The 57,169-nt window shown below is 43.1% G+C and overlaps 1 protein-coding gene across 1 annotated transcript; it reads left to right on the forward strand.

The window, feature by feature from the left end:
* The first annotated feature begins 12,043 nt into the window (after nt 1-12,043).
* CPNE7 (copine 7) lies at nt 12,044-54,582 on the forward strand. Its single transcript, XM_040410616.1, has 15 exons — nt 12,044-12,223; nt 21,845-22,027; nt 29,835-29,909; nt 32,851-32,925; nt 34,091-34,174; nt 35,686-35,775; nt 35,924-36,022; nt 36,893-36,979; nt 37,156-37,215; nt 37,876-38,009; nt 39,038-39,092; nt 52,472-52,523; nt 52,840-52,973; nt 53,060-53,296; nt 54,445-54,582. Exons 1-15 carry the CDS (start codon nt 12,044-12,046, stop codon nt 54,580-54,582), a joined length of 1,683 nt encoding a protein of 560 aa, XP_040266550.1.
* The last annotated feature ends 2,587 nt before the right edge of the window (nt 54,583-57,169 follow it).

The raw sequence follows: 57,169 nt of genomic DNA on the forward strand, positions 1-57,169 counted from the left end.
TGGGGTCGGGATGGATCTCACAGCATCCTAGATCGGGTCAGTCCGGGAAATGCGGTCGTGACATGGACCAGGCTCTGCTTGAACCTGACTAAAGGGGGCCTCCGTATGGCACATCTTAAAGAAGCACTGCCTCTAGGGCAGAATACCTCCGTAATATAGCATGCAATGATTTGCAAACCTCTGATGCTCCCTTATGAAGTTGCAGCCTTCCATAGATGCCGTAATACGGCCATGTGCATGAATATTTAGCGGCGACTATAATGAGACAAGGCAGGATTCCATATTAGGGGGGGGGGGGGGGTGAGCAGCTGTATACAGTGAGCAGGGAAGCCTGGCAGTGAAAGAGTTAGTGCTGGAGAGGGCTCCCTCTATGGGTGCGCAGCCTGAAGTGCAAGCTGTGTGATAGTCTCAGGGATACAGAGCCAGATAGCGAGGAGGCTACTCAGCACCCATCAGCTCTCTGACCATCGCTCCAGCCCAGGAGGCAAAGGGACAGCAGGTGAGACAGCCTGGACCCCATCGGGGGCTGGGGGCAGGGGGGCATGGAAGATATTCTCCTGCTGGAGATTTGAAGACCTTTTTATTTTTGCAGAAAGAGGAGATTTGAGGTTTCTTAAAAACCACAAGAAAACCAAGAAAAGGAGTCATTGCAGAGAGAGTTTGGGTTTTGCTTGAATCCGGTTAGAAGTGACTTGAGATGTGGAAAGAGGAGGCTCAGGGTGGGGACTCTGCAGGATGTTCTGTGGGGTTAGAAAGTAGGGTGGGGGGGGGGGGTGTTTAGAGATGGGGTGAGGAGGAAGACGTTCAAGATGCCCACATTCAAAAGGGGGGGGGTGAAGTTGCAAATAGTAGAGGGGCGACATTCAAGGTTTGGGAGATGACTACTGCTGTGCTCTGTGTAATGGAGATGATGGGGGTACGCATGAATCGAGAATAGTGGGGGGCAACATGACAGGAAGGGTAAGAGGTGGTACGGTGTAGGGGGTGAGGAGCGTAAAGGCATGAAATGAAAGATGTAAAAAGTGGGGTACAGCATGAACTGAGAATAGTGGGGTACAGCATGAACTGAGAATAGTGGGGTACAGCATGGGAGCAAGACCTGGGGTTCACAGCGAGGGTAAGAGGGGGTGTACAGCAGGAGGTAAGGGAAATAAAGGCAAAAACAGGGGTAAGGTATGAGATGATAGACGGAAAAAGTAAGAAGTGGGGGTACAGGATGATATGAAGGTAGACACAAGGAAGAGGGGGTTCTGGTTTATATGTGGGAGATTAGGGTAGGACGTGGGGTTCACTAACAGGTGAGATGAGGGAGTTGAGAATTTTTTTTTAGAAATGGTGAAGAAAGAAGAACTGGGGAGCAGAATGTAATGAGAGAAGTCTGAGGGTTTGGACATGAATTGACCGATGTCAGGGTGGGGAACAGTATGAAAAGAAGGAGGCAGTAGGGATATTGGGGATTGTTATCATCTGGGAAAAGTGAATTTAGGATTGGGGTACAGCACCGATAAGGGTCAATGTCAGGTTGAATTGTGAGACATGAGGTTAAGAAGTAGGGTTCAGCCTCATATGTGGAGGTTATGGTGTGAAATGGTAGAGACTGTGGAAGTGGGGGGAGTAGGGTACCTCGTGCAATGTGGGGGGATTACTGGAGTAGAGTACATCATGAGATTAGGCAGATGAGAAAATGGAGGTGCAGCATAAGATGAGGGAGATGGGAGTGAATTGGGGTTCAGAACGAGGTTAAGGGGGTGAGAAGTGGGGTACAGCATGAGGTTATGGGGATAAGAAGTGGGGTACAGCATGAGGTTAAGGGGGTGAGAAGTGGGGTACAGCATGAGGTTTAGGGGGGTGAGAAGTGGGAAACAGCATGAGGTTAAGGGGATGAGAAGTGGGGTACAGCATGAGGTTATGGGGATAAGAAGTGGGGTACAGCATGAGGTTATGGGGATAAGAAGTGGGGTACAGCATGAGGTTAAGGGGATGAGAAGTGGGAAACAGCATGAGGTTAAGGGGGTGAGAAGTGGGGTACAGCATGAGGTTAAGGGGATGAGAAGTGGGGTACAGCATGAGGTTAAGGGGATGAGAAGTGGGGTGCAGCGTAAGGTTAAGGGGGTGAGAAGTGGGGTGCAGCGTAAGGTTAAGGGGATGAGAAGTGGGGTGCAGCGTAAGGTTAAGGGGGTGAGAAGTGGGGTACAGCATGAGGCGAGTGGGATAAAAGAAGAGGGGTACAATAGGTGATGAGGATTTGTAAAGTGGGATATGCTATGAGGTAATAGGGATGAGAGAAGTGGGGTGCAGCATGAGATGACAGAGGTTAGAGAAGGGGTAAACCTAAGATGAAGATTACAGAAGGGAGCTACAGCATATAATGTATGAGCGGGGTATAGCATGAGATAAGAGAGATAAATGGGGTGCAGCACAAAATGAGGGAGACCAGAATAAAGTTTGGGGTACCTCATGACATGGAGGACAGAAGTGGGGTACAGCATGAACTGTGAGGATCGGAATAATGTGGGTTATAACACCAGAAGAGATGGAAACATGGAGAACGATAACTGGAAATAGAGTGAGAACTGGGGTACAGCATCCCTCCAAAATAGGAAGTGGGGTACAGGGAATAATGGTGTCTGGTAGTATGACACAGTGAAGAGGGGCGAGTAAGGGGCCACAGACGGAGAAGTGGGGTACTGCCAGAAGTCGTATGAACGGACCTTAGTAACATGTTGGGGTACATTGAGTTAGACGATAGTGCTGAAATAGTGGGGTGTCTGGAACGCAATCTTAAGAGTGAAGTTTAAGAAATTTAAAGGGGAGTAAACCATATATGTTGGTGCTGAAAATAATCCTGTATAACATGTAAGGACTCCTCGCGGGTACATATGTGACACACTCCATCGCCCTGTGTATTCACCAGCACACATACGTGCACACACAGGACCGTGCTGGACAGAACACATCATACAGCATCATGTTGGGGTCACAGAATGGAATTGGGGGCTCAGCTGGGATACGAGGCGCTGGTAACAAGAAGGCTCCGATCTGCCGGTGACTCACTGATACTTTGTTCTAACAATGTTCATGACTCAGAGAACGAGATACATTCAGATAATGGTGCAGAGTGTTATATCACATCTCTACATGTATGTACAGTGTTATATCACATCTCTACATGTATGTACAGTGTTATATCACATCTCTACATGTATGTGCAGTGTTATATCACATCTCTACATGTATGTACAGTGTTATATCACATCTCTACATGTATGTACAGTGTTATATCACATCTCTACATGTATGTACAGTGTTATATCACATCTCTACATGTATGTGCAGTGTTATATCACATCTCTACATGTATGTACAGTGTTATATCACATCTCTACATGTATGTGCAGTGTTATATCACATCTCTACATGTATGTACAGTGTTATATCACATCTCTACATGTATGTGCAGTGTTATATCACATCTCTACATGTATGTGCAGTGTTATATCACATCTCTACATGTATGTACAGTGTTATATCACATCTCTACATGTATGTGCAGTGTTATATCACATCTCTACATGTATGTACAGTGTTATATCACATCTCTACATGTATGTGCAGTGTTATATCACATCTCTACATGTATGTACAGTGTTATATCACATCTCTACATGTATGTACAGTGTTATATCACATCTCTACATGTATGTACAGTGTTATATCACATCTCTACATGTATGTACAGTGTTATATCACATCTCTACATGTATGTGCAGTGTTATATCACATCTCTACATGTATGTACAGTGTTATATCACATCTCTACATGTATGTGCAGTGTTATATCACATCTCTACATGTATGTACAGTGTTATATCACATCTCTACATGTATGTACAGTGTTATATCACATCTCTACATGTATGTGCAGTGTTATATCACATCTCTACATGTATGTACAGTGTTATATCACATCTCTACATGTATGTGCAGTGTTATATCACATCTCTACATGTATGTACAGTGTTATATCACATCTCTACATGTATCTACAGTGTTATATCACATCTCTACATGTATGTACAGTGTTATATCACATCTCTACATGTATGTGCAGTGTTATATCACATCTCTACATGTATGTGCAGTGTTATATTACATCTTGTGAGACAGTGACAGGTCTCACGCAGGTTAGAGGCATGGAAGGGGTGGATAGCGCGGTCCACACCCCTGTTCCACCACAGGTGAGACAAGCTGAAGGTAATCAGGCTGGCATAAGGCACCTCCCAGAGTGTCAGAAAGAGGGGGAAGTGTGTTACCTGTGGACAGAGGCCTGGAGGCTCTGTCTGTGTGGTCTCAGCTGGGCAAGGCTGAGGGACCACAAGGCTGGGAGATAGCCTGGAGTTGGGGGACGCAGCGACGCCTGGGAGGGTCGCAGGGCCATAGTCAGGCAGACTACTGAGCCCCAATCCCCCACAAGAAATACTGAACTGGAGACAGTGGGTGTACTGTGCTCTGTACAGCCAGGAGGCTGTGGGACATTGGCTGACAAAGCCGCATGTGTTCACAGGGTGTGAACTGTGACTTTAGGTGAGTCAGGATATTATATGTTTAGTTAGAGCCCAGCCGGGCAGGTGTTTATTTTGTACCTTTTATGTTTGGATTGCTGAGGAGCCAAATAAAGTGATGTTTGGACCAGAAACTTGGTGTCTGGCGACGATATTTGTGTGAATCACCCCCGGAGAAGAGCTAAACCCCTACAATCTCTACATGTATGTGCAGTGTTATATCACATCTCTACATGTATGTGCAGTGTTATATCACATCTCTACATGTATGTACAGGGTTATATCACATCTCTGCATGTATGTGCAGTGTTATATTACATCTCATGTCTCTCATGTGTTCTATGTGCTGCATGTTTCCAATTGTCTTCCATGTGTTTAGTGTTTCTAAATTTCTTCCATGTGTGGTATATATTTTAATTACATATGTCTACACGTCCCCTGTATGTTCTTACATGATGTCTCTCATATGTTATGTTTCCAAATGTGTATCCCATATGCTGTATATACTTTTACGTGCCTCTCATGTGTTGCATATTTTTGTCATTTGCCAGGTGTCTTCCATGTGTCTTCTGCTGTATGTGCCGTATATTTTCATGTGATTTTTTTTTTTTTTTAAACAGCTGTTTATCTTGATGTCTCTAATATATTGTATGTCACTACTTGTGCTACCTGTGTGTTATATATTCTTTGATGTGTGTTGCATATCTATACATGTCTTTAGTGTGTTGTAGATCTTTTCATGTGCTTCCCATATGTTATATATTTCTACATTTGACTTTCCATATGTAACCTGTGACACCACATGCTGTTTTTCTGCCTGTATACTGTGTGCAATATATATATATATATATATCTCCTGCTGTCTTTTGCACCCCCACTCTGATGTTTTCTTATAACTACATTCAGTCCTCATGTCAGAATTGTTCTATACCGAAAAAATTGTTATCTTATAAAATGACAATAAAAATGATCTGCGGCGTATGAGGCGGCGACAACATATAAACCTCTCAAGACCTAACCGTGCTCCACCAAAATGTTCATATAATGTGTCTATACAGAACCAAATATCTATCTATCTATCTGTTATCTATCTATCTATCTGTTATCTATCTATCTATCTGTTATCTATCTATCTGTTATCTATCTATCTATCTGTTATCTATCTATCTGTTATCTATCTATCTGTTATCTATCTATCTGTTATCTATCTATCTGTTATCTATCTATCTAATTGTATAGTGACATATAATCTGAATATGTTTTAGATTATCTACATATCAAACCTCTAGATGTAGATACGTTAGTTTGCCAAGGCACCCCCCATATTAGCCAAGGCACCGACCCCACCGCCCCCCATATTCCAATAGCCAGAGAACATTTTTTTAGCCTTCCTGCTGTAATTCTATTATTTCTTGATTCCCTCTGGTATCCTGCTGCTCTGTGCACAAAGTGTCACCTCTCAGTGGGGCTCACAAACCACAATCTAATTATAATTGTGTTGATAAGGAGGAACTGGAGACTCGGGACCCCCTTCTAGTGAATGATGAGGGCCCCAGCAGTGGTGGAGTGTGCAGTAATCAAACATTTATCACCTATTTGGCATTTTGATTGACCAGTGATGGTCCTATGACAGATGGAGTGGTTATCCAACAAATAGGTCACGTCGTCAGTGCTGGGATTTCCCCTGTAATATGACTTTTTTTTTATATTCAGTGGTGCTTGAAAGTTTATGAACCCTTCAGAATTTTGTATATTTCTGTATAAACTAGAAATTTTCACACATCCCAAAAGTAGATAAAGACAACAAAATCAAGCACATGAGTGAATAATATTAGACTCGGTTATTTATTTATTAAAGAACATGATCCATTATCACATGTCTGTGAGTGGTAAAAGTATGAGAACCTTAGCTTTCAGTATCTGGTGTGATCTCCTTGTGCAGCAATAACTGGTAATTGTGGATTAGTCCTGCACATCGGCTTGGAGGACTTTTAGCCCATTCCTCCATTCAGGACAGCTTCAGGTCTGCTATGTTGTTGGTTTTCTCCCATGAACTGCTTGCTTCAGGTCCTCCTACAATATTTCTGCTGAATTAAGGTCAGGACTTTGACTTGGCCATTCCAAAACCTTAGCTCTATTCTTCTTGAACCATTCTTTGGTAGAACGGCTTGTGTGCTTAGGGTTCTTGACTTGCTGCATGACCTATGTTCTCTTGAGATTCCGCTCACAGACAGACATCCTGACAATTGTTTTAGAGGTATAATTTAGAATTTATTGTTCCATCAACAATGGCAAGCTGTCCTGACCCAGCTGCTGCAGAACAGGCCCAACCCATGATACTACCACAAGTTTCGCAGATGGGATGAGATTTTTAAGCTGAATTCATGGTTTTCCTTTCACCAAATATAACACTTCTCATCTAAACCATAAAGTTCTATTTTGGTCTCATCATCCACAAAACATTGTTTGATATCCTTCTGTCCTATCCAGGTGATATTTAGCAAACTGCATATGGGCAGCAATGTTCTTTTTGGAGAGCAGTGGCTTTCTCCTTGCAATCATGCCAAGCACACCATTGTTGTTCAGTGTCCTCCTGATGGTGGACTTATGACCATTAACTAATGTGAGAAAGGCTTTTACTTGCTTAAAGGGGTTGGCCACTATATTGTGGGAGGTAGAGTAAAAAAGAGTCTCCTAATATACTTTATTAAAAAAAATCTGAAAGGTAATGTTTTTATAATGAGCCCCGCCCCCTCAGCCCCGCTCTGCGTGCAGCCAGTTGGTCCATGGCTGCACGCGACATGGAGAAGCTTTAGAGAAAGCTCATCCATGGCTTTATTCTAACTGCACATGCGCTGCTTTTCCTAATAAGAGCAGCGCATGCCCAGTCTGCCCCTGCCACTGGCGCGCTCCCTGCTCCGACTCTGTCTCTACAACCGGCTTATTCCTGTCAGAGTTCGGGATCAGACGCGCTCTTACTTTTCTTTCTGATTCAAACTCTGACAGGAATAAGCCGGTTGTAGAGACAGAGTTGGAGCAGGGAGTGCGCCAGTGGCAGGGGCAGACTGGGCATGTGCTGCTCTTATTAGGAAAAGCAGCGCATGTGCAGTTAGAATAAAGCCATGGATGAGCTTTCTCTAAAGCTTCTCCATGTCGCGTGCAGCCATGGACCAACTGGCTGCACGCAGAGCGGGGCTGAGGGGGCGGGGCTCATTATTAAAAAAATCCGAAAGGTAATGTTTTTATAAAGTATATTAGGAAAGTCTTTTTTTTTACCCTACCTCCCACTATATAGTGGAAAGTACTTACGGTATATATCCTTTAAAGGTTATCTTGGGTTCCTTTGTGATCTAGTGGACTATTGCTCACCTAACTCTTGCTGTGATCTTTTTTGGTCGATCACTCCTGGTAGAGGAGAAAGGTAATAATTCTTCTGGATTTCCTCCATTTGTACACAACCTTTCTGACTGTGGATAGGTGAGGGTCCTAACTCTTTACAGATGGTTTTATAACCTTTTCAACCTGATGAGTATCAACAACTCCTCTTCTGAGGTCCTCAGAGATCTCCTTTGTTTGTGCCAGGATACACTTCCTCAAACATGTGTTGTGATGATCAGACTTTGATAGATCACTGTTCTTTAAATAAAACAGGTCACCCACTCACATCTGATTTTTCCTCATGACTCCTGACTCTAACTTCAGCTTCAGTTTATCTGCTAATCCTAAAGCTTCACATACTTTTGCCACTCACTCATTTTCCTTAATAAATAAAGGACCAAGTGTAATATTTTTTTACTCATCTGTTTGATTTGGTTAACTGCATCTACTTTTAGGACTGGTGTGAAAATGTGATGTCGTTTTAGGTCAAATGCATGCAGAAATATAGAAATTTCTGAAGGGTTCACAAACTTTCCAGCTCCACTGTAATTCTCTTACTATCTCATATTTATCTGCTTCTCCTGTGTTATTCCTTGTATTTCCGGAGACTTGTGATGTACATCATCCGCCTCCCCTATTGTTCACACCTCGCTCTGGCTGTTGCGTAAAATCAGATCACACTTTTATTTTTATGTCTCTATGTAGAAGTCCAGATATTTATAGACTTGACATATATTTAGATCTGTACAGATATTCTGTGGTGAGATTATTAGTGGGATTCTCCCTGTTATCACAGCGGATGCCTGCAGGGGATTCCTCAGTGTGTTTCCAAGGCTTCATCACAGGTATTGTCTACTGTATATTCCTTTAGAGACAATCATGCATATTAATGCAGTTTTACATGTACAGAGTCATTCAGGCGATCTAAACTGACTTAAAGGGCATCTGTCAGCAGTTTTGTACCTATGACACTGGCTGACCTGTTACATGTGTGCTTTGCAGCTGAAGACATCTGTGTTGGTCCCATGTTCATATGTGCCCTCATTGCTGAGAAAAATGATGTTTTATTCTATGCAAATGAGCCTCTAGGAGCAACGGGGGCGTTGCTGTTACACCTAGAGGCTCTGCTCTCTCTGCAACTGCTGCGCCCTCTGCTCTTTGATTGACAGGGCCAGGCAGTGTAAACGTGATCACACCTGGCCCTGACTTCTACTAAAGTCTTGCGCTGTGCCGTACACTTCAGTATCCGGCACAGGGGCAGTGCAGGAAAGAGGCTCATCGTCAGTTCTCTTCTGCACTGCAAGTCTCTCTCCTATTGCACCTGCGCCGGACACTGAAGTGCACGGCGCAGCACAAGACTTTAGTAGAAGTCAGGGCCAGGTGTGATCACGTTTACACTGTCTAGTCCTGTCAATCAAAGTGGAGAGGGCGCGGCAGTTGTACAGAGAGCAGAGCCTCTAGGTGTAATGACAACGCCCCCGTTGCTCCTAGAGGCTCATTTACATATAAGAAAACATCCTTTTTCTCAGCAATGCGGACACATATGAACATGGGACCAACACAGATGCCTTCAGCTGCCAAGTGCACATGTAACAGGTCAGCCAGTGTCATAGGGACAAATCTGCTGACAGATGCCCTTTAAAGGGTGTCTGTCAGCAACTTTACATGTCTCCAACTGCTCACACCGCACTGTGGGACACATATAAATAAAACAAATGGTACCTTTCTTAGGCTAATAGCTAAATAAGGGAGCTTTACAGATGCAGAAAAACCTAAAAAAAAGGTGCCATTTGTTTTATGTATATTGTATACCACAGTGCAGTGTGAGACATGTATATCACAGAATCCAGGTTGACTGTAACCCCTCTCTCTGCCAATACAATTTTTCCCCCCATAAACAGCGCCATTGTTGTCTATGGCTGTGAGTGGTATTGCAACTCATCCCTGTCTAAGCGAATGCGGATAAACTGCAGTACCAATTCCATTAGTGCTAAGTTAGGGATCCATACAACAAGAAATTGGTAAGGATCTGTCGGTCTAGGCATGAGATCTTCAACTATTCGTCCCGATTCCCATATATTCTCTTTCCTTTTTATGTCCCCAGGGGCAGATTGGCCATAGACCTTACAGGGAAATTTCCTGGTGGGCCGATGCATAGTAGGGCCACTCAAGCCCTCCTCACGGCCGCCAGCTGTGTACATAATGATGATTCTCTCCTATGCACCTGGCCAGCAGCCGCAGGTGTCCTCCTGAATTCAACTGTATCAACATCTTCAAGACAGCGATACAGTTCAATACTGTGGCGCAGGTGGCAGTAGTTCGTGCTGCAGTGTGGTATTTGGTTCTGCTGGGGCGGTATATTGCTTTGCACTATGGTATTGCTGGCCCTGCCTACATATGTTGGCCCTGCCTAATTATATGGCCCCGCCTTCTGTCAATGTGGACCCACCTGCAACATGGGGCCACCTTTATGTTTTTTTCCAGGGCCACTTTTAATTCCCAATCCGCCCCTGGATGTCCCCCACAAACAGATGTGCCAAGCTCCTTTTAGGACAAACCGGAACGCCAAGCTCACTTCAAACAGCTCATCAGTGGGATTGCAGGGTGTCGGTCCTCTGCCGATCTGATATTGTTGACCTATCCTGAGGATGGGCCATCAATATTAAACACCTGGAAAACCCCTTTAATCTAATTTAACCTGACGGTAGAAATAAGGATGATTATGATTATAGTTAGTCTAGATCATTTCCATGTAGTCACCACTGTCCAAACATGGAACTCCGCACACATAAGTAATGAGAAGCTGGAGAACATTGTACAAGATCATAAAGACAACCTGCCGATGTTTCCAAGATGTCCAATAAATATATGCTCCCCTAGAAGTAATGCTGAAGCAACAAACCAGTTTCAGAACTGGGCAGATTCCAGGGCTCACTGAGCTTGCGGGACCCATAATGACCTGGGGAAAATATGCTTCATGCTTGGGTAGGTGGGTGAGGAGCGGGCTCTGTCATTCAAGTACCCACATTCACTTGGAGCCAGTCCTGGAGACATGAATGAGCCCTAAGTCTTAGAAGTCATCAGCATTGACTGCATTGTAGTAGAAACGTTGCAGGAGATGATTGTGGCGCAGAAGGAGCCTTGAAACTGATATTGAAATGCTGGGTGAAATGTGTAGCATGCAGCTGAAATATTCCGATTCCTTCTAACATTGCACTTAATAAGCTCTGCAAGGCATTGAGTGAAACAGGATGATGCTAAATGTGGATGAAACATTATTAGGCTGCATTCCCTAATTCCTTCAGAGAAAGCTTGTGCTGATGTGCATCTACTGTGATATGTAATCTAAGCCTGCAGATACATGACAGATATATGTTTTGCCTTTCAGGATCTTTCAAGCTCACTTGTCGGCTCCTTGGTGCATCTTCACAGACAGATCAATCTTCCGCTTGCACAACTAGCGTCCGTTTTAGAGTGTGGTCCATTCCATCCCATCTTCTACAAGGATTTCTCCAATATCTTGGTCATTGAGGGGTGCCAAACCTTGTGAAGGAACCACGTGTTGCCCCCTCATCACTTTGTACATGTACAGACAGTTGGGATCATATCTGAATTGCCTCTTGGGCTTCAGTTGGACCTGGAACATCAAGCAAGTCAACAATGATGGAGGAGCAAACTGGTGTGTGATGTCTTGGTGAACGTAGTTTTGTGCGATTAAGTTTCTAAAGGGCATTAATTTGCTAATGTTGACCTCGGGGGTCATGATAAATAAATCTCTTGTAAAGCTCTTATAGATGTATTACATATTTATATCTTAAGAAGGCCTACATCATGATCAATCAGTGCATTGAGCATTGACCTTTATAGAAAGGCCATTTTACCCTCATTTATAATCCAGGGGCACAAATACATATACAAAACGTGGATCCTTTATTATAGAGGCCTTCAGAGAACTTCCATGGTCCAGATATTCCTTAGAACAGGCATTGCATGGAGAAGGCGCCATCACCCTGACGGTCCTCTGGAAAGCTTATCATTATCATCACCCTTTACTGGTTAATCTCTCATTACAACCTGTTCAGTATCCATTGTATTTTGGCAAGATGATGGTAAATGAGGTTTCAGACTTGGCATCTCCATCTTCTCTAGGAGTTGTCACGGCCACCTGTGTGTCTAAGGTGGAGCTCCGCGTGTGCTGCAAGAATCTGTTGGACCGAGACACACTCAACAAGTCAGACCCTTGTGTCCTGCTACTTATGCAGTCTCAGGGCCAATGGATGGAGGTAAGTGCAAGATGTTATTGTGTCACCACTGTTAGTGTCAGGTCAATATCATGTAGTACCTTCCAGGAAGAACTTCCAGTCGGTGGTTCCTAACGGCTTGAAGGAAAAGGAATGTGGATATTCTGTTATGTCTTAAGATTTGTCTCAAAAACAGAATATAAAACGTAAGCGGTGTGGCAAGGACGGACTGGCCATAGACCCTACAGGGAAATTTCCCGGTGGGCCGATGCCTAGGGGGTCGTCTGAGCCCTCCTCACGGCCACCGGCCGGGTATATAATGATCCGATGCTCTCAGCATCAATAAAGTAGGACCGTTAGGTACTTATGCACCTAACCAATGGCTACAGTTGTCCTTCTCAACTATATCGTCATTCTAAGGACTGTGATACAGTCGAATACTGTGGCAACCGCGCCAGTATTTTTTGCTAGACTGTGGTATTTGGTTCTGCGGGGGCGGTATTTTTGTGCTGCGCTACAGTATTGCTGGCTGTGCCTACTTCAATCACCCCTGGCTACTTATGCTGGCCCTATCTGCCCATGTTGACCCACCTTTTCTCAGTTTGGACCCAACTACAACATAAGGGCCACTTTTAGTTGTTTTTTTCCAGGGCCACTTTAAATTTCCAGTCCGCGTCCCTGCTGTGTGGTGATTGGTTACTATGGGCAACAAAGACAGTTTTCTTTTAGACTGTGAAATTTCCGCAATTTTTTTTGGAAGTTTTTTTTTTTTTTTTTTTTTTTTTTTTACTGTTCTTGTTATTAAGTGGAACCAATGCTATAGGTGATTATAAGATCTCTGCTGTCAGTCAATACATATTTAACAACATTTGTGTTGGTAACTTTGCGACATTTAAGTCCAGCCCATGGCACGCCCAAACCTGACCCAGAATGCCCACGTTCGGTTGGGGTTTGAATAAGCCACACCCATTTTGGGGCCAGATGAAGCCTAATTCACTGGGATTGTTAGCAAATTTGGAATAGGAACATTGGGGGAGATTTATGAAAGTGTCCAAAAGAAAACCTGTCTTGGCCCATAGCAACCAATCACAGCACAGCTTTCATTTTATATAGTGCTCTTCAAAAATAAAAGCTGCGTTGTGATTGGTTGCTAGGGGCAACAAATACAGTTCTTCTTTTAGACAGTTTTTCAGAAATCCACTCTGTTTTTCTAAATTATGGCTGCCCTTATTCCCATAGAGGAGGTCACTCCCTCACTAAAATCCACAATGGAGATCGGCCCTGCATTACTTAGACATTTGCTCCCTCAGTGAGTTCCCGGGCCTGGACTGTCTCTGAAAATTAGGGACAGTCCTGGCTGCAAATTCGGGACTGTTACCAACTATTAGCACAGAGTCCTTTTAGTGTGTAATGTGTGAGGGCCGAACCTACAAATGCCGTCTAAGAGAAAACTGTTCCTGTTGCCCATAGCAACCATTCACAGCGCAGCTTTGATTTTTCAAGTACCTTATTAGAAATGAAAGCTGTGCTGTGATTGGTTGCTATGGGCAAGAAAGAGTTTCATAAATCTCGCTTTAAATAAATGTTCTTTATATTTGACATAAAGAGATTATCCAACCCCTAAAACGACCCCCCAATGCCTGGGCCGCTCGTATAGGTTATACTTATTCTGCTCCCCGAAACCCACATCGTTCGTGATGCCCGCACAGCCGCTGCTGCATCGCTAATGATGCTAGGAAGGCTCGTCCCCGTCACGGCCTGCTATTGGCTGCTCATCCCTGTCGCCAGATGTTTTGATCCACGCAACGGGGAGATGCAGCGGCGGTCGTGCAGGGGTCCGGAGCAACGGGGGTGATGGGGAACAAGGTAAGTATAATGTAGACGAGGGTCCGGGCATTGGGGGGGGGGGGGGCATTATAGGGGTTGGATAACCCCTTTAAGGGTTGACTAATTTATCAAGGGCTGACAAAAAATGGGTTGACTGGACAAAAATTCTCAAAGGACTGGACAAAAAAAACTAAACGCTCAGCTTGTCAGAGTGTCCGTATTCCAGCACTGCATCTCTTGTCCCTGTTGGACGTGTGATGTGTCAGCTACAGGATGTTCTATTCCTACATGTCCCATTGATTGCCTGGCAGTGGTCATGTGCATGTAGATGGCATGTAACGCTTCCAGTCCAGCAGGGACAGGAGCTGTAGCACTGGAACTGGGATGCTCTAACAAGTTTTTTTTTTTTTTTTTTTTGTTTTTTTTTCTTCCTTTCACACCATGTCTAGGCCTCTGAGATTTTTTTGTCCAGTCTCAGGGTACTTTCACACTAGCGTTTTTCTTTTCCGGCGCTGAGTTCCGTCCTAGGGGCTCAAATCCGGAAAAGAACTGATCAGTTTTATCCCCATGCATTCTGAATGGAGAGTCAGTCCTTCAGGATGCATCAGGATGTCTTCAGTTCAGTCTTTTTGACTGATCAGGCTTTTCAGAAAAACGTAGCATGCAGTATTTTTACCTCCGGCCAAAAAGCCTGAACACTTTGACTGAACGCCGGATCAGGCCTTTTTCCCATTGACTTGCATTAACGCCGGATCTGGCACTGTGTGTTCAGTCAAAACGGATCCGGCTTTTGCATGTTAAACCCGAAAAAATGTGAAAAAAAAGTTAAAGTCCATAAATGGCGGATCCGTTTTTTCCAATGCATTTTTTCATTGTGATCAAAATCCTGATCAGGATTCAAATGTAATCCGTTTTCACACGTTTTTCCGGATCCGGCGGGCAGTTCAGGTGTCGGAATTGAACGCCGGATTAAAACAACGCTAGTGTGAAAGTAGCCTCAGACAATCCTTTTAAAGAAACAATCTGGGCAAAACTGATACACTATGTTGTGGGCGGAGCATGAGTGGGTGGAGGGACTCTCACTTTGGTGATCTGAATTCCTATGTCATGCTCCACCCCCTTACTCCATGCACCAGCAATAAAAGTTTATCTTCTTCCTCTTAAAGGGGAATACATGTCAAACAATACCATGGGATCAGGTAAATGATTATAAAAATGAAGGGATCCAAATTTTCTAAAAAGACCCTTTGGGGGGCATTTATGAAGACTGGTGTTCTCATCTTGATCACCTGTGTGCTGGAATGAGATGCATATGCCTCTTAATAAATTAGTCGCATCTCTGTGTGCCAGAAACTCTAGTCTATACCAGCTTAGGGGCTGGCATAGACTTAAAGGCTATGTACACCTTTGGGGGCATTTTTTATTATTGCATTGTACTCATTTTGGGCTAAAAACATTTTTTTCAATTGGTCTTTATAAAAATTTGACCCACTGTCTAAATGCAGCCTTGAGTTTATCTAGCATAAGGATCTGAATTTTCACTCTGTTCCGTCAGGCAGCTGAGCTGACGGCTCCTTAGCATGGATCTTTGACCTTATAAACACTCATTATAGCTCAATTCTCATCTCAAAGATAAGATTGTAGTTTAAATAAGTGTTCATGACCTTTTAGTAATTTAGAGATAAAGGTTATTAGATGACCGGTACAAAGTGAAAATAAAATTAGGATTCACAGGGCTAGACAAACGAATAACCTTTTGTGACAGAACCGCTCAATATTTTTAATAAAAACCAGTTGAAAAAATTATTTTTAGGCCGATATGAGTAAAATACAATCATAAAAAACAGTTGTCCCCGAAGATATACATAGCCTTTAAGTTACGATTTATGTCCATTTCTAGTGTAAGTTATAGTAAATACGGCAGGCCGTTGGAAGCCCCTCCCCTCTCACTAAGCCCCACCTCTTTTCTCACCATGCTTTATCTAACATATTCCCTCCATTGTAAGCACAGGAAATATCATAAATAGTCGAATACTTGAGGAGGCCATTTGAACATAAACCCATAAAAATAGACCTTAGTAGCAAGTGATTGGCTGTGGTCAGCTCCAAAAGGCGTTGTCTTCAGCCTTGAACTGTGGGGTCTACTATGGTGTTAGAGTCTTGACCTATTTGTGGATCCTTTGGTGGGCCAGTCCAACCTTCATACTACTCGGATGTGTTTATATACAGTATATGAGGTGTAATTCTTCTTAAAGGGGTATCCCATGAGTGATGTAAAAAATGATCAGACATCATATAGAACATGGCCATCTCTTTCTAACAAAGCTGGAACCAGCCCTGTACCTCACATGGATCCAGAGATCTCCTCATTCATTGCTCCAATTGCTTTGCTAGATTTTCTTCAGGCTGCCATCTTGGGGGAGGGGGATGTTCTTTTGGCAGCAGCTTTCTCCCTTTCACAGCTCAGGTGGCAGGTGAAGGATTTAACTGTGCATGTGCATCCACCTCAGCGAGGTTGGCAAAGAAACAGGGAAAATAACAAACAGCAGGTGGCACTATACAGAGACATTTTATTGAGTAACTCAGTGGCTATACTAAATTTTTAATTACATGCATTTACAGTATTTAGATCCAGGAGCTGGTTTGAAAAATGTAGAATATTTTTCTTGGGACAACCCCTTTAAAAGAGGTTTTCTGGGGAGAAAATAAAAATGGATCAGAAAAGATTCAAAGTAAAAAAGAGTCTTTACTCCCTTCCACTGAATCCTCATTGCTGCCATTCTGACACTGCTCCAGTCCCTGCTACTCTTCACCTCCTGCCCCAACTCAAAACGCCAGAAATGCAAGTAAAGGCCCACTCGGTCAATCATTGGTCTTAGCAGTGACCCTTCTCGACCTGTGATTAGCTAAGCAGGCTTTTCCTGGCATTTCCTGTGTGTCGAGCTGGGACAGAAAGTGAAGGGCAGCGATGGAATGGCCGTGGTGGTGGATCGGTGGAGGTGAGTAATGCTTCTTTTTATATTTTTAACCCTCTCCAACCTATTTTAAAAAAATATATATTTCCCTGACGAATCCCTAAGTCTGATACAGTACATTTCGTATTGGACTACTTAAATGGACAAAAAGACAAGCGTGTAATATATCACATGCCGGGAATCGCGTTCCTTGCACTGTGCACACAGCCCCTCTGGTTAACGACTGTGTATTGTCGTAAAGCATTACATTATGCCATGTAAACATGAATAATTGCATTAATATCACCTCCTCTGCCTCTACAGTAATAGTCTAGAGTTATTACACGGGGTCCATGAAATGTAATTTTGCATTACATTTAATGTTGTTATTTATGCGTCCTGGTGAAACGAAATAAAAATTAATGAAACAAAGGAGGTAATTAGCGCATTGACAGAACGCTGCTGCCTCCCTAATGCTCAGGACCTGCTGACAAACACCGAGGCTGCTGTTCTCTGGATGCTAATGAAGTATTCTGCTGCCTACCCTTCACAGCAATAAAAATACATGTCCCGTTAAGACAGATTTCTGCCACCTCCCGCAAAGCTCCAGAACAAGTCGGATTATAAAAAACATCATCTTCCACAGCTACAATGGTAATTACTGCTTTTCCAGGACTCCATCTAATAAATATATACATTTGTGTAATGGAGTCTTACACTTTTAAAAATGAGCAGCAATAGAGAGTGGATGCAATTATCTATGACAGACCTCGTCCAGATTTATGAGGTTTAATGGAGTCAGTAGGAAGCAGTAAGGGTCCGATTATTGGGAATGCACATAGGGTACTTTCTTGGTGACTTCCACAGCCTTGGAGTCCTGGAGTCCTTCTAGCATCCACCTTATCTGTCCAGACCAGTCCATGCCACCTGGTTCTTTAAATAACAAGTAGATCAGGAAAATCTGTTGTCTAATGGGTGCAAACCTTCCTTCCTTCTGCTTCCTGCCCCACTATTCACCTTTCCCAGGCTACATGGCAATTCTGTGGTGACCTTCCAGATGTTTTCTTTCTTCACAAGCCTGCCAGTCTGGGTAGTGTGTAGGTTGCTCATCTCTGGGACCCCCATCTTTGGGGATTCCCTGGTCATTCAGTGAACCTATCTAGCCACAAAAATTGGAGATGTAGCCAAGCATGTATGTAGTATGTTGAAGTCTAAGGGCTGGACTGCTTCCTTAAACTTCCATAGACTTTAGTGGAGAGGGCCATGTGCATAAGTGGCCATTGGGAGTTAGGTGGGGTCCCCTGATGGTTGTTCACCAAACCTGTTCAGTCAAGATGAGGTGAAGAGGGAAGAGGTAGCCAGACACGTGGGTGGCTCTTTCCATTGAAGCCTAAGGGAGTCTATGCCTCCATAATCCCAATAGATTTCAGTGCAGCCATAGCTATGGGGTTTACTTGAAATTGGGGGGGAACACATCTGAGATCAATCCAAGTAATTCCACACCATTGATATTTGTGTTATGCTGGCTCTCAGCGTACCATATAATTCAATGTAGTACAGTAAAAACCTGCAGTCAAAGCATGTGTTCTTGGATTGGAGTCATTTACTTTTAATGTCTTTTCCATGTGGCCCAGATCACCATGATGACTTCTTTCAGCCACTACTTGTATCTGCAGAGTTGGCAACACAGATGTCTTTGGCTCTTCACTAATCTGGCATTGTCCCTACCTTTCTCCATAGTGCCTAGTTTGAGGTAGTCTGGGACACACCTCCGATCTCATCATTGTCTCAAGCGGCAGTTCAGAACCAATCATAAGACACGGGTGTGTCTTAGATTACTTAGTTGGGCTCGGATTCTGATTTAGTTGGTTCTGCAATTTGTCCTTTTTTTTTAAAACTTTTTTCTTCTTTTCTTACCGCATTCATGTTTCTTGGAGGTAGGGAGTTTCTACTCACTTGAGTGCCTTCCTGCATTACAAGCAGTGGCAAGACCATGGGCTTACGTACCAAAGAAGCAGACTAAGAAGCAGCTATGGGGTCCTTGGAGAAGGAGCCTATTTTTTGTGGTTCCATACAGGGGTGTCCCTGAAAAAAAAGTAGCACACAAGTAGGGGGGGGGGGGGGGGGGGGCAATACCACAGTGCTGCACAAAATATCACCCCAACTGAACAAAATACCACAATGGAGCACAAAAATACTGCCCCAAAGCTGCCCCTCTGTGGTGGCCATACAGGAGAACACAGCTCTGCATACCTCCAGTGACTTCTTCTCTGACGTAAAAGTTCTCATTCCTCATCTTCTCCATTCAGCCCAGACTGCCATGACAACTTCTGAAGACAGCAATACAGTTCAATTCAGGAGGGAGCCACTGGCCTGGAAAGTAGGTGCCCAGCCTTATTTAATACTGGGAGCATCAGATCTTTATGTACCCGGCTCAGGAGGAGGGCTCAGGCAGCCCCTTGGGCATCGGCTCACAGGGAATTTTCCCTGTATGGTCTATGGCCAGTCCGCCCCAGTTCTATCCCTGTACTCTTAGGTTGTAACAGCCTGTGCAGGATATCCTTCTCTAGAACAATTTCATTGTTAGCCAACAAGGAGGTGAGCAACTAGCCCAAGGGTTACGGGAAGGCAATGGAGGAGGAAATAAATACCAGTCCCTTCTTTTCTAGGTGAAAAAGTAACACCAAAAAGAAAGGGGGACCCAAAGGCGAGTCTAGTCTGATTTTTGCTTTGGGTCTTCTGTGTAATGCTGTACCCAAGGTGAAGAGATGTAGGTCAGTCATCGAGGGAAATATATTTTGCTTTGCTTGTATCTCAGGTTTGGTTTGTAGCTTTTTTCTGATTTCTGAACATAATCGAGGCAAGAATTATGAGAGTCATTACTGTCTTAAAGGGGTTATGCCCAAAAATAATATAAAAAGTTAAAATCAGACATTATATAGTACATGACAATCTCTTTCTAACAAAGCTAGAACCAGCCCTGTACCTCACATAGATCCAGAGATCTCCCCATTCATTTCCCTCTGCCATATTTATTTCAAGCTGGCAGCTCTGGGGAATGTCCTTTCTACTACAACTTAGGGGTCATGTCCTTTCTTCAGGGGTTGCGTCCTACTTCCCCTGTAACCACCACAGCTTTGAGCAGTAGATTTGGCTAGTGGCAGTTGAAGGATAGAACTGAGCACGTGCGCCTACCTCCGAGAGGTGGCCAGAGAAAAAAAACGAAAACAACAAACAGCAGGTGGCGCTATACAGATAGATTTTTATGAATAACTCAATGGCTATAGTGGATTTTTAATAACTTGCAATTACAATAGTATTCAGATCCAGTTGCTGGTTTGAAAAATATTGACTTTTTTGTGGGAGAACCCCTTTAATAAATTCTGTTTACATTTATTCTGCATATGTAATTCAGAAATAATGAATTAAATGCAGTAAACAATTTCTAATCGACTTGCAGGATGACAGGCCGAACTGGTTGGACAGATGTCTTTTTTCGGCCTTATAAACTATATTACTATGCTAATAATGTAAATGGCTGCATCTATGAAACCTATTAAATACATTACAGGCAGTGGGTAGACTGACATTTCCTGCCATATGAATTAATTCAGCGCTAACAGAATTAATGAATGAGTCCCTGGTTATGCGGCAGTCTCAATATAATGCATCGCTATAATCACAGACTCGGTCTCGCTATTTTCCAGAGGTAATAGTTCTTTTTTTCACAGCTGCCTCGCTCATGTAGAGTTCTTGGAAAAATAATGAAATTGTTAGGCTTGTTGTGCCCTTTTAATGCTCACCGACCGAAGTTACCTCGTCCATAGAACATTGGCGGCAGCGTCTGTCATGCCTGAGATATATTAAAACCTATACATCTTCTCTGCTCCTTCTATATTAGTGCACATCACCAAACACACCTTTTATGATTATGTTCATGGGTGTATAAGTAGTAGTCGCGCTAATGTCTAATGCGGCCCAAATGCACTTGCGCAGGGCCGCTCCATTCATTTCAAGGGTCATTCCAGAGATAGCCAAGTACCATGCTTGACTATCCCCGGAATTCCCATAGAAATGAATAGGGTGCTCTGTTCCTTTCAGGGGGATGGGGGAGGGGGGGGGGGGGAGACTGCAGGAGGTACGGGGTCCCTGTTCTCGAGATTGGTGGGGGTCCCAGCAATCTAATAGTAATCCCTTATCTTATGTTTAGGGGATAACTTGAAACAACCGGAATACCCCTTTAAGCAGCCCTCCACAGGATAGTGGGTTCGATCACTGGGACCCTGCCTGGGGTTCCAGAGATCAGGGGGCCGCCTACTTACCATAAAAAAAACAACTAAAGGGAGTGGACATACTGTCTGTGCAGACGGTTCAGAGGCGCCCCTTAGAGCAGGGGCTTAGCAGGCAGCTGGGGCAGAGTCTAGCGGTGCAACAGGGCAGAACTTAGAGAGTTCTGATGGGGGCCTCTTCAGACATAACTTTGCTTGGGGCCCCTGAAATTCCTGGGGCCCCCTGCCTACCATGTGCTATTTATAATACTGGTGTCTTTGTTTGTCCTTAGGCACACACATATATCCTCAGTGTCGGACTGGGGTACCTAGGGACCAGCAGTAAAATTTATTTTGGGGGCCCACCGTACGGATACATTCAAATATAATAAATAATCTAACAAGTTTTTTATATGAACATAAGCTGGTTGATGTGCTGTAAATTGAATATATGTATGTAGTGTACTAAATCTAATGTGTTATGTGCCACTTGTGCAGGGGGTGGGAGACTAGGGGCCAACCTTGCTCAGGGGCCCACCGGGGGATTCCCCTGCACCCCTGTGGGCCAGTCCGAGCCTGTATATCCTTGTTCTAATCCATCTCCCTTCCTACAGGTGGACCGGACAGAAGTCATAAAAAGCAATTTGAATCCTGTCTTCTCCAAAGTGTTCACAGTGGATTATTATTTTGAAGAGGTTCAGAAGCTACGGTTTGAGGCTTACGACATCCACGGACACTGCAGCATTGGCTCAAGGGATGACGACTTCTTGGGGGGAGTGGAACTTACTCTGGGACAGGTAATGATGCATCGACTGGATGTTTTTAATGTATTTTAATAAGGCATTCATTGTTGGACTGAGGTCCATCCTCCTTCATTGTGGACTCCGAGGTCCATTCTCCGGCTCTACAGGACATGCGTGGTCCTCTTTTTATTGCATTGTTGTCTTTGTTATCCACATGACATATCATCAGTAAGATCCAATGAATTGTTTGTGACTCACCCCATAAGAAACAGTCCTTAGTGACAAGTGATTGGCCAAAAGTAATCTCCAAATGAGCTTGTCTTGTTGGGCTTGAGCCCACTGTAGCATCTTCTGTTACTCTGGTGGACCAATATGACTATGGAGGCATCAGCCCACTTGACTAAGCCACGGATTTTAGGGCATTTGTAAGTAGAGACTACATGGTGATATCATCTGCCTTCTTAGACATGTTGATTTCTGATTGTCTGAAAGGACATCCATCATGTAATACTTATATCCATAATGGGGCAATGTGGTTAACGCTGGATAAAATTGGTTGTCCAGTGGGGAAACTGTTGTATGTAATGGGCTAAAAAAAATAAAGGAAGCAATACTCACCTCACTGATCCTCCTCTGCTCCTGTTCCGAGTCCCCGCTGTTCTCTACTTCCTGGTTATGTCTTGACAGACTTGAAAAACCTGCTCAGCCAATCACCAGCGATTGACTGAGCAGGCATCTCCAGGCATTTTCCATGTGTCGAGACTGGACCAGGAAGTAGATACCTGTGGGGACCAGGTAAGCACGGGACCAGTAGAGGTGAGGTGTCACCTCTTAAATTTTTTTAACCTGTTCTGAATCCTTTGCACATCCTTTTTCCCCTGCTGGACAGCTCCTTTGACCAATGATCGGTGAAGGTCCCCTTCCCCTCCAGAATTATGATACTTAATCTTTTTATAGCCCAAGGAAGGAACAATCACTGTTGGACCAATGCTATCAACAATGTTCAAAACCAGAATGCTTAGCTTTTTTTCATAGGGGCATTGTAGGCTTTGTCTTGTTTTTGAAAACTGACCGTCGCCTGGGACCGCAGCAGCTTTTATCCACATCCGTGTTATCTGACCCAACCACCATTCCAGTCACTCTCATACATCTCCATTCACGTCAGTCTCCTTGGAGCTGTCTTTGTACTAACCTCTCATCATCTCCTCAATCCATACAAAGCCACTTATACCTTGCACTTAATGCTCTCCACCTGTGTCTCCACTGCACAAACATCTCCACTAATGCATCATTTCCTATTCAAAGCCTTGATGTCTCTGTAATGCAGAGTTATTTAACTCCATACCACCCGCTCTGTATTGTAGTATTCATGGCGAAATTTAGGAAAAAAAAATTAAAATTGTAAAACCAGGATGGACTGGCAATAGAGGCTACAGGGAAATTTCCGGGTGGGCTGATGCATAGCAGGCCACCAGCGCCCTTCTTCCAGGACCATATACATAAGGACCTGACACTAACAGCATCGGGTCCATAAGGACCTGACCCTGGTAAACATCAGGACCTTCAGTAGTGCGGAGGTGGAGCTTATAAGGCTTACCAGTGACAAGTCTTACTGAGTTAGCTCCGCCTCCTGCCTCTTCTGAGCAAGCAAGACAGGCTGCCTTGCCTGTCTTGCTTGCTTGGAGTTGTATGTGGTGTGGTGGCCTGGAAATCCATGTCGGCTTCGACAATATATCGGTAGTTTGATTATTATCATCAATTGATATGCTGTCCCTGCCTATGAGGTCACTGTTCCTAAATTAGTACAGTTAAAATACGACCAGCATCCATTTTGTTGGTTCTCCCTTACTTCTTGTAGAGGCATGGACCACCCTATGTAAAGCCCCTATGTATGGTCTAATTTGATGGACAACTAAAATCAAAGGCTACCTACATACTTGACAGTGTTGCCAGTAAGTTGCCTCATACATTGGTGATATCCATGCATATTATTAATATAATATAAGATTATGCATTATTTAGGAGATGCTCTGCTTTGGGTCCATGGAGAATAAGCTGATCACAACGTGTCCTCCTGCTAGGACCTATGTAATTTGTGGGAAACCTAGCAGTAAGTATTCCATTTTCCTGCAGCGCCACCACAGGGGAAGTAGAGAATTACACAGTGCTTTTTCAGATCAATAGGTTATCTATGTAATGCAAAACAAGACTTGTCCTCCAGAGTGAGAAACGCTCTTTGTCCCCATTCTCCAAAAGCTGGGAATCCTGAACATAGGATGAATTCCCTAATAGGTATATGGGGTTTCTAAACTGGGCATACAGCTTAGTAGAAAAAACCAGAAAGAAGACCTATATAAAAAGATTCACAAAGACTGACATATGGTCTTCGTGAAAAGTCCATCAGAGAAAAACAGGACAAATTTATTGAGAGACGAATTGTCTGGCAGTAGGGGCAGGGCTGAATCACGTATTTTGTTCTTGCTCGATCTTATCATAGTTTACCATTGTTCCTGAGAGTTCTCTCATCCTTACCCATAGTTCTCTGTTGGTTTTGCCAATATCGAAGCCCACATGGGCAATGGAGCATGTCTGGTGTTCACTCATTACATACTTTTGTCCAAAGCCATCTATGAACTTATTTGCTGTTTTCAACACCCCTACACATTCTACTAGAAAGAAGCCTTGGATGGCAAAGGAATTTTAGTTTTTCCTTTGTATGAAAGATACCAGAAGGTTTGAGATCATTGTCTACTTTCTATAGCCTGATAATGAGTCAATGTTAAGGTGTTGACTGGTCTGGTTAGAGATCTTCCAAGTGTTTGTTGAGGATATCTAAACTTTCACAGTAGTTGATGACTTTATTCCTAGAAGTGAAGCATTTTTGTTTGGGAAGTAGGAACCATTCACTGTCTGTGTATTTTGTCTTTTTTGCTCTTTGTTACAATAGTCTAGATTTCAGTCCTCTTGGTCTTTCGCTTGTTCACAACCAGACACAGTTTAGCTGTTTTTAGATGTGTTGATTTCACAGCTAGAACTTTGTTGTGCTAGCGCCATGATTTGTATGAATAAGGCCTCTTTCACACGACCGTTGTGTGCACCCGTGGCCGTTGTGCCGTTTTCCGTTTTTTTTCGCGGACCCCATGACTTTCAATGGGTCCGTGGGAAAAATCGGAAAATGCACCGTTTTGCAGCCGCATCCGAGATCCGTGTTTCCTGGCCGTGAAAAAAATATGACCTGTCCTATTTTTTTCACGGCCAAAGGTTCACGGACCCATTCAAGTCAATGGGTCCGTGAAAGAACACGGATGCACACAAGATTGGCATCCGTGTCCGTGATCCATGGCCGTAGGTTACTTTTTATACAGACGGATCCGAAGATCCGTCTGCATAAAAGCTTTTTCATAGCTGAGTTTTCACTTCGTGAAAACTCAGAACCGACAGTATATTCTAACACAGAGGCGTCCCCATGGTGATGGGGACGCTTCTAGTTAGAATATACTACGAACTGTGTACAAGACTGCCCCCTGCTGCCTGGCAGCACCCGATCTCTTACAGGGGGCCGTGATCAGCACAATTAACCCCTCAAGTGCCGCACCTGAAGGGGTTAATTGTACTATCATATCCCCCTGTAAGAGATCGGATGCTGCTAGGCAGCAGGGGGCAGTCATGTACACAGTTTGTAGTATATTCTAACTAGAAGCGTCCCCATCACCATGGGAACGCCTCTGTGTTAGAATATACTGTCGGAAATGAGGTTTCACGATCTAACTCATATCCGACAGTATATTCTAACATAGAGGCGTTCCCATGGTGATGGGGACGCTTCAAGTTAAAATATACCATCTGATTGGAGAAAACTCCGATCTGATGGTATAAAAGGGACTCCAGACTTTACATTGAAAGTCAACAGGGACGGATCCGTTTGAAATGGCACCATATTGTGTCAACGTCAAACGGATCCGTCCCCATTGACTTGCATTGTAATTCAGGACAGATCCGTTTGGCTCCGCACGGCCAGGCGGACACCAAAACGACTTTTTTTTCATGTCCGTGGATCCTCCAAAAATCAAGGAAGACCCACGGACGAAAAAACGGTCACGGATCACGGAAAAACGGGACCCCGTTTTGCGGACCGTGAAAATATACTGTCGTGTGCAATAAGCCTAATGCAATTATTTTTCCAGTATAATTTTTATGCCATAATTATTTTTTTTTTGCGATTTCGTTTTTTAGGATCATAGTTTGAAAAAATAGTAAAATATAAATGTACTTGAGCTTTTTTTACTTTTAACAATATATTACCCTAAATAATTGCCTACTGTAAATTTTGATATATCACATGCCCAATTGTATGTAATTGGGTCTTAGCTAGTGTTGCGATTTGGTTGGGAATTATTTTTGGGGTGAGTTACAGATGTAGCAATTGTCATCTTGATTCTTAACTAGTAAAAGGGGTTGTCTCACTTCAGCAAATGGCATTTATCATGTAGAGAATGTTAATACCAGGCACTTACTAATGTATTGTGATTGTCTATATTGCTTCCTTTGCTGGCTTGATTAATTTTTCCATCACTGCTCATTTCCAGGGGTTATGACCACCACTGCAGCGCAGTTACAAGGTGGCCGGGAAGGGAGCGCTGTGCATGTGTGCCTCTGAGCGCTCCCACGGTAATGGCCACCAGAGAGGCCGGAACTTTTTTTTATAGTGTGCAAGCACGATCCCCACTACTGGATTGCAGGGTGGTCATAACCGCTGGAAACGAGCAGTGTATATTGTGATGGAAAAATGAATCAAGCCAGCAAAGGAGGCAATATGGACAGCAAAGGTCAGAAAAAATCATTGGGAGACATTATTATTATTATTATTATTTTACACTGCACCTTTCCACTGTAACTGGGGCTGTGCAGCACACAGGGGAAATGTGCCAAGTTACAATGATAGTTGTCAAAATTACGGCTTTGTTGGGTCCAGCACCAGACTTCTAGAACCGGGACCGCAGAGATGGTGTGACCGGTCACACGACCAACAGAGGAGGCGGCAGCGCTGCTGCCTCTGTTCTATACACAGCTCTCATTGAGCACTGCGTATGTCAGGCTACAGAAGACAGAGGTGGTGAAAATTGCTTCTGTCTTCTCTCATTGAGCGGGACCAAACATTCGACTCCCCGATCGTTCATGTGGCCAGCTAAAGCCTGCACCGTACAGTAAATATACTACGGCATGGGCTTTAGGGAAATAGATTGTCTGCAGTAAGTATATGGCGGGCAGTCTGTACCCAGTTAATTTCAAAGTTTAAACAATTGCACCTCAATCATAGGTATTTTTCCCTTGGAATTGCTCAAATGGGAGCTGTCAGCATTAAGAAGACTATTTGGTGGAAGTGTCCTTCTTCTAGAGTTCTGTCTAGATCTTGCCCTTTGACGTAGTAACATAAGGTTGGAAACAGGTCCATCAAGTCCAACCTATAATCCTACTGTTTGGTCTAGACTCTAGAGGAAGGAAATCAAAATCCCATGAGGCAGATCTTCATTGCCCCATATTAGGGGAAGAATTGACTTCCAAACTCCAAATCTATAAAATAAATTCTTGGCTCAACGCCCCCATCTCTAGAAATCTATTAACTATGACTTATGATATATTTTTCGTGTAAGGCATCCAGTCCCTTCCTGAACTTGTTAATAGAATCAACCATCACAACATCTTGTGTCAGAGAGTTCCGTAGTCACTGCTGTTACAATGAAGAACCCCCATCTGTGATGATGATGATGAAACCCTCCTTCCTCTAGACTTACGGGCCTAGGTATAAAAAGATCAATTGAATCATCTATGTACCGACCATTCGTATATTTCTACATTGCTATTAGATCTCCCCTAAGTTGTCTTTTTTGCAAACCGAATAACCCCAAGTCTGATAACCTGTCTCGGTACTGCAATCCACCCATACTGTTAATTACCTTGGTCACCCTCCTGTAGTTCAGCAATGTCCTTTTTTATACACAGATGCCCAAAGTTGTCCACAGTACTCCATGTGTGGTCTGACTAGTGACTTGTATTGGGGCAGAAATATATTCTTGTCATCTGTTTGGGTCTTGATGTCCAGAAAGGGAATGGAGCGATTTCCTATACCAGAGACAATTGATAGTAGTCCCTTTCATTCTTTGTATTTGCCATTTTGTCAAATTCTTCTTGAACCATTTTATTCTCCTGTATAAACTGTATTATACTGACATTTCACAAGGGATTATAATATACAGTTAGATAACAAAAGGAGTCACTTTACTCCCCCGGAGTCTACCATAGTACCGAGTCCTATCATTACAATGCAGACAATAACAAGTACAGGTGCATTGCTGAACTTGACATGGATTACTAGGTAAATCGATGTGTAGGTGGGAACGATAGTTCCCTCTAAGGCCGGTCAGTTAGGGACTTTGGAGAAGATCCCTATAAATTGGGCAAACCAAAACAACAGAAAATTAATATTATGGAATGGCGCCAAATAATTTGCCATAATTAGCAAGGGTTTATGGTAACATCGCTGGGGACGACAGAGGAGAAGGGGTTAATGATGCAACATTGGTGATTTGGGGTAGTAAAGGGGTAAGTGTCAAAATCCTTGGTGGTTTAGGGCCGAGAAGGGGTTCCTGTCAAATTCTCCAATCGTCTACGGCAGAGAAGCGGTTAATGTTAAAACCCCTGGTGGTCTAAGGGAGAGAAAGGGCTAATTTTAAATTGTCTGAGGGAGAGTGAAGGTTAATGACCAGCATCTTTGGGTGGGCTATAGCATAGAATGGGTTATTGCCAGTGTCATTGGTGGTTTAGGGTGGAGAAGAGGTTAATGCCAGTATCCCTTGAGGTGGTCCTATAGCTTCAGGTGCCTCTCTTTGGCTATTGAATTAAAGCACCCTTCCTTAGCTGCTAAATTAAGGTGGCTCCTCATTGGCAGCTAGATGGAGGTGGCCCCCCTTAGCTGCTGGATGGAGGTGGCCCCCCTTAGCTGCTGGATGGAGGTGGTCCCCCTTAGCTGCTGGATGGAGGTGGTCCCCCTTAGCTGCTGGGTGGAGGTAACTTGTTCTCAGCTACTGAGTGGAGGTATTCCTCCTTGGATGCTGGATGGAGGTGCCCCCCTTAGCTGATAGATTGAGGAAGCTCCTCATTGGCAGCTAGATGGAGATATCCCCCTTAGCTGCTGTATGAAAGTGCTACCTTTAGCTCTTAGATGGTGTTTGACCCCATTAGCTCCTGGATGCAGATGGACCATCTTTGTTGCTGGAGGGAGGTGGCCCTCAGATGGCCCATCTTTGCTGTTGGAGGGAGCTGCCCCCCCCCCTCTAGATGCTTGATGCAGGTGGTCTCTTCTAGCTGCTATGTGAACTGGCCCCCCTTAGATGCTTGATGCAAGTGGTCCCTTTTAGCTGCTATGTGAAGTGGCCCCCTTTAGCTGCTGGATGAAGGTGGTCCCAATTAGGTGCTGCATGGAGTTTCACCCTCTTAACTGCTGAATGGAAGTTGACCACATTAGCTGTTGGATGAAGGTGTTCTCCCTTGGAAAAGGGAGGTGGCCCCCATAGCTGCCAGCAGAATTGGCATCTGTTCACATAACTTTGCTTGGGGTCCCCATCGCGCCTCTAAGCTTTGTGCCATCACACTGCTAAACCCCACCGAGTCACCTTGCTAGACTCCTGTTGACCTGCTAAGCCATACTCTTGGCTTGTGGTCTGCAGGGGAGCCCAGATCTTTGGGACTCCAGGCATTTCTTGAGCCTTATGGAGAATCCAACCCTGCATATGTTAGTGGCACGCTGGACTATTATTGTCTACTAACATCATGAATATTGTTGTGCTCCTTTCTCTTTTACTAGATCGTTGCACAGAAAAGGATTACCAAAGGCCTCTTCCTGAAATATGGAAAATATGCCGGAAAGTCCACTATAACGGTGAGAGCTGCTCTAAAACTTACTTGCAGTATTTAGACATGGGACTGTGGGGAAGACGGTCTAATAGATTAGGGATTCATGGGTCACAGATCAATTCCTGAATCATTAACCATTACTGAAAGTGTTGGAGCTCAGTATCTAGCCCTTCACCCATATCCAGCAGTGGCTGAGATGTATCAAGCTGTTCTTCTTTATATTAATATCCATCGATGAGAGGATATGGGTTCTATGTGTGTGGACAACCCTGAAGGTAGATATTCTATTTCAGATACCGGTTTTTGAGTATGACGACTGACAGACAATATGGCCACCAGTGCTGCCTATAATGAGCTTGTCACAAACTCTTTTCAGACCTATGAAAGGCAAACCTGTCTAGTGATAAATCCTCTCCCTTGTGCTGATGTGTACCTAGACATTTTCTGTCTGTGGGAAAACTAGGTGACAGGTCTCGACACTCGAAGGAAATGTGATGATTGTCACCCAGCTATTAAAGAAGCAACAGCATTTTAAGCAATGTGGCAGGTGGAGAAGTAATTATTGTGAAGAGAGTCATGGATATATCAGTAGATAGATAGGTAGATAGCATCCAACAAATACATAGCATAATACATTGCGACACTAGGAGAACGGCCTATAAGCCAATCAGCACGTCTGGCTGGGGGCCACCCATAACTTTCAGCTTAATTGATGTCAGATTTAACTCTAAGCTTAGCTAATGAGTGAGAAACTTAGGGTCTACATCCCTGCTGGTCTAGGACAGTGAAGGGGTTTATTCTAGCATCCCTGGTTGGCCAGAAAGGGTTAGTGTCCTAATCCCTTGTGGCCTAGGCAATCAAAGGGCTAATGCCTGGCAAGATCCCTGGTTGTCTAGGGCAGCGTAAGGCTCAATTCCAGCATGCCTGGAGATATAAGACAGTGAGGGGTTAAGGGCAGTGAAGGGGTTATTTCCAGTATCCTTGATTGTCTAGCGCAGATAAAGGCTTAATGTCCTAATCTTTGCCCATCTATGGCAGTGGAAGGTTTAATGTCTGGAAGGATCCCTGGTGGTTTAGGGAAATGTAGGAGTTAATGTCAGCATGCATGGTGATATAGATCAATGAGGGGGTTTATGTAATGATCACTGGTGGTCTATTACCTAATCCCTGGTGATCTAGTCTAATGGAAGGGTTATTGCCTGGCAGGATCCCTGGTGGTCTAGGGAATTGTAGGGATATGCCTGGTGATATAAGACAGTGAGAGTGTTTAGGTAAGGATCCCTGTTGATCTAGTGCAGAGAAGGGGTTAATTTCAGTATGCATGGTTGTTTAGGGCAGAGAAAGGGTTAGTATACTAATCTCTGGTGGTCTATAGCAATGGAAGAGTTAATGCCTGGAAGGATCCCTGGTGGTCTAGGACAGTGTAAAGGTTAATGTCAGTATGCCTGGTGATTTGGGACAGTGAGGCGGTTGATGTATTAATCTTTGGTTTTCTAGGGCAGAGAAAGGGTTAATGTCCTAATCCCTAATGGTCTAGGGCAGGGTTTCTTAATGCCGGTCCTCGGGACCCACCCACCGGTCAGGATTTGAGAATATCCCACAGAATGAATGCCTGTGGTAAGTCCTGATGCATGGACACTAATTATATCACCTGCCCAATACTAAGGAAATCCTGAAAACATGACAGGTGGGTGGGTCCCGAGGACCGAAGTTGAGAAACCCTGGTCTAGGGCAATGGAAGGGCTAATGCTGCATTCCTGGGGTCCAGTGGTTACTCACCACTCCAGCCTTATACTCCTCTGTTCTCTCCCTGCACTGATCCTAGAGTTGCAGGCAGTGAGAGAACAGAGAGGACATTGCAACTATATCTGTAAGTCGAGTGCACAGTTCTTCCTGTGATTGGGCACAGCGAGCGCTCAGGAGTGCTCTGCCCAATCATGAAGAGAGTCAGTGTGTGGTGAACAGGGTCTATGGGCTCCCCTGGTTCAGTGACCCAGTCTCAACTGTGACCATTGCAAGTGCATCCCTTATAGTTACACCACTGGATACAGATGCATACTGCCTCTCACTCAGACTATGCACAGTGCCTTAACACTACCCCTGCATCAGTGCTGAGCTCTGCATGGGCCTAAGGCAAGGTAGGGCGGTAGGTAGATATATGTGCCAATAATGACAACCCTCCGCATCTTTATAATACATTAAAATATAAATATTATTTGTGCATCACTTTGAGCAGAGTAATTAGAAGATAATTAATCAGATCTTACTTGGGGATTTTCTTTTTGCATACTGTAAATTCATTTTGCTGAAAAAGTTAGAGTGACAGCCGCAAACAACATGATTGTCTTGTCCATCAGTCTGATGCAGAGTGACGGGGAGATCAGACATAACTGGGTGAGCGCAGGGGTGCACCTAGCCTTTCTGCTGCCTAAGGCGAATATTGAAACGGTGCCTCCCTCTAGCCATACTTTTAAAAGCGTACTGTGATACAGTTGACTGTAGAGAGATGAGCACTTCCACGAAGGAAGCGCTGATTTCCCACCGCGCCCACTTCTCTCCAGTTTTCGCCGCCTTAGGCAGTTGCCTCACCTGGCCTCATTGGAGGTGCACCCCCCGGTTGAGCGATCTTCTTTGGTAGACTAGGTGTCAGCACCTGGATCTAATGGTTCCTGCTTTAAAAAGCCACCACCTCTTCCTGCTAACAGGTCCCATAATCATGCATAACAAGTATGTGAACACTTTTAATTAGTAGGTTGCATACGATGAACCATGGGCGTCCATATACTTTTGGCTTGGGACGTATATATCTGGTGATGGTCGGCCTTGTTGTCCCCTAAGCACCATCTATGGCCTCCTATCTGAATGCATTGATCATGTCATCTTGGATGGCTGGATTCTTAGTATAGCTTACGTCTTAATTTTCTGATTTCCCTTTATTCTTTATGTTGGTATGCTTCTTCCCACAGGTCATTTCAGAAGAAATCTCTGGAAATAACGGATATGTGGAGCTGTCGTTCTGCGCAAAGAAACTGGATGACAAGGTGACAGGCACAGGGTACAGCCTCCTTTTTGGAGACAGACTTGCGGGTTCCTCCTCTTAGAGACACAAATGGGATATCCCTAGGGTATTGCCAAAACGATAGGCTCACTTGTGGAACGTATGATGTTAAAGGGAATCTATCAGCAGTTTTGACCTCTGAAAACTGCTGTCAGCACTATTTACGATTTACCAAACCAGTATCTATACTTACTGGAGTATATAGAGGTTGGAGCTCTGTTTTTGTCTAAGTCTTTTGCATTGGCATAGATGTATGTTCTCCTGACATGTCTATGTTAATAAGTTCTTGGATTCCTCAAGAAATAACAGTTCTATTCCATCCATTCTTAGAACTCTGTGTTGTGTTGTTCCTCTGTTATTCTTGCTGGAAATGTATATATTAACAATTGAGTGTTACCATTCCCATTGTGAAAGGGATGCAGTCTGGCACAGTCAGCTCTGATCGGACAGTGTGAGAGTGTTTGGGGACACACCCTGACCTGGTTACACCCTTTTTGCCAATTTATTCACAAATGACTAGGAGAATGGTACAGCACATACTTCTAAGATAACACGCTCTGGAATTGTTATTTCACTAAAACAGACATGTCAGGAGAGGTGACAAGTGCTCTTTAGATGACAGTATTGAGCCACCACTAGGGGAAGCTTAGTGCATACATTGAACGCAATAATAAGATAGTATGCGGTAGGCTCTACATCCCCCTCTAGTGGCAGCTGTAAACGGCCAGACATCAATCATTCAATTTTATGCAGGTATTTTGGAGCTCGGTATCAGAAAAACTGAATTCATATTAGTATTATAAAGCATAATATGAATATCAGCGCAGATTCTGGGCCGTAAAAACAAAAAGGTGCAAAAATTTGATATAAACCGTAGTCACATCTTACACTTTTTTTTAATCCAACAATGGCAGTCATATCATTCTATGGCCTCAGACAGGATGCAAATGAAGAACAGTAGGCAGGTACGTGGTACAGTACATTGCAATGGTGCCACCCATATGCAGTCATAAGAACGAAACGTCTGGGGCTGATTTCTATCTGTAAAACAATTGGGGAACTCGTAATATATTTGCATCAGTGCATATTCACCAATGTAATGTAAATCTATTGTGGCTCTGACTGACTGCCTTTATTTTTTGCACTAGGACCTTTTTAGCAAATCAGACCCCTTCCTGGAACTGTACAGAGTAAATGATGACCAAAGCGAACAACTGGTGTACAGGACAGAGGTAAGATGGGAGGAAGAGGGCTAAATGTGAATAGAGCAGGTGGATGAGTAAAAAATGAGCTTTAGTTGAGATCAATTACATATGAGTGTGAACCATGAGTGCAAAGGCCCCCATTTTTGGGTGGAAATGGGCGACAATCTAATGTGTATGGATAGAATAGGTAATAAATGTGTGATCGGTGGGGAGCTGATCACTGGAACCTCCACCAATCACGGCAATGGGGGTTTTATCTCCTCCATTTGAAGGAGGTTGAGCATGACGCTACATTCAAATTCTATGGGACCGCCAAAGATAGCCAAGTACAGTCCTTCATTGAGACAGGGGTCCTGGGACCCATTTTCCAGGGATAATGGGGGTTCCAGTGGTTGGCCCCACCCCTGTGGATAGCTGATAAGCTGTCACCCTGGGACAACCCCATTAAGTGTAAGCATGACCAATGATCAATGACCTCGAAGCACAGGGAGTAAATCCTGAGCATAGTTGGTGTGTAACATTGACCAGTGACCATGACTTGGGTGGTAGGAAGTCCAAAGAGCACTGGTCAGTCACCAATAAGTCTCGGTAAGGCGTGCGAATGACTGATGTGAGTGGAGTATAAGAATGATCAGTGAGCATAGTTTGAGTATGAGAATAATGAGGACTGTTTGAATGTAGGACAAATGAAGAACTTGGCTTGAGTGTACAACTGACTTAAAGGGGTTGTCTCATCTGACACAATGGGGGCATATTGCTAGGATATGCCCCCATTGTCTGATAGGTGTGGATCCTACCACTGAGAACTGCACCTATCTTCTAAACGGAGTCCCGAAAGTGGTGGAGGGCGCACTGCGTATGCGCAGCTGCCCTCCATTAATTTTTATGGGGCCGCCAAAAATAGCAGAGTGGTGGCTTGGCTATTTTCGTTGGGCCCATGGAAGTGAATGGGAGTGGTGGCCGGTTATGCGCATTCACTTCTATCGGGAGAGCACTTGGTGGTGGCCGGACCGGAGTCCTCCAGCCACCACCACTTTGGCCTGCTCCGTTCTTGATATAGGTACGGGTCCCAGATGAGGTCTGTGTGTCCAGGGTGCTGCTGTCTTCCCCCCGCTAACAGTCTTGCATGTGTTTTCCTCTCTGTCTACAGCTTGCTATCTTTGGATTCTCTCCACTCTCTGATTTGCCACCATGTAAAACATCCTCCCCCTCCCTGCTGCTATCTGTTACACGGAGAGAAGGGAGGGGAGAGCAGAGAAAGCCATCAGAAACAGATATATTTATGTCAGATTCATCCACCCCAGCAGCTAGATGAAGGACTTGCACACACTCTAGTGACCCCACTACTAAGACTCCCATGATCACTAGAACAGGGGTACAGAGTTCATCATTGCTCCTCGCTCAACCACTGTTCCATTCAGACCCCTCTTCCCTGTGCAAATGGGACGAAAAAGACCAGAGGACTTTGGACCCTCCAGTGATCGATAAGGGTCAGGCATCACCTATTCATGTAAATTCTCTTTTTTATTTTTACTCAGGTTGTTAAGAATAACCTGAACCCTGTGTGGGAGCCATTTAAGGTATCCTTGAGTTCTCTATGCTGCTGTGAGGAGAAGAGAAAGCTCAGGGTAAGTTGTATTCTTATATTCGAGAATTCATTTTTCCTTGCTTTTCGTCTGTCATTAGAGTAACCTCCATCTCCTCTTCTTCTCTCTACTAATTCCTCATTCTCTTCCTTATCTCACTTTCAACCCCCCCTCCCTTCTCTTCTTCCAGTGCCTAGTCTGGGATTATGACTCCCGCGGAAAACATGATTTTATTGGAGAGTTTTACGCAACCTTTGAAGAGATGCAGAAAGGAATCGGTGGGAACAAGGTGAGAAAAAGAGATAGGATTCACAGGGAGCAGACAAGCGTGGAAAATAGGGATGTTGGTTTTTGAAATGGAAATTAGTTGTGGCTTATGTCCTGGTTTAACCCAGGCAGTTCTGAACTTTTGCAGTAAACGTCTTTGTATTCTCGTAAATTGCTGCCTAGAGGACTGTCACATCCAACTCGTTGTAAGGTGACATTAGAGACAATAGAGGGATTTGGGCAGTAGCGTAACACAGTAGAATAGAAAGGGTCCCATAGCAAAGATCAAAATAGGCACCGGATTGTGGTACTTAGGACAGAAGGGCCTGCAGTTTGTTTCCGACTACACACCCTTTTCATGATCCTTCACCAATTCCTCGCCCTTTTTCTTTCTAGAGGGGGTTCCTGCACTGTGTTTTCGCCACATGCAATGTTCATGGGACCAACTGGGTCTCAGCCTCCTCTACAGGCCACATGATCCGTCTATGGTACAATATGTACCCTTGCTCTATATAGTGTTTACTATACCTGCCATATGTTCATCCACAGGTTATTAGGAGACACTTCCATAAAATATCCATGTCATTGGGATTGCTCCTTCCATGGTGTATCCTCTGCAAGAGGCACTAAAAGTGGTCAAGCTCTAGTGGTTTTGACCACCAGGGAAGAATCACTTGACCGAGAACATGGTGCCTCTCTCCTCAAGGAGTTTTGAATGGCTCAGGTGACCCCTCTTGGCCAGTCAGCAAAGAAGAAGGCACTGTCTATATACCTGTTATGCTTCCTTGTACCCCTAGCCCCATCTAGACTGGACTTTAGGGTGGTGCTCAGTGGATGTTATTGCACTCTCTAGGGGGCTGAAACGGAAAATTCTTTGTCTCTTATTTTTCAGGTACAATGGGACTGTATAAATCCTAAATACAAAATTAAGAAAAGAAACTACAAGAACTCTGGGGTGGTTATATTATCTAATCTGAAGGTAACGCATCAGCGCCATTTTTCTTCTATATTTTAGGCTTGATGTATGAAAGGCATTGATGAAGATGAAAGAGTTGGAGGTGTATCCTAGGGCTTCAGTCCCAGGTTCTTCTCTCTGAATAATGGGGCCATGCAATATTTCATTTTCTAATGTCTCCTCCTCTCTATTTATTACAGATACACCGAGTCTATTCCTTCCTCGATTATATAATGGGTGGATGTCAAATCCACTTTACCGTAAGTACATCTTCTGTGATCTGCTTAATATATATGTAGTATATGTTCTCATTCTATGACTGCCATCAACAGTGTTTAAGAAATGGAAAGGATATAACTAACTTGTTTGAGGTATAACTTGAAGGCCTTGGCCCTAACTTAAAATCTGTTTCAGTGCCTCCCACCTACCATCCACCATTATGGCACTAATGTCTTTTTATGTTGCCTCTTTAGAAACCAGTGCCTGGGTGCAGATACTACCTCTACCCTACTTATAGCTACACCCATGGTCCTTGTTCTGTTTCCTGTGTCTTGTCCTTCCTTCTTTGATCTCTTGGTGGTTTTCCATTAGCTACTACTTCTACATTTCTTGCCCATCATCTCTTAGTCACCCTTTATTTTGGTGGTGGGCCACAGTTGCTATAGCAGCTACCCTCTTAGTTTCACTCATGAGCATGGCCCATAATAGAAAAGGAGGGAGAACTCTTTGCAAATCTCAGGAGAGTTAAGATCTTGGGTTTGCTAGCTGTCTTGGCCCCCTAAGTTGTCCTCTAGCTCTGCATCTTCTTCTTCACTCTTTGCTTGCAACATCTCATGGGCTTCTCCGTCGTAATCATCTACTGCACCTTCATGGCTGTACCTGGAAACTAACATGCTTAACTCTTTGCTTCTTCTTGTAAGGTTGCCATAGACTTTACAGCGTCCAATGGAGATCCCCGAAATAGCTGCTCCCTTCACTATATTAACCCTTACCAACCCAACGAGTATCTGAAGGCCTTAGTTGCTGTGGGAGAAATCTGCCAAGATTACGACAGGTGTTCAGCAGCCCTTCCTCTGTGTTTGTACTGTCTGTGGCTTCACATATGATACGTGGCCTCGGAGGAGCAAGATATTATAGCTCCTTCTAGTCTTCCAAATCGCTTTGTCTCAAATTCTCAGGCGTTTGTTTACTAAATAAACAAATAAGAGTGCGCACCATAGGGCGAAAACGTATGGGGAAAGGTAAAATAAACTCCAAATTGGAGGCTCACCTTAAATGGTTGCGCAAATAATAGGCAAAACACTACTGTCGGCGTATAGGGAATAAAATCATTCCCCAAAAGAGAGGTTGGTATTCAGCCACGGATGCAGGTCTCCTCAGATGAGCGTGCCTGGGCCCTCACAGAGAATTAGTACATGATGAAAGGAAAAAACATCCCTCGGCGTAAAGAACCAACCAGGTGCAGATGAAGAATCTTCAAACTGTTTATTGCAGAATCACTACGCGTTTTGGGGACCACTTCCCCTTTTTCAGGTGAATAGTGTTGCAATGCGTAGTGATTCTGCAATAAACAGTTTGAGGATTCTTCATCTGCACCTGGTTGGTTCTTTACGCTGAGGGATGTTTCTTCCATTCATCAAATCGCTTTGCCTGGCATGTATCACCACAGCACCTTACCCAACCATGTGCACCCACTGATTGCATGTAAGATCAGGAGCACTTGGAAACAAAATGAATTTATATTTACTTGAAAGAATCCCATTTTGTACCCAATAAAGCTTCTGTTGTGAATGTGCTCATACATCATGGGACTTTGGTGAACCAACCAATCATATATTTCAACCATTCAAGAGTATTGAGAAAGCAAACTCTCATGCCGTTGCCCATTTCAATGGTGCCAATGAAGTTTCTACTAAATTTCCCTCTTATTATAAATGCCCATTGTACCCTGAGCAGGGGAAGCCACCGCAGAGTTGCATGCCCTAAAAGATGCATTGTTGTAAGATAAAATGCTCCTGAAGTCTCTGTGTATTGCGTGTATTCAATGCCTATACTTACTCGTGATTGTTATCTTTTTTTTAGTGATAAAAGGTTCTCTGCCCTTGGATTCGGTGCTCGCATTCCTCCAAAATACGAGGTAAGAGCTTTATATTTTTGGCAATACACTGTAATTGCAGAACATATCATTACATACTCTTCAAATAGGGTTTTTGGGAAAACTTAAAGGGCTTTTCCAGGAGTACAATACTCAGGATAGGTCATCAATATCTGATCGGTGGGGGTCCGACTCCTGGCACCCCCGCCGATCAGCTGTTTGAAGAGACTGTGATACCAAGCACAGCACTTAAAGGGGTTGTCCCATGAAAAATATTGTACAGTTTTTAAACCAGCACCTGGATCTGAATTCTTTTGTTATTGCATGTAATTAAAAATGTAGCATCACCACTGAGTTATTTAATAAAATGTATCAGTATAGCGCCACCTGCTGTTTGTTTTTTTTCTTATTTCTTTGACCTGCTCACTGAGATGGCCGCACATGCTCAGTTTCATCTTTCAACTGCCTCCTGGACTGTGATAGGGAGAGCTGAGACACGCCCCCTGAGCTGTGATAGGGAGAGCTGAGACACGCCCCCTGAGCTGTGATAGGGAGAGCTGAGACACGCCCCCTGAGCTGTGATAGGGAGAGCATGGACACGCCCCCTGAGCTGCAATAGAAAAGACACTCCCCTTGAGCTTCCAGCTTGATATAAATCTAGCAGAGCAATGAATGGTGAGATCTCTGGATCCATGTGAGGTACAGGGCTGGTTCTAGCTTTGTTACAAAGAGATTGTCATGTACTAGATGATGTCTGATTTTCATATTTTACATTAGTCATGGGATGACCCATTTAATATTGTACAGCGGATGTACTTGGTATTTCAGCCCAGGCCCATTCAATTGAATGGAAGCAAGCTGCACATAGACCATGTGAGCTATGCAAGTGACGTCACTGGCCTAGGAAGAGGCCACAGCACTCAACGGAGCACCGCAGCCTTTTCAAACAGCTGATCAGTGGGGATGCTGGTAGTTGAACCCCCACCAATGAGATATTTATGATCTATTCTGAGGATAGGTGATCAAAATTGAACTCCCAGAACACCCATTTAATCTGATGGCCTATCTTATTCTCTGGGATCTCCACCAATCAGCAGAAGGAATGGTTGGTGGAGCTCTAGCCCTGATAATTTACACAGGGGCTTTTGCCTAGTATTAAACCTTTGCCCTATTCAAGTGAGGAAATAGCCTTAGGGCCTATTCTTATGGGCAATATTCACGTCCATGTGTTGTCCAAGTGTAGAATGGACTGAACAATGACCCGACTGAGCCAATTTACATGTCCATTTCTCCACCCAGACCGTCTGTCTGTGCAGAGAACATTGCAGCATTGTTCTTTCCCCTTAGCTCATAGTACAGTTCAATTCTGCAGAGCATTGCCCTTTCATGGTTGTCACATTTCAGAAGGTTCAAGTTCCTCGTTAATAGCCTCTTGTCTCAAGACATATTATATTCCTTCCATTGATTCTTATAACTGATGTTTGCTCTTTGGTGGCAATCTTGACTATGCCCGTGACCTATTTCTCCATTACCTACCCTCCTCTGTCTTCTCTCGATATGTGAGATTTCATCAATGACCCTCAGTAATTAGCAACACATACTGTGTCTGTGTTCTGGGCTCGTCCCTCTCACTGATCTCTTAAGTTCTTCTGAGTGCTTCACCAATTTATCACACTCTGAATAATGCACAAGGATCTCTCTTTAATCAGTGTTTGATGGCAACCGAACTCGCTCTCAATTAAGTGCTGATGTCGCAAATCAAATAGGAAATGTTTCTTTTGAAAAACGTCTTTGATGGTTCTTGTAATTGGTCTTGATGTGTACACGTCTGGTAGAACAAACCAAGCAAATATCACCGAGCTCATAATGAATCGCAAGAAAAGACACAGTGTGATTAACAGTAATTTACTCATCTTCAGTTTTCAGCTTTTCTTATCTAATATTGTAATGTCGAATGAATGGATTTGTGACTTCATTTGTAGGGTTCATGCATAACTTCCCTCGTATCCCAATCGTTGACCCAATAAACTTAAAACAGTATAACTTTACGGAAAACAACTGTAAATACAGTGACTCACAAATTGGTTTGGTTACTGTAACTTTAAGGTGCACAATATCCTTGTTGGTTTCAATCCTCAAATAAGGCACAGAATCTTGGTGGTTTCAGTACACAAAAAGTGGACCTTTCATAACATTGCATATTAATCAGCTGAATAGAACACAGACGAGTCATATACCTACTGTATATCTCTCTCATATCCCTGTTCATCACACAGTGACCATACCTAGGACTATAAGGGCTCTTTCACACGAGCGGATGCCGTGCGGGTAATCCGCTGTGTGAAAGATAGCCAAGCCCCGTTCCGGACAGCAGAGACACGATTAACATAATTAATGATGCTCCATGCCTCTCTGTGACCTTTTTACTACAAAATCACAGTGAGATAAAGTTGTCACCATGATTTTGCAGTAAAAAGATCACAGAGAGGCACAGAGCATTATCTATCATGTTTGTTAATGCTCCGTGTCTCTGCTGTCTGGAACGGGGCTTGGCTCTCTTTCACGCAGCGGATTACCCGCACCGCATCCGCTCGTGTGAAAGAGCCCTTATAGTCCTAGGTATGGTCACTGTGTGATGAACAGGGATGTGAGAGAGATATACAGTAGTTATATGACTTGTCTGTGTTCTATTCAGCTGATTAATATGCAATGTTATGAAAGGTCCACTTTTTGTGTACTGAAACCACCAAGATTCTGTGCCTTATTTGAGGATTGAAACCAACTTTAGTTGCCCTCCTCTGAACCGTGCTATGTCTGCCTTGTTCACAGGAGCCCAGAACTGTAAACAGTACTCCATGTGTGGTCTGACTAGTGATTTGTAAAGTAGTAGGACTATGTTCTCATCATGGGCATCTATGCCCCTTTTGATGCAACCCATTATCTTATTGGCCTTGGCAGCAGCTGCCTGACACTGGTTTCTATAGCTTAGTTTGCTGTTTATTAAAATTCCTAAGTCCTTTTCCATGTCAGTGTTACCCGATGTTTTACCATTTAATATGTACGGGTGACTTGCATTATTCCTTCCCTTGTGCATAACCTTACATTTGTCAGTGTTAAACCTCATCTACCACTTCTCTGCCCAAGCCTCTAATCTATCCAGATCCATCTGTAGCAGTATACTGTCCTCTGTAGTATATATATATATATATATATATATATATATATATATATATACAGTATACTGTCCTCCTCAGTGTTAATTGCTTACTCAGTTTAGTGTCATCTGCAAAAATTGATATTTTACTGTGCAAGCCTTCTACAAGATCATGAATAAATATATTGGAAAGAATAAGGCCCAATACTGACCCCTGAGGTACCCCACTAGTGACAGTGACCCAATCTGAGTGTGTACCATTAATAACCACCTTCTGTTTTCTATTACTCAGCCAGTTACTTACCCACATACAAACGTTTTCTCCCAGTCCAAGCATTCTCATTTTATATACTAACCTTTTATGTGGTACAGTGTCAAATGCTTTGGAGAAGTCCAGATATACGACATCCATTGATTCACCGCTGTCAAATCTAGGACTTACCTCCTCATAGAAACTGATTAAATTAGTTTGACATGACCTATCCCTCATGGAGCAATGCTGATATGGCGTTATTTGCTTATTTTCCTTGAGGTACTCCAAGATAGCATCTCTTAGAAAACCTTCAAACTGTTTACCCACGACAGATGTTAAACTTACCAACCTATAGTTTCCGGGCTCTCTTTTTGGACCCTTTTTGAATATTGGCACCACATTTGCTATGCGCCAATCCTGTATAACACTCCCTGTCAGTATATAGTCCATAAATAGGGGTCTGTCCAGACATTACTTAATTCTCTTAGGATACGGGGGTGTATGCCATCTGGTCCCGACGATTTGTCTATTTTAATCTTTTTAAGACGCCGCTATACTTCTTCCTGGGTCAGACAGGACACTTTTAATGTGGAATTTACTTTTACATTCTACATTTCATCTGACTGCTTATTTTCCTGAGTGAATACAGTTTAGAAAAAAATATTTAATAGCTTTGCTTTCTCCTCATCACTCTCTGCAACTCCCCCCTCATTACTCTGTAAAGGGCCGACCTTTAGATTTATACTTTTTACCATTTATATAATTGAAGAACATTTTAGGGTTAGTTTTACTCTCTTTGGCAAGACGCTCATTGAGAAACCCTGGCGTCTCCTCCTCCCTGTACCGATCCTCAGTATTAACATACTGAGTGGGAAAACAACAGGGGGGCACAGCGGGGCGCAGGAGCAATATTTTAAAAAATCAGGCAGGGTGGCAGCATCAGCGGGGGGTACCCCAGAAGTAAAGTTATTTATCTCCATTAATACAAAACCATCTCGGTCTCTAGTTTGGTCTGCTTTTATTTGTCTTTTACATATTCAATTTTTTTCCTTATAGGTTTTTCAATGCTTCCTCACCACATTGTAGAAGCCACATTGTCAAATGGTTACAATACACATTGGAATGAATGATAGTCCAACCTTAATTGTGCTTTCATCTTCAATCCTTCAAAGTTTGGGTTAATTAATTGCATCAATTAGTGATGGATAATTACCACCGCTGCAATTACCCTTCACAACTGCAAATATAGAGGCTGCAGCATTATGCACAAAGCTTTCAGCTAATTCAGTCCATTGCACAAATGATTCCTGGGGTGCATTTCACTAAGATGAAACTCTAGGCCATCAGTCTTCACTGTTCTGCTTGGTTCAGTTGTTAAATGGGTGGAGACGAGATGTTATTAGCAATAAGGCCAGTGCACCAAATTATCTGCTCTATACCTAAAAAGAAAGGTGTATTGCGGATTTATGGATCCTCTAGTGAGGTATTATCTCACCTTATTTAGATGTATATACTTCTTTATAGAAGCACTATTATATACTTGTACATAGGAGCAGTATTATAGTAATTTTATTCTTGTACGTAGTAGGCAGTATTATAGTAGTTATATTCTTGTACATAGGAGCAGTATTATAGTAGTTATATTCTTGTACATAGGAGCAGTATTATAGTAGTTATATTCTTGTACATAGGGGGCAGTATTATAGTAGTTATATTCTTGTACATAGGAGGCAGTATTATAGCAGTTATATACTTGTACATAGGAGGCAGTATTATAGTAGTTATATTCTTGTACATAGGAGGCAGTATTATAGTAGTTATATCCTTGTACATAGGAGCAGTATTATAGTAGTTATATTCTTGTACATAGGAGGCAGTATTATAGTAGTTATATTCTTGTACATAGGAGCAGTATTATAGTAGTTATATTCTTGTACATAGAATGCAGTATTATAGTAGTTATATTCTTGTACATAGCAGCAGTATTATAGTAGTTATATTCTTGTACATAGGAGGCAGTATTATAGTAGTTATATTCTTGTACATAGGAGACAGTATTATAGTAGTTATATTCTTGTACATAAGAGCAGTATTATAGTAGTTATATTCTTGTACATAGGAGGCAGTATTATAGTAGTTATATTCTTGTACATAAGAGCAGTATTATAGTAGTTATATTCTTGTACATAGGAGGCAGTATTATAGTAGTTACAGTTGAAAGAAAAAGTATGTGAACCCTTTGGAATTATATGGATTTCTGCACAAATTGGTCATAAAATGTGATCTGATCTTCATCTAAGTCACAACAATAGACAATCACAGTCTGCTTAAACTAATAACACACAAAGAATTAAATGTTACCATGTTGTTATTGAACACACCATGTAAACATTCATAGTGCAGGTGGAAAAAGTATGTGAACCCTTGGATTTAATAACTGTTGAACCTCCTTTGGCAGCAATAACTTCACCCAAACGTTTCCTGTAGTTGCAGTTCAGACGTGCACAACGGTCAGGAGTAATTCTTGACCATTCCTCTTCACAGAACTGTTTCAGTTCAGCAATATTCTTGGGATGTCTGGTGTGAATCGCTTTCTTGAGGTCATGCCACAGCATCTCAATCGGGTTGAGGTCAGGACTCTGACTGGGCCACTCCAGAAGGCGTATTTTCTTCTGTTTAAGCCATTCTGTTGTTGATTTACTTCTATGCTTTGGGTTGTTGTCCTGTTGCAACACTCATCTTCTGTTGAGCTTTAGCTGGTTGACAGATGGCCTTTAAGTTCTCCTGCAAAATGTCTTGATAAACTTGGGAATTCATTTTTCCTTTGATGATAGCAATCCGTCCAGGCCCTGACACAGCAAAGCAGCCCCAAACCATGATGCCCCCACCACCATACTTCACAGTTGGGATGAGGTTTTGATGTTGGTGTGCTGTGCCTCTTTTTCCCCACACATAGTGTTGTGGGTTTCTTCTAAACAACTCAACTTTGGTTTCATCTGTCCACAGAATATTTTGCCAGTATTGCTGTGAAACATCCAGGTGTTCTTGTGCAAACTGTAAACATGCAGCAATGTTTTTTTTTGGACAGCAGTGGCTTCCTCTGTTGTATCCTCCCATGAAATCCATTCTTGTTTAGTGTTTCACGGATCGTAGATTCGCTAACAGGGATGTTAGCATATGCCAGAGACTTTTGCAAGTCTTTAGCTGACACTCTAGGATTCTTCTTCACCTCATTGAGCAGTCTGCGCTGTGCTCTTGCAGTCATCTTTACAGGACGGCCACTGCTAGGGAGAGTAGCAGCAGTGCTGAACTTTCTCCATGTATAGACAATTTGTCTTACCTTGGACTGATGAACAGCAAGGCTTTTGGAGATACTTTTATAACCCTTTCCAGCTTTATGCAAGTCAATAATTCTTAATCGTAGGTCTTCTGAGAGCTCTTTTGTGCGAGGCATCATTCACATCAGGCAATGCTTCTTGTGAAAAGCAAACCCAGAACTGGTGTGTGTTTTTTTTTTGTGCAGGGCAGCTGTAACCAAAACCTCCAATCTCATCTCATTGATTGGACTTCAGTTGGCTGACACCTCACTCCAATTAACTCTTGGAGATGTCATTAGTCTAGGGGTTCACATACTTTTTCCACCTGCACTGTGAATGTTTACATGGTGTGTTCAATAAAAACATGGTAACATTAAAATTTTTGTGTGTTATTAGTTTAAGCAGACTGTGATTGTCTATTGTTGTGACTTAGATGAAGATCAGATCACATTTTATGACCAATTTGTGAAGAAATCCATATCATTCCAAAGGGTTCACAAACTTTTTCTTGCAACTGTATATTCTTGTACATAGGAGGCAGTATTATAGTAGTTATATTCTTGTACATAGGAGCAGTATTATAGTAGTTATATTCTTGTGCATAGAAGGAAGTATTATAGTAGTTATATTCTTGTACATAGGAGGCAGTATTATAGTAGTTATATTCTTGTACATAAGAGCAGTATTATAGTAGTTATATTCTTGTACATAGGAGAAGTATTATAGTAGTTATATTCTTGTACATAGGAGGCAGTATTATAGTAGTTATAGTCTTGTACATAGGAGCAGTATTATAGTAGTTATATTCTTGTACATAGGAGCAGTGTTATAGTAGTTATATTCTTGTATATAGGAGCAGTATTATAGTAGTTATATTCTTGTACATAGGAGGCAGTGTTATAGTAGTTATATTCTTGTACATAAGAGCAGTATTATAGTAGTTATATTCTTGTACATAGGAGCAGTATTATAGTAGTTATATTCTTGTACATAGGAGCAGTATTATAATAGCTATATTCTTGTACATAGGAGCAGTATTATAGTAGCTATATTCTTGTACATAGGAGCAGTATTATAGTAGCTATATTCTTGTACATAGGAGGCAGTATTATAGTAGTTATATACTTGTACATAGGAGCAGTATTATAGTAGTTATATTCTTGTACATAGGACGCAGTATTATAGTAGTTATATTCTTGTACTGAGGAGCAGTATTATAGTAGTAATATACATAGGAGCAGTATTATAGTAGTTATATTCTTGTACATAGGAGGCAGTATTATAGTAGTTATATTGTTGTACATAGGAGCAGTATTATAGTAGTTATAGTCTTGTACATAGGAGCAGTATTATAGTAGTTATATTCTTGTACATAAGAGGCAGTATTATAGTAGTTATATTCTCCTCGCATGTCTGTACATTACATGGATGACTTGTGGATTTTTATACATAAACTGCAATGCTTCATGTCCCCTCTGGGGGTGCTGCTGCAGGAGACTTTAACACTTAATGCCAGGTTTTCTCACCCAACAGCAGGACACCTTGTGTTCAGCTCATCATTGAGGGATCCTTTTAACAAAAAGGGATTGTCAAAAGTGGGTACTTGTCTGCATGTTTGAATCTTCAACGGCAACCCTCCGTGAGAACCCTAATATTCCAATCGCTTACAGAGGTTAATATCTAGAATACGACACAAAACATATGAAACGTACTCTATCGAGGTACCTGCTGACTTGTGGTGCAGGTTTTGATTTATTTTTCGGCTGTCTCAAAATCTTTTTCACAAACTTTTTTTTTTTTATAATTTATATTATTTTACATTTCTGTGAATATTGATGCTATATTCTTCTTTTTGCATTCCTACATATTCCTATATATTTCCTGCGCGTTACAGACAGATGCCCGGGGATTTGCCTCCAGATGCTGTCAGGTCCGGTTCAGTTGTTGGCAATATTCATTATTTTTCACGTAATTTAGAGGTAAATAAAAGCGCCGTAGGGCAGAAAACGACGAGATATTTTCTGCGCAGAAACATAGGGTTGCACGTTCCTTACAGGCATTTTGTCTGTGAAAGGATTACATGTCTGCTTAAGAACATCAGTCCAGTGCATTTCGTTCATTTCATGCCCTGGGCATCAGCCTGGCATAAATAGGGCAACTGGTGAGCCCCACTACAGATCATACAACCAGAAAGTCTTACCTTTATTTAGATTTAATGTTGGACTTTTTATGCAGTATCCAATGGGTGCCAAACAAGGCTCCCACGGGCGTAACCCAAAATTCTGGGGCCCCGGTGCAAAATGTGTACCATGACGGACCCCCCACTTACCAGGTGCCAATTATAATATTCATGTCTTATGTGGCAGAGAAGTTTTTAATCCCCCTTAAAGGCTCCCTATAGTAATGCCCTTTTAATAAATCTGAAAAACATTCCCTCTAGCTTAGACTGGAGTACTTTGGGCCCCCTCACCTATCATATATACAGAACATCTCCAAAAATCGCTCCAGTTGGCCATACTCATTAGATAAATGATGGCCGAGGCCATTAATATTGGCAGGACTAACCAACCAAAACATCACCATGCAGTACAAAAAATTTCGGATGAAACACATCATCCATCCTGTTCATTTACAGGGATAGAAATAGGGAATGAATGCCGAGACTAGGCATCATGTAGACTGTGCTTCCGCCATCCTCGATTCATCTCCGCTGCACAGTCAGGTTCCTGTATAGACAAGGAGAAGGTTTAGGAGCCCCTGAAATGTAGCCTCCATAAGGAACAGTGATGTTTGAAGTGTCAGCTTTTTTGGTTTCCATCGTTGGCCCGGCTTCTCGTCCCCTGTGGTTATCTGCCGTCCTTGATCCATTTTCAGCCCTTTGTCATCTCAGATTCTGCGGTTATTATTGCATTTTCTAGCGTTTCGATGCTGCTTTCGACTGATTTCTTTTGTAGTGAGGGGTTATTATTTTTTTTAGTTATTATAAAAAGTGACTAAAAGCTGAAAATAAAGGATTACTCATAGAGAAGCCATTATCCCATAATGAATCACGTGCAAAGGAGGGGAGTGTTCACTTTTAATTACTCAGTGTATAACTGTGGGGAATATCTTTAGATTTAAGGTGTTTTTTGAGGGGGGGGGGATATTCGAGATGTGTAACGTCTTATAGAGTTCTCTACAGGAAAATAATTGACGAGTGTGCGTGCCCTGCGCCCGTATTGCGTACCGCAAACAGCTGATCCGCAATATACGGCCACCGGCCGTGTGCACTCCGTATCACGGATGCGGACGCATTGACTTGAATGGGTCAGCAGTCCGCAAGATAGATGGAGCGGTGTGTAGCTGAGGCATGGATAAGAAGCCCACGGCAGCACTATAAAGCCTCCACACCGCAAAAATATCTTGCAGATCGCAGACCCAATCAAGTGAATGGGTCCGCATCCGCAAACAGCATGCACTTGGCCGGTACCCGTGCATTGCGGACCGCTATTCATGCTCCGCACAACGGGCAAGGGTCACATACGTTTGTGTGCACGATCCGTAACAAAATGCATGTCAAACCTGCAACCCAAAAAATAAAAAATAAAAAAAATATTTCCTGGCCTTTTTTGAACAGTTTAAAAAAACTGCCACAAAAAACTCCTCTGTGTGAAGGAAGCCTTAGGGTACGGACACGTGGTCCGATTTCTGGGTGCAGTTTCGGAAGCCAAAATCAGGAGCGGATCAATAAAAGCAGAAAAATTATAAAAGACAGATAGGACTTCTCCTTTTTTTATTTATTTTTTAATTCACTCCTGGCTTTGGCTTCCAAAACTGCACGCAGAAACTTGAATTTGTGGCCGTACCCTTAGGCCCCTTTCACACGAGCGAGTTTTCCTCGCGGGAATCAGTTCTGCGTTGCGTGAAAAACGCAGCATGTTCTGTATTCTGCGTTTTTCACGCAGCCCTGGCCCCATGGAAGTGAATGGGTCTTTAGGTGCAGGTGCGGGTGCGATGCGTTTTTCACTGATGGTTGCTATGAGATGTTGTTTGTAAACCTTCAGTTTATTATCACGCGCGTGAAAAAAGGCATCAAAACGCATTGCACCCGCACGGAAAAAGCTGAACAAGTGAACGCAATCGCAGACATAACTGGCTGAACTTGCTTGCAAAATGGTGCGAGTTTCCCTGAATGGAGTGACAGACATTCATGCATGTCTGCCTCTCAAATCAAATGGAGAGCATGGGCCCCCGATCTCGTGATTAGCGCTCAGACCCTCGCAGATCAGATGCTTATTCCCTAACTTGTGGCTAGGAGATAGAGTTGCCCTAGTGGGACAACCCCTTTTATGTTGATGATCCTTATCTATTAGCGAAAATTTGATCCTTTGAGTATATGTGGAGGACCCAGCAGGGTGTAATGCTTTATTTCCCCTGTGGCGGTGCTGCAGGGAAATTGAGCAGTTGCTGCCGGATACCCTGATTGATGACAGATGATCGCTGGAGGTCCCAGTGGCAGGACACCCTGTAATCAGTTTATTGGTAAGAGATCAATAACTGGACGATCTTCTTAGTATATAACATCGAGGAGACAATTTATCGGCTGTATTCTAGAGCCGCTTCTGTGGCTAGTCTCCATTGTAATACTTTGTATTAATATTCTATATATACCGCCGTAGACTTGGAGCGTATCAGTATTGTGATGATTACCATTGTCCGCTCGATAGCAGCCCAGACATCGAATTTAATATGAAGCCGGTGATTTTCTGCAAAGTAGAGATTATTTATATATTGCTTCCCCCACGAAGGACAATCAGGTAACAATCTCTAAATGCTGCAAGCAAGAATTATGCTGTCGGATTGAATGTCACCCAGCCCGATATCATATCATTCACCAGACAAGAGTTCTGCCGCTAATGAGATGTAAATCGCAGGTAATTACCGACACTTAGGGCCGTGAGATTCTCAAAGTGATAAGACCAAGATTTCAATTGAAGTCTTGGGAACAATAGATATGAAACCGTGTCACTAAGAATTCTGAATCTGAAAGTGACAAAAGAAAAAAAACACAGAACATCTAGAGGAACGAGCAAAGATACCCCCCCAATGCCTTTGTCAGGTCTTGATGTTCCTGAGCTCGGGGAGAATCCATAACTTGTACTTTGTTATGTACCTTTTTTATATGTAAGCTTTGATAGTTTTTTGTGTGCAAAGCATGCCCACTACATCCTGCAGCTCAGAGAGTTACAGAGAGTAAGCATTAAAGGGGTTCACCAATTAACAACATTTATCACTCATGTATGATCACTGGGGGTTCTGACCACTGGGCCTCACCATGCCAATCGCAAGAGTGGGGGTGCCATGGTCCTCCGTGTAAATGGAGCAGTGGTGCAAATGTGTGATCACCACTCCATTGACCTTTGTAGGATTGACGGAGATAGCTGAGCGCTGTACTCGGCAGTAGCATAGGAGTGAATGGTGCAGTGGTCACACGTGGACCCCATGTCCATTCACACAGGGGACTCAGGGACCTCCATTCTCATGATCGGTGTGGGAATGGAGGTAAAAGTTGTTAATGGGGAAAAACACCTTTAATCCCAATAGTCACCAGTGGAATCCATCTAGAAAATGAAGAAGCCAAGAGGTTTCTTGGACCAAGTAGAAGAAATAATCCTAAATATGTCACTTCAGATGTAGCCCAGACATCCTACATAGTCCCCCATTTTTCTCTATCCCCCTGCTCTTCCTGTAATCTGAGGAAGTGAATTTCAAAATTCAATGTATAATTCATCTTTTTTTATCAGGACAGATATCTGGACAAAGCTGTGACTCCAGATGTTTAGGAGATATGAGATTTGGGTGTCAAGCACAACACAGAAGGTTTGCAAGCTAACACTATGGCCACCATAGCTATACTTACAGCGCCCCCCTCTCTTTTCTTACACCAGTTTTCTAATTCTAAACAACCCCTTTAAGTCAAGTGTACTTCCCCCAGGGAAGTTAGACATGAATATTACAGGTCTGCTACATTATCTCACTCTTGTCATGTCTTGAGGCATTGCTGTAATGACAACTTTACTTATACTGAAAGTAGCCACCTCCTCAAGGCTCAAATACTGACCTGTCCTGGTGGCCTAAGATGAAATCAGCCAATGGGAGCATCATCTTCTTGCTGGTTCCTTGGAGCCTCTTGAGTGTTTGGATATTTTTTCCACTCTATCAGTGCAGATCCTCTGATGCTCTCATTCTGTCACTACACTCATGCATTTCATATATCAGTGTCACTTCCTGACCTTGCACACCAGGCGACTATGCCAACGAATCCTTGACATTAGCTCCTCGCGGCTCACAAGCTGCTTGTCATTCTCTTTTGTCTTTAACTCTGTGCTGCTTTCTGAAAGAATCAGCATCTACTCATGAAAGGATGGCAGGAAATAGCCACAGTTCTCATAAGGAGCGTGATGTCCCGTGTACTTATTTTTGACGGACAAGGGTAAGTAAATTATGTACGAGGATGTCTCATAAGGGACATTTTTGTAGATGAACTGGTAGAACAAGATTTGGGAGATCCTTCAACATCGTTGTGTTAAGGCAAAGATGTCCCATGAAGGACCTTCTTGTAGATGAACAAGATATTGGATCCTTCAACACAGTTGTGTCAAGCCAAGAAGCTATGGTTCTCCTCACCTTCCTTCTCATCATGTCTGTTCATTTCCAGGTTTCACATGATTTTGCTATCAACTTCAACCCTGATGATGATGAATGTGAAGGTAAGGACTAAAAGTAACCCAAAACCACAATTACACTAAATTCAACAACTTCCACGAGTTCTTATGTTTTATGCAATATAAATGATAGCAGTAGCACATGCCCCTTAGAGAATGGTTGAGAAAGGCTACGAGAGGATGACAACTTTTGATCATATGACATTTAGAGGGAATGGAAATTGCCTTGTTCTAGTAGTAGACCCAGCTAAAGTAGAAAAATAACATAATAGGTCCTTACCAAAAGGTCTATATAAAATGTCACTTATATGGTCTACGCTATGCAAGGTCACATCTGATATTTCTTTTTCATTATTTGTAGGTATTCAAGGCATAGTGGAATCATACCAGAATTGCCTCCCTAAAATTCAGCTGTATGGCCCTACAAATGTGTCACCTATCATATCCAGGGTGGCAAGGCTGGCAGCAGAAGAGGAGAGAACTAAAGAGGCTTCGGTGGGTGATAAGGCATAAATTCTGCAAAAATGATCAACCAATTCCAGCAAATGTCTGTGTCGTCATCACATGTGTCTCTGTTACAGAAATACTATATTCTGCTCATCCTCACGGATGGAGTGGTAACAGATATGGCAGATACCAGAGAGGCTATCATGCGTGCATCCTACTTGCCTATGTCCATCATCATTGTGGGAGTTGGAAATGCAGACTTCACCGACATGCAGATTCTTGATGGGGATGATGGAATTCTGAGAGCACCCAAAGGGGAACCAGTTCTCCGAGACATCGTCCAGTTTGTTCCATTTAGAGAATTCAAAAATGTACGTTTTTTATGGCCTTTAAACATAATAGAACATCATATAACCTTCTGTCATGTAGTATCACCTGTTTTTTCCTGAGGCCCACTGGAACACTAAGGGTATGTCCACCACGGATATTCTACTGCAGATATTGCCGTGAATTCATGGCAAGATCCGTGACATGTCCTAGCAGATTTTTTTCTAAGATTTGTTGAAATCTCATCCACTGCTCAGCTGCTACTACTATAAGGCTATGTTCACACGCAATAACTTCATACCAAATTTGAATGTGGGCTAACATGTGTGTGGATTGGCGGCCGTTTGAGCTGCAAATACATGGCAAACATCCAAGTCCACATTGTATTGAACATATCTTGACATGCTGCAGACTTTCTGGCCACATATTCGGATGGAAAACCTGCAGCATATCCGGCATGTATATACATACCTAGATCATTTACACCCTAAGAACCTGCCTACCTGCAAGGACCTACTGCCTGCCCCTGAGGACATGATTCCTACCTCTAAAATCTTACTGATACCATTCTGCCAAATCATTTTTATGTTTGTTATTTTCATGCTAAAGGGGTTGTGCCATCCACTGCTTCCCACTCTAAAGTCTATTTTCATCAATTACTCTAGCTCCTATTCCTTCTTGGACAGTATTTTTTTTTATTTACCCCATTTGGAGTTTTCTCTTATCCCCCATGTTTAAATCCCACTTCCTGGTTTGCCATTTGACTGTTGTCCAATCATGTCTTATGGCAATGAGATGTGTGCTGACATCAGAAGATCATGTGATACTAATCACCCCCCTTGTAGTTACCAATGAGACTTCCTACGTCCTACTTTATAAGGCTCCAAAGAAGGACATAACCAACAGCAACTGAAAATCAAAACTGGTTTGTCACAGTGTGCAGTGGCAGTTTTGATAAATTGTGGTATTTGGGGGAAGTGATGTCACAGCAATATCTGTTGGGTGAGATACATTTATATCAGAGGCAGAACCTCTTTAAGAGTTCCCGTGGTTGGTTAGTTGAAAATTAGGACGATGTAAAGTTTGCTGCACATTTTAAAATTTTCTGCTAAAATAAGAAGACTACCACTTCCCAAAATCCACAGAGGAATGGTGGTAAATGATTCTCTCAACCATCATCTTTGTATTTCAGGCTTCACCGGCTGCCTTGGCAAAATGTGTCCTGGCTGAAGTGCCCAAACAAGTAGTAGAGTACTACAGCTACAAAGTCTTCCCTCCCCGCTGCCCACAGGAAGATTCTCCGGACTCTGCTCTCAATTCTCCTCAATGAGTCCAGTCCTCTGCTGTCCTAAGCAACGTCCCCCGATCCTTCATTGGAAAGATGATAAAGCTTGTACCTCTCAATAAACCAACCATCGTTCAATGCCATCCGATGGACCAGACAGGCCTCCCACCGATTACTGCAGTTGCTGATGGAATAACCCTAGTCATTACCCTATCAGTGCAGGACAATGATTATTATGGACACCTAATGCACTGGTTGACCTTATCTTTTGGAAGAGCCACCATCTACTATACTTGGTGTTCTGATTATATTTGGGAAGACTTTGGTCCTTCTCTCTGAATGTAGAAAATACTTCATAAGGACTGGTGGGAAAAGTCTTCTAGACACTAGATTGTCGTTGTGGGACCTATAGCATCTTCATCTACATTTCGATACATATTATGGGAGGTGCTGTAATATTCAGTTTTGTGATTGGAGCTTCTATTATCCAGCACTTAGGCCACCATTACTGTTCCACCACATCACCACATTTGAGGTCAAGCAGTGAATAATCTGGCGACATCGTCTTCTTTTCTTAGTTTATGTCGTGAGGCTTTTTGTAGGCAGAAGTCACAGTGGAATTCTGTTCATCCGGCAAATTTCCGTCTTCTAGTTTTATTCTTCTAGGGAAAGATCTGACATAGCAGAGCGTATTCCTTTTGAAAAGCAAGCCTTTTATATGCTCGACGTAACACTTCATTAGTGCTTATTTTACATGTTTTTTTTATATCGGTGGAGTCATAGACTGAAGGGCCCGTAGAAATCTGAGTTATCAGGCACATGGTGGCTCATTAAAATTATCTACAAAGGGATCTCTTGGGGTCTCTTTGGCTTGCATGAGCACACAAGTCTATGTGACTTCACTTTTGATATCTGTCAGATTAACACATCTAATAACAAGTCTGGGAGAGTGTTACAAGGAAAGGAAAAGCTTGAGGAGTCTCTGAAGCCATTTGCTGAAGACTCTGCTGGAACTTGATGTGATGTGTGTGGATGAATGGTAAGGAGACCTCTCGCTATGCTTCTCATACACCTTTCAGCCTTGACCTTTCCAAAATGAAAGCCAACGACAAGTGGATCTTCCTTAACATTTTCCAAAAACAATTCATCTTCCGTTAATCTGACAGTAACGGGCGAGGAATATCCTCCGTTCCATATCCTTGGGAGTAGAGCCGATTTTATGCGTTTGTAACTTTCAGCCCCATTTTTTAAGGAACCCAATCCAGTTTTACAGATTTACAGCGTGTCACTTTATGATAGGTGTAAAATCCGGAAATAACTAAAGTGAAACGTGAAAATTTCAGAGGAGAGTGATCAGAAAGATATAGTCATGTATATTATAGGTGATAGACATGCAGGATACACATATACAGATATCTCTATGTATCCATTTATTTATTAATGTTCAAGCCAACAATAGGTTATACTGAGGACTGTCTCAGGCTATGAGATGCATTGACTTTTCCTATAGTTTAGCGTTTTCAATGCATGTACAGTTATCCGCTCGTATTGTAGCAGTTAGAAGGGCCCAGGTTTGCACCTCTATACTACATGTTGGCACTTTTGTGAGGTCTGCATGCGTCTCGTATTTGTGTCCTGGAAGAAAACATAACTGCTCCAATAAAGTATTCTGTTCTCTCTCTTCATGTCTGGTCTATTTTCCTTGGTGTTTGCGATCTCCAATGGTCAGGCTTCTACTGAGTCTGATGGCTTATAATGGCTTTCTCCATTTACTTTACACAGGTGGTCACTGAGGTCGGGCCCCTGTCCGCTGACAGATGACCAAAAGCTGGGGGAGGAAGGAGGGGGCACAGGGCCTTATCACATACATATCCACTGGTTAACTATTAGATCAGTGGGGGGTCGCACTGTTGGGAACACGGATCCTGTCTTTTGAATGCAGTGCTAGTTTGGCATGCACACTGCTTCTCCATTCAGACCTAGTTCGGTACCTTCTGGCAGCCCCATAGAAATGAACCACTGCTCCATATGGGGTACATGGGACACAGGACCCCTCATCTCCTAATTGGTTGGGGTCCCAGTAGTCACATCCCCACTAATCTAACAGTTCCCCATTATTCAGTGCATATGGGAATGCTTGTAGTAGTTGGAATATCCTTGTTATCTAAAGCAATCTATGACTTAATCCCTTTAAAGCAGGGGTGCACAACTCTTTTTGGTCTAAGGACTGGGATGCAGTCCCTTCCAGCCCCTTTCAATCCAGCACTAGGATGAAGATGTAGGCCTTAAAGCAGTAATATGCTCCCCCTTGATGCTTGCTCATGCCACTACACCCCATTGTAGTAGGACAGCGGTCTTGTTCCACCCCCATCCGATCAATTGTAAGGGAGAAGAGCTATAAAGCTCAAAAGTGCATGCCGCCATATTCAATTATGTACAGCCCTGCAATATGGCTGCTATTGAGGATGCATGACCCCTCCGCTGTAGCTCTGCATGGCTATGACTTCACAAGGGGTTGGCTTCTGTCGGATTTGTGCAGAATACATCATGGCATGCTCCATCAGACTCTGGATGATGGACAGAGTAGAGCGGAGAATTCTCAGGAGTCCATACGGGCTCTGTCCATAGGGTC

This window comes from Bufo bufo, chromosome 10 (genome assembly GCF_905171765.1).
Source record: "Bufo bufo chromosome 10, aBufBuf1.1, whole genome shotgun sequence".
Classification (NCBI taxonomy): domain Eukaryota; kingdom Metazoa; phylum Chordata; class Amphibia; order Anura; family Bufonidae; genus Bufo; species Bufo bufo.

What these genes read in the sequence shown, in the direction of transcription:
- CPNE7 (XM_040410616.1), top strand. Translation starts at nt 12,044, where the DNA reads ATGATGGTAAATGAGGTTTCAGACTTGGCATCTCCATCTTCTCTAGGA. An exon ending in TGGAACTTACTCTGGGACAG is followed by an intron (nt 22,028 to 29,834) that starts GTAATGATGCAT and finishes CTCTTTTACTAG; the next exon opens with ATCGTTGCACAGAAAAGGAT. An exon ending in TTATATTATCTAATCTGAAG is followed by an intron (nt 36,980 to 37,155) that starts GTAACGCATCAG and finishes TATTTATTACAG; the next exon opens with ATACACCGAGTCTATTCCTT.